Below are 72,089 nucleotides of genomic sequence, written 5' to 3'. Positions count from 1 at the left end.
TTGTATCAAAACCTTGGTTACTGCCAAACAAACCAAAAACAACATTAGACTATAGTCGTGGTTATTGGTTAATACAATATTACAGCGATTCCATGGTACGTTTTCATAAGCGTATTGTTTATTAATGAGGATTAAAGATCATTATCATTGTTTTAACAACTCTGAATTTAAATAAACCTGTAAAAACCATCCAAAAAGCCCATTAATACATGTCATGTATAGGTTTGTCATTACTTCGTGATACCAAATGCTGTTTCTCTTACGAGAGGTTCTCTCGTATTGCGTAAGCTAGCTTACGCTACGGGAAAGATTCATCTTTTCTGAGATATTGAAGCCCAAAAAATTATCCTTAATTTTTGTATCCATTGTCAACGCAGTGCGGCAGCTGCAGACCTTGAGCGAGCTAGCTAGCGAGCTCATAGGTTGCTCTGCGGCAACTGCTGCAGCCTATAGACGAGCTTGGGCGAACTCGCATCCAATGAGAGGCGTCCGCGCGCTCACTGCATCAAAGCCCGCCAAAATGGGCGTGACTAGAGTGCATATAAGCGTAGTTCGTAGGCTGGAACCCTGATTTTCATCTCTTCAGCGAAGCTCTCCGCATCGCTGACCTGGAAGCCGCGTCGCCGTTTGAGGGGCATCTAGCAAGCGTGGACAGGGCTAGAAGAAGCTGACCGTCTCAGCCACCTTCAGCCATCCTGCGAGCTACGCCATCCGACAACGTATCCTTTTATTCAGCAAGCTAGTTCTCACGAACTATTCACAAAAGAGTACGAGCGTCTTTTTCAAGATGCCTCGCTCCACTTGCGCCTCATGTCGCGCCCTTCTCAGCACAGGAAACCGCCACATCATCTGCGCTCTCTGCCTGGGACTGGGGCACGCAGAGCTCGCCCTCACTGAGGGCGGATGCGATTTCTGCGAGGAGCTACCGATGTCGACCCTGCAGGCTCGACTCGAAGCGGTCAAAGCAGAAACCGCCACGCCGCCTTACCCTCAGCCGCAAGAGGAAGAAGTGCCGCTCACAAAGGCTGCCGGAAACTGTGGTTGAAGCGACTGCCTCGCCGGAGCCTCTCCCTCGAAAGCATTGCTTTCACCCTCCCCGCCCCGGACGCCAAGCAGTTGCCGCCGAGCGGCCGCACTGCTGCCATCTCGGATGACGAGCGGAGGATAAGGGCCGCTGTTCCATCATGGCTTCGGACAGCGAGGAGTGGACAGGCTCCCAAGCCTCCTCCTCAGCCCAGGAATCCAGCAGGACCCGCGCCGAGTCGAAGGGGAGTTAACACGCCTCCTCACACAGGCCGCCGACCGCCTCGGGCTCGAGTGGTCACCGCCCCTGAGCAGGCACCCAACAGACTCGACGGCTGCTTTCTTCAAAGCCATCGCCACTCTACACCCGCGGCCCGGCCGCTCCCTTCCTGCCGGAATTACATACGGAGCTTGCAAAGTCGTGGAACGCTCCTTTTTCAGCCAGGACCCGTTCACACGTCTCCACCTCTCTCGCGTCGGTGGATGGCGCCACTGAGAGAGGCTACTCCTCCATCCCCCCGGTCGAGGACTCGGTAGCAGCACACCTTTGTCCGCCCTCCGCGAGATGGCGTTCCAAGCCTGTGCTCCCGTCTAAGGCCTGCAGAGCGACTTCCGCCTATGTTGGCCGCGCCTATTCCGCCGCCGGCCAAGCCGCATCTGCTCTGCACTCAATGGCCGCTTTACAGATCCTACAAGCAGACCTTCTTCGGAGTGGGATGAGAAAGGCAGGCACCCAGAGGCTGTTACTGATCTACGGCCGACAGACCTCGCCCTTCGGCTACCAAAGCTGCAGCCCAAGCTCTAGGGAAGTGCATGGCCTCGCTGACTGTGACCGAGAGACACTTATGGCTAACACTAGCCGACATGGGAGAAGCAGAGCGCTCCACGTTCCTCAACGCACCGCCTCTCCAACCGGTCTCTTCGGCTCCGCGGTGAGTGGCATTGTTGACCGCTTCTCAGAAGTCCAGAAAGCCACCCAAGCCATGAACCTCTTCCTGCCGCGTCGCGCTAGCTCCTCTGCAGGCCGCTCACGTGATCAGCCTCCTGCACGAGCCTCTTCACAGCGCCCAGTTGAACAATCTCAGACTTCTCAGCGCCGACAGGGCGGCCGCCCTCGATCAGCGCTCAGACAGCCGCCGCGAGACCGCCGCCCCGCGGGCCTCGATCTAAGGTAACGCTGAAACCCGAGCAGCCGAAGTCTTCCTAACTGTGTTGAACAAATGATGGCTCAGTCCCGCCGGCCAGACCACTGTCAAAGCTTTACCCCTGTCAGTCCCCTTCTCTCAGGCTACTACAGTGGTGAATTTAGCAGCCAACAAGCCGGTGACACTGCCCGCTTGCTCAGACTCAAACGCCGTTTTCACGGCGACCCAAATAAATCTTGTAAAGAGCAAACATGTCTTATGTGTAGAAAAAGTGCCCACAACCCAGTGTTCGCCCCTACACACAAGCATAACACATCCCGTGCCCCTATCAGAGCACGCTCTCATAAAGCGGTTACTGAACCGCCGAGCGTCAGAGTCAATGAAGGCGCCCACAAATGCTTGCGTGCGCCCATTCTCTGCCCGCTCTGTCACACGACCAGCCCTATGTGTAGAAAATGTGCCCACAATCCAGTGTTCACTTCTGCACACAAGCACTGCATGTCTCGTGCCCCCACCAGAGCACGCTCACATAAAGCGGTTACGAACCGCTCGAGCGCTAGAGTCAATAAATGCGCCCACAAATGCGTGCGCGCGCCCATTCTCTGCCTGCTCTGTTACACGGCCAGCAACCATTCCTCTGTGTGTAAGTCCCGTGCCCATGACTATGCTTGCGCATCGCGTAACAGATGTGAGTCTTTCCCCATTCATTCCAATCGGGAAGTCACTCACAAAACAGCCTGTTCATGCTGTCTGCGAGCAATCATGCATGAACACACTAAACGCGCTCACACATTTTGTTCAGCGCTCTGTGTGCGGCAATCAGAGCGAATTGGCCATTCACCCTCTAGCGTTACGCTTCAAAGCGTGGGAAGCTATTCCAGGGATATCCAAGTGGGTGTTAAGCACAAATACAACAGGGCTATTTGCTACAGTTCGATCGCCGCCCCCCTCGCTTCAGAGCGCGGCTCGAAACCACTGTGAACACGGAAGCAGCGTGCATGCTTCGTTCAGAAATAGCAAGCCTTCTGTGCAAAAGGGCCATAGAAAAAGTGCCACCCTCTCTGAGCGAGTCGGGGTTTTACAGCCGTTATTTTCTTGGGAACAAGAAAATCTTGGGGCGGCCTCAGACCCATATTAGATCTCAGGGTTTTGAACAAGGTGCTTGCAAAAAGACCGTTCAAAATGCTTACAATCAGGAAACTCCTCGCGCATGTGCGCCAGGGGGACTGGTTTATTTCTCTCGATCTGAAAGATGCATACTTTCAGATTCAGATAAATCCCCGTCACAGGCCATTCTTGAGATTCGCCTGACGGCCAGGTTTATCAATACACCGTCCTTCCGTTCGGCCTGTCCTTAGCACCCGTACTTTCACGAAGTGCATGGATGCGGCGCCGCACCCCTGCGGAGTCAGGGTTTGCGAATTCTGAACTATTTGGACGACTGGCTGATTATGGCTCAGTCACATATGGAGCTTCTGTCTCACAGAGCAGTTCTCCTCAGCCATCTGAACAGTTTGGGTCTTGCAGTCAATTGGACCAAGAGCTCACTACAGCCCAGTCAGACCATTTCCTTCCTGGGAATAGAACTAGATTCCGTGGCAATGACAGCTCGCTTATCTACACAGCGCGCACGCCGTGTTCAGCGACTAGCCGCATCTTTTCAGATGAACAGCCTCACGCCTCTGAAGAAATTCCAGAGAGTGCTAGGTTACATGGCCTCAGCCGCAGCAGTACTTCAGCTGGGTTTACTGCACATGCGCCTGCTTCAGCATTGGCTAAACACCCAGCGTCTCGCCGGGCTTGGGCCACAGGCCGCCAGCCCATCAAGGTGACTCAGACCTGCATATCAGCTCTGCAGCCCTGGACAGTGGCCGAATGGTATCAGCGGGGAGTGACAATGGGAGCTGTATCTCGCCGAAAGTCATCTCGACAGACGCGTCCAACACGGGTTGGGGCGCGGTCTCGCGAGGGCTCTCCGGTTTTCGGCCTATGGTCAGTTCAGGAAAAGCTCCTTCACATAAATTGTCTGGAAATGATAGCGGTCGAGTACGCGCTCGTGCGCTTTCTCCCGGTCATTCAGGGTCACCACGTCCTGGTCCGTTCGGACAACAGATCTGTGGTATCCTACCTAAACCGTCAGGGCGGTGTCAGATCCAGGAACCTCTTCCATCTGACAAAACGCATACTGAGTTGGTCCCAGTGCCACCTGCGCCGCTGAGGGCGACGCACGTGCCAGGCCACCTGAACGACGGTCCGGACAGACTGTCCAGAGACAATATTCCCCAGGGGAATGGTCCCTGCACGCTCAAACAGTCCAGACGTTATGGCACCTATTCGGCAGAGCAGAGATAGACCTCTTTGCGCCCAAAGAGAACTCTCACTGCCCAATATTTTTCTCGAAAGCGAGGACGCCGCTGGCCCAGGACTGGCCCAGACGCCCGCTTTACGCCTTCCCTCCCGCCTCGCTATTGCCACAGGTAATGCAGAGGATCAGGAAACGCGTCACTCGGTGCTCCTCATAGCCCCGCGTTGGGAGAATCAGACATGATTCCCGGAGCTTACGCAGCTGTCACTGACAGCGCCGTGGCCCATCCCAGTGAGAGCAGATCTCCTCTCTCAAGCTCGCGGCACAATCTGGCATCCCCACCCAGAGCGCTGGCGCTGCATGCGTGGTGATCAACGACTACCCGTCGCTCTGCCAGAAGGAGTAATAAACACCATCATACACGCTAGAGCCCCTTCCACGAGAAGACTCTATGCGTCAAAATGGTCTGTGTTCTCAAAATGGTGCACCGACAGAGACCTGGACCCACGGACATGTGGGGTGTCATCGCTGCTCGTATTTCTACAAGAGCTGCTGGATAAGGGCAGATCCCCATCCACGCTCAAAGTGTATGTGGCGGCCGTTGCGGCGTTCGCTGAACCCCTGCACGGCCAGTCATGGGGTAAAAACGAGCTGGTCATCCGCTTCCTCAGGGGAGCTAGAAGGATGAACCCCCGCGCCCCCATCGGTTCCTATCTGGGATCTTTCTATAGTTCTCAAAACTATGAAAGCCCCCTTTCGAACCACTACAATCCGTGGATTTGAAATACCTTTCACTCAAAACCGCTTTTCTGACTGCCCTGTCATCAGTCAAACGTGTGGGAGACCTTCACGCACTGTCTGTCAGCGCTGCGTGTCTTGAGTTTGGACCAAGTGACTCCAAGGTCATTTTAAAGCCTAGACACGGCTATGTTCCCAAGGTGATCGGTACTCCTTTCAGAGCACAGGTCATTTCCCTATCGGCGCTGCCAGCACCGGATAGCGAACGCGACGCCAATCTCCTTTGCCCGGTCAGAGCACTGAGATTGTATACTGCGCGCTCCGCTGCTTTCAGACGCCCGAGCAGCTTTTCGTTTCGTTCGAGGGCGCACCAAAGGTCTCGCCGCTCGAAACAGACACTATCTAGATGGATAGTGGACGCTATTGCTGCTGCATACGCGTCAAAAGACCTGCCATGCCCGTTGGGCATTAGGGCTCACTCCACTAGAGGCATGGCATCCTCGTGGGCATGGTCCAGCGGAATTTCCATTCACGACATATGTGTGGCAGCGGGATGGACTTCCCCTCCACCTTTGTCAGATTTTACAATATGGAAGTGCCCGCTCTGCAGGCAAAACTACTAGCGGTTTAATACGCTACAGCTCCCCTGGTGAGCTGCACTGATGGGACACATTCCACACAGACCGGCACCGCCGCTCTGTCGTTCCCGTCCTACTATGTGCTTATGTATTACACAATCAATGACCCGCATTCTTGCCGGCCAAATATTATTTCCCCACACATAAGGGCTCCCCGGTCCCCCTTAATTCCCTGGGGCTCATACAGTGGATGCTTGGTGCGCACGGCGTTGACAATGGGTTCCCGTAGCGTAAGCTAGCTTACGCTAATACGAGAGAACCTCTCGTAAGAGAACGTATCGGTTACCTAACGTAACCTCGGTTCTCTCTAGATGAGGGAACGAGTATTGCGTAGCCGGCCGTGCTTCGCGCCACGCAGCGACTTTTCGCTTCAGTCAATGAAAACCAGGGTTCCAGCCTACGAACTACGCTTATATGCACTCTAGTCACGCCCATTTTGGCGGGCTTTGATGCAGTGAGCGCGCGGACGCCTCTCATTGGATGCGAGTTCACCCAAGCTCGTCTATAGGCTGCAGCAGTTGCCGCAGAGCAACCTATGAGCTCGCTAGCTAGCTCGCTCAAGGTCTGCAGCTGCCGCACTGCGTTGACAATGGATACAAAAATTAAGGATAATTGTTTGGCTTCAATATCTCAGAAAAGATGAATCTTTCCCGTAGCGTAAGCTAGCTTACGCAATACTCGTTCCCTCATCTAGAGAGAACCGAGGTTACGTTAGGTAACCGATACGTTTTCTGTCATTACATCTGGAAGACACTGCTCCCTCTCTGAACGAGAGCTATGACTGAAAGGGTGAGCGCTGTCTGACTACTGTTATGTGTTACAATCTTAATCAGTATATATGTGTGTGACAAATCTTAAAGTATGCCTGCTAACAAATGATGAATGGTGTGTGTAACTAACTAGAAAATATATGTTAAAACCAAAAATGCTAAAAGGATAAGTGAATGTGAAGGTGTGATAAACTGCAGCTGCATTTGTGACACAGGAGATGAGGGGAAACTAGAAACAGTTTTTACATTGGAAATTCTTTAGGCAGGGGAACCTAGAAACATTTTTCTACATTGGAAATTCTTTAGGCAAAAAACTGATAAGAATGAACCAATGGGAGGCAAAACCAGTAATCCCACTGCACCAAAAACAAACCAACTGAATGATTGGAACTTATCTCTTAGAATATTGGAGATGCCCCGGTGGCAAAAATAAGCCAATCAAAAGAGTAAAAACCTGAGAGCAAAGGAACACACCCTGGGTCAGAAATGTAGAAAAGAAGGGAACACAGGAGAATTTTTTTTTTTTTTAGCTGAGCTTACGGGTGAAGCAGACAAGATCCCCAGCTGGGGAAATTATTTTTGTACTTATTCTTTCTTGTTAATAAATACTATTTTTAACTTGAAAACGACTCGGTTACTAACGTAACCTCGGTTCCCTGAGAGGAGGGAACGAGTATTGCGTAAGTAGCTTACGATATGGGAAAAATCCTTTTCTCGAGAAATATTGAAGTCTTTATGTAAAACGCATTGCAGCTGCACAGCAGACAGCAATGAGCGAGGCAGCTCGGTCATTGGCTGTGCTGCGGCAACTTGCTCGAACCAATGACGGGGCGACTCTGAACGCGCGATCAGAGCCCGCCAAGATGGGCGTGGCTAAGGCTATATATTAGGCGCCCCGTCATAAGAGTTCTTTAGGTTCAATCGACTGAAGCGACTGACCAAGCACAAGCACGGCAGCTTACGCAATACTCGTTCCCTCCTCTCAGGGAACCGAGGTTAAGTTAGTAACCGAGTCGTTCCCTTTCGAGAGGTCTCTCCTATTGCGTAAGTAGCTTACGCTATGGGAACACCATGCAAAACGCCGTGCGTGCTGACTTCGCTCTATAAAGCCAGAGGCAGATGCCTGAGCCTTAAAGCAAAGTGATTATTCAACGAGCCGGCCAACGGCGAGCTATATAATGGGATAATACAAAGCGCCTTTGCCCCAAGGTGGCCATGCTCCTCGTAGAGTGAGCTCTGACACCTAAGGGGCATTGAAGGCCCTTGGCTTCATAAGCCTGCGCTATAGCATCTACTATCCAGCGCGATATTCTTTGCTTTGAAACTGCGAGACCTTTAGTGCGGCCGCCAAAGCATACGAATAATTGTTCCATCTGTCTGAACGGGGCAGAACGTTCCAAGTATACTCTGAGCGCCCTGACCGGGCAGAGTAAATTAGCGTCGCTTTCGTCTGCTGAAGACGATAGCGCTGCCAGAGATATCACCTGTACTCTGAAGGGTGTGGAGAGCACTTTAGGAATATACCCGTGCTTTGGCCTAAGGACAACTTTGCAGTCGTTAGGTCCAAATTCCAGGCAAGCAGCGCTTGATGACAGCGCGTGCAGGTCGCCCACTCTCTTGACTGAGGCGAGTGCCAGCAAGAGCGCAGTTTTGAGCGAGAGCTGTTTAAGGTGCACGGTTCGGAGAGGTTCGATGGGGCACTCTTGAGTGCGTCCAGGACCGTGGCCAGGTCCCATATCGGTACCGAGGGGGGGCGAGGAGGGTTCATCCTCCTAGCGCCTCTTAGGAAACGAATGATTAGGTCGTTTTTCCCTAATGAGCGTCCTTTATCAGGATTGTGTGACGCCGCTATGGCAGCCACATAGACTTTGAGCGTGGAGGGTGTGCGGCCCGCCTCCAGCAGCTCTTGCAAAAAGGCGAGTACACTTGGTATCTCGCACGATTTGGGGTTCAAGCTCTTGGTATCACACCAGTCACTGAACACTTTCCACTTTTGGGCATATAAGCGCCTCGTAGAGGGCGCTCGCGCCTCAGTGATGGTTCTCAACACTCCGCTGGGGAGGTTCTCTGGAACCCGTTGAGGGGCCATGCATGAAGGTCCCACAGATCGGGGCGGGGATGAAGAATCATCCCCTTGGCCTGCCTGAGGAGGTCCAGCCTCAACGGAATCGGCCATGGGGCAGATTGCATCATCTGCATCAGTTCTGGAAACCGCGTCTGATTCTTCCAGAGTGGGGCTACCAGGAGCACTGCACATTTCACCTCCCTGAGCCGACTGATGACCTGAGGTAGCATCGCGATCGGGGGAAAAGCATACAAGGGGCGGCTCGGTCAGACTTGGGCGAGCGCATCCGTGCTCTTTGAGAAGAAAAGAGGGCAGTGCGCATTTTCCCTGGAGGCGAAGAGGTCGAACTCTGCTTCGCCAAAGGTTTGCCATAACCACTGAACCGTCAGGGGGTGGAGAGACCATTCTCCTGGGAGAACTTTGTCTCTGGACAGCATGTCCGCTCCCTGGTTCAGGATGCCTGGCACATGCGCTGCTCTCAGCGAGCGCAGGTTGTGCTGTGACCATAAGATGAACTCCCTGGCCATAGAGTGTCCACCCTGGCGATTTATATACGATACTACCGTCATGTTGTCCGTTCGGACCAGGACGTGTTCGTTTTTCAGGTACGGAAGCAGGGCTCTGAGAGCCAAGGCGACCGCTTTCATTTCCAGACAGTTTATATGTAGGCGCTTTTCCGGGTTTGACCAAAAACCGGAGACAGGCCTGCCCTCGTAAAGGGCCCCCCATCCTATTTTGGAGGCATCTGTCGTGATCATTTTTCTCCGTGTGTTCACACCCAGACTCACGCCGGTTTGATACCAGTCAACGGCCTTCCAGGGCGTCAGGGCTTTTATACAGCCGTGATTCGCTCTGATTAAAAAGTGGCCCGAGCGCCACGCGTGAGTGGGGACACGGCTCTTGAGCCAGCGTTGGAGAGTACGCATGTGCAACAATCCTAGCTGGAGTACAGCTGATGCCGAGGCCATGAGACTGAGCATCCTTTGAAATCGTTTGACGGGGGCACGCGCGCCCGCTCTGAATGATGTCGCAAGGCGCCGAATAGCGAGCGCGCGCTCTGATGAGAGGCGCGCCGTCATCTGCACTGAGTCTAGCACTATTCCCAGAAAAGAGATAGTCTGGCTGGGGGATAGCACGCTCTTTGCAAAATTGATTCTCAGACCCAGACATTCTAGATGGCTGATAATCCAAGATCTGTGCGTCATTAACTGACTCTCTGATTGTGCTAGGATTAGCCAATCGTCGAGGTAATTCAGTATTCGCACTCCCCGCTGTCTCAGGGGGGAAAGTGCTGCGTCCATACATTTCGTGAATGTACGGGGGCCAATGATAGGCCGAATGGTAGTACTGTGTACTGGTATGACTGTCCCTCGAAAGCGAATCTCAGAAATGGCCTGTGATGAGGCGCTATCGGAATGTGAAAGTAAGCGTCTTTCAAATCCACTGATAGAAACCAATCCCCGGGGCGAACTTGCACGAGGATATGTTTGGTCGTTAACATTCTGAACGAGCGAATCATTAAAGCTTTGTTCAGATGTCTGAGATCTAGGATGGGGCGGAGGCCACCGTCCTTTTTCGGGACGAGAAAGTAGCGGCTGTAAAAACCCCGCCTCGCTCATAGAGGGAGGAACAGTCATGGGTGTATTTCTGGTAACAATGTCGCGTTGAGGCTTAGAGAAATAAAAACAAATGAGTGAAACACAAAACTCACAGAAGAAATGCACTGAGGTAAAAATTCAAACGTTAGTTGTGTTATGTTAAACAATCATATGTTATAAATAAAACAACAAAGGGAGCTTTTTTGCTCAATATTAATATCACGATTGAAAATGTTACATTGAATTTATAGTTCATTAATCAAGTAGCGTAGTTAATATGTATTATTAAGCTATTTACATTTTAGACACAAACAATATCAACTGTTTTTGTTCTATTTCGCCGACGAAAATAGTTACAACAGCAGCGCAGTTACTGAACGATTCAGCGTTTTGAAGGAATCTTTTGTATGAATGACTCAATTATGACTCACTAATTAAGACGGTCACTTGCCGCCACCTATTGGCGGTTTAGTTTCATGTTCAAGCATTGCATTTTTTTATTTGTATATTCAAACATTTATTTAAAACATCAATCTCATAACATTATTTATTGCAGTTGTAATTTTGCAGTGCGAATTATTTAATGTAATGGGTAACAGCCCTCTTATTATTATAACTGAATTTATTGATCAAATGTAACAATTTGACATGAAAGATGATACATACATTTAATAACGTAAAGTTGTCTTAATAAAAATAAATAACACACTGGGGTAAATATCACAAATATGAAGATGTAAGCGTGTCAAATCTGAAAATATTGCTTCAGAATAAATATATTTACACCACCAAATCCCCCCACACCCGTACATGGTACAGTAGGCTGCAGTACATACAATTATTTATTTTTATTGGTAGCCTACAATCCGTGCCGCGAGATGTTTTAAAAGGTGGTGGGGACAATATCAACCCTGGCAAAAAGTTTATTTTACTAAAAACATACTCAAGTACATTTTTAATACATTTAGTATATGTCTACGTCTTTTTCACCTCCATGGGTGCTCCAAAAGTGTTTGAGCAAGATGATTCGGTGAATTGCCATATTCTAATCAAATATAATGTTTGCATATTTAAGCATGTCTTGCTACTTGACAAATATAGACCTGTTGTCATTGTTAATATGATATATGAAAAAATAAGTTAAAATTGTATGATCTTTAAGCATTTTTGAAGATGACTTATTTTGCAAACTAAATTATTGAGTGTGTAGCCTATCATAGCCTAAAAAGCGCGTAGGCTTTATACTAAAAAAGGTGTGTATCGGCAAGTAAAAGGTCATTTATGTGTATAAAGAGCACGCAGAATGAATGCATGAATTTGTGCTCAGTACCAGGAGGCTTCCCGAATTCTTGTGTCGTGTGTGTATGCAAACAGACAGTGGGTACGATGCAGTAACACTTTATTTTACAGTGTCCTTGTTACATGTAGCCTACTTACAATAGCATAATTATGCATAATTACATGCAACTAACCCTCAACCAAACCCTAATCCTACCCTAACTCTATAGTAAGTAGCCTACATGTATAATATTACTTAAATATAATTACACTGTCAATGACACCGTAAAACAAAGTATAACCGCACAATGTGTTCTTGAATAAAATCACTTCTAGCCTAGGGCACAATGATCCTCTGTAGCCCATTTAAAAATATTTAAATTATAGAAAACTAGCTGTATTTAAGATAAAACCTAAAGGTTTACATTTTGTTACTTTGTTTTAGGTTCCAAGGGTGGAATCAGATGTGGAGGAGTAACGCTTCAACATGGAAACTTGGCAACTCCACGCAAACACACACACACGTTTTTGTTTATGAAAATAAAAGTATTTTTGTGTCCTGATATTCGGAATTTGTGTGTTTTTCCTTGTTGTGTGTTTGTTCCTTGGTTGTTCAATTTTGTGTTATCAGACTAATGCTACACTATAAAAGGGTGTTAAGATGTTAAAAGGACTTCTAGTGAAGTTCCGTAAAGGTCCCCGAAAGTTTTCTAAACGTCCCGTGAATGTCCCTCGGGACGTCCTGCGAACGTCCCGCTGACGTCCCCCGCAACGTCCTGCGAACGTCCCGCTAACGTCCCCCACGACGTCCTGCGAACGTTTAAAGAACCCTACACGAAGACGTTCAGGGAACGTTCGCAGTGGACGTTCAGGGGACGTTCTGGGGACGTTTTTTTGTTAGCTGGGATGGCAGTAGAAAAAGACGTGAAACAAATTTACAGTTGAAGTCATAAGTTTACACCTTAGCCAAATACATTTAAACTCAGTTTTTCACTATTTCTGACATTTAATCGTAGAAAACATTCCGTCTTAGGTCAGTTAGGATCACTACTTTATTTTAAGAATGCGAAATGTCAGAATATTAGTAGAGAGAATTATTTATTTCAGCTTTAATTTCTTTCATCACATTCCCAATGGGTCAAAAGATTACATAGACATTGTATTATTTGGTAGCATTGTCTTTAAATTGTTTCACTTGGGTCAAATGTTTTGGGTAGCCTTCCACAAGCTTCTCACAATAAGTTGCTGGAATTTTGACCCATTCCTTCAGACAGAACTGGTGTAACTGTCAGGTTTGTAGGCCTCCTTGCTTGCACATGCTTTTTCAGTTCTTGCCACAAATTTTCTATTGGATTGAGGTCAGGGCTTTGTGATGGCCACTCCAATACCTTGACTTTGGAGGTATGCTTGAGGTCATTGTCCATTTGGAAGACCCCTTTGTGACCAAGCTTTAACTTCCTGGCTGACGTCTTGAGATGTTGCTTCAATATATCCACATAATTTCCTTCCTCATGATGCCATCTATTTTGTGAAGTGCACCAGTCCCTCCTGCAGCAAAGCACCCCCACAACATGATGCTGCCACCCCCATGCTTCACGGTTGGGATGGTGTTCTTCGGCTTGCAAGCCTCATCCTTTTTCCTCCAAACATAACAATGGTCATTATGGCCAAACAGTTACATTTTTGTTTCATCAGACCAGAGGAAATTTCTCCAAAAAGTAAGATTGTTGTCCCCATATGCACTTGCAAACTGTAGTTTGGCTTATTTTATGGCAGTTTAGGAACAGTGGCTTCTTCCTTACTGATCAGCCTTTCATGTTATGTCGATATAGGACTCATTTTACTGTGGATATAGATACTTGTCTACCTACTTATTTCCACGAGCATCTTCACAAGGTCATTTGCTGTTGTTCTGGGATTGATTTGCACTTTTCGCACTAAACTTGGTTCATCTCTAGGAGACAGAATGAATCTCCTTCCTGAGTGGTATGATGGCTGCATGGTCCCATGGTGTTTATGCTTGTGTACTATTGTTTGTACAGATGAACGTGGCACCTTCCAGTGTTTAGAAATTGCTCCCAAGGATGAACCTGACTTTTGGAGGTTCACAATTTTTTTCTATGGTCTTGGCTGATTTATTCTGATTTTACAATGATGTCAAGCAACGAGGCACTAGGTTTGAAGGTAGGCTTTAATCTACACCCACAGGAACTGCACCAAGCTAATTTCCAAATGGCTTGACATCATTTTCTGGAATTATCCATGCTGCTTAAAGGCACAGGTAACGTCTGACTAACTGGAATTGTGATATAGTCAATTAAAAGTGAAAATCTGTCTGTAAACAATTGTTGGTAAAATTACTTGTGTCAAGCAAAAAGTTGATGTCCTAAACAACTTCCCAAAACTATAGCTTGCTAATATTGTTTTATATATAATGTGTTTTAATGACTTCAACTTAATCATATGTAAACTTCTGACTTCAACTGTACATATGCTATGCAAGTGCTGATGCTTTTATCTATAGCAATTTACAGTGCATTGAAGGTAAATATTATTATGAGTAGCCTATTTGTGTTCCCTGGAAATCTTAGACACAACCTTTTCCAGTGCGCCATGCTACAGTAAATATAGACAATAAATTCACACAAATCCATGTATCTGGTAGCAGTGTTTAATTAAACACTTTATTCTTTAAATTAGTAGCCTACTATTCAGCCAAGACACAGTATCAATTTAATGCAATCTACCATACAAATTTACAAAAATATAGACTAATATAAAATTAGATATGCTTTTAAAAGATGAAGGCTTTGGTGTAAGACATACATATATATATATTTCCCTTTTATAGATGGTTCACACTTTTATATTCATCAAACCTTCATCAAACCAGAATCTCTATTAACATGTTCCATTTCATGTTTTAAGGCCAGTGGTGAGGTGATCATACTCTATTTCTGATCATCTAAATCATGGTATTGTGGTTTTCTGTTTCTATACAAACAATAATGTTGTATGATGAACACAACATCAAAAAAGATGGATAGCACACCCAATCCAAACTTTGTTGGGTCCCCAAATATAAACTTCCATTTATCTGTGGAAATAAAAACATAAAAATTAAAACAGAACCAGATTTAGTGTAAAAATTTAAGAATTATGAGACGCTTGTGTGGTCTCACCATTGTTATAGGCCTGAAGGAACATCTGAATCAAACTAAAACTACCACCAGTGAAGTCGAGCAGCACATTACCAATGCTCCACCCCTCTGTGCTCTGCCTGCGGTAATTCATATAAGCCTGCAAAATATGTCATATTAATGAATATTATGAAATAGTATCCTGCACAATGCCGGACACAGCAGTGTTTAGAATATATCTTCTCCCCTCTCTGAAAATATCCATACTTTAAAACTATCTTCCGAACATGCATTTTAAGAGGAGTTTCGGGAGCGAGTCACTTTATTTCAATACGGAAGAACTTCATGAGAAGGAAGAACTTCATGAGAAGAACTTCGAGTCCATTCTCTACTCTGTCTGATTCGTTGGAAGCTCTTGATCAACCTTGTGTTACAAGCCGCAAGTACAAGTATCTGCACAAATTTGTTACCACAATACGGGAAGTGTGAAATCGCTATTTTAGCACTGCATCAAAAGTCTACTGCTCTGGTCTATGACTAGCTATCATTCTTATAGAAGTAGATTACCTAACTATGAAAACTCTGTCCTACATTATATCTTGCTACAAATTGTTTAATTCTGAAATACATCAAATAAGGCCAATTCACAATGCCCCAACCAATGCCAACACTTCGATCATTCTAAAGTTGGCTGTTGTATTTAGAATGAGAATCATTACTGTTGTGTTCACACTGATCCAAAAAACACCAGCAAACTTATGTGTTGTTGTTTGCCCTTGAAGAAGATGATTGACAAGGAAAAGGTTGCGTATAAAGCCAAACATGATTTAAAATATAATTTTTATATAGATTTATTATAAACACATCTAGCAAGTAGTGACATTAGGCTAGTTGTTAAAACATTTAGTATTTGCTGGGAATTTATTCATTCTGAAATTTCCATCGAAGGAAAAATATTTTACACATGAGATTGTCATTAAAATGTGGGAAAAGTTGATATTTTTAATTATTGCAGATCTGCAGTGAGCTCGGTGTTTGTATTTTGTGTGTGAATTGATGCCATTTGAGGAATAAAGGAACTTAATGCTTCAGCACAAATCTATCAATCTCTGTCTGAGTCACGGACTTCGTGTCTTGCAAATTTGTGTATATCCTCACGAGTGTCATCAGCACAAACTGCTGAACCCATATAATTGTTTTCTGTTTAGAAGGTGACGGAAAGCTCAAACAAGTTTGCTACAAACATGTTATTAATCAAGACTGACTGCATTTCTCCTGATCTTCTAATGCAGTTGTGGCTGCACACGTTTATTTTCTATGAGCTGACAGGGACCTCATTGTCATAGCAACGGGTTGCGCTGAAGTTAGATTACATCGGAGTCTGTTTTACATCAGAAAATTGCTCAATTGACTGCTCAATCATTCAAAGACCCGACAAACATAAATTAAACATGTTAAATCTGTGAAAACAGACACCGACAAATGCCAACAAAGGCCAACAGTATAAACACACTAATGCGACAGATGCCGTTTGTTGGGGCAGTGTGAAGTGGCCTATAGAGTTTAAATGCATTGCGGAAGCAGTTTTTGTTATCTTTATAATTAAAACATTTTTGTGCTGTTGCGATAGAAGATGGAAGGGTTGTACCTGAGGAATGTACTTTACAATTGTGATACCCAGTTTAATATAAGAGAAGTAGTAAAGGTACTCCAGCCAGGAGATCTTCCGCACCACTGCAACAATCAGGGTGACAAACGCAAAGGTCCAGCTAATCACTAACAAGCCAATGGCCACTTTGGAAACCTTTTGCCCACCTCTCTAAACAACAAAAAAGCAGAAAAACAACAGTTAAAGAAGCAACACAATTTTCTTATCTACAAAATATTATTTTAATTTCTCCATCAAAACAGTATAATCACTCAAGTTTTAAATACGAAGGAGATATTGTTCCACAATCCTAAATCATGACATTTTAATGTTTACCTCATAGATGGCACACTGGCAGATATAGACGAGAGTGAGAACTACAGCATGAAGACTGAAGAAGACATCATTGGCATCGACAGGATTGACTCCATTCGGATCACTACTCAAAAACTCCTCCTGAAGGAACACCATTTATATAGATCTATTAAAGGAATAGTTCCCTCATCATTTACTCACCCTCATGCTATCCCAGATGAGTATGACTTTCTTCTGCTGAACACAAATTAAGATTTGTAGAAGAATATCTCAGCTCTGCAGGTCCATACAATTCAAGTGAAAGGTGGCAAGAACTTTGAAGGTCCAAAAAACACGTACAGTAAATGTAGCATAAAAGTAAATCAAAACAACTCCAGTGACTAAAGGTGCTGAAAGCTATTTTTTTTTATGGAAAGATATGCAAAAGTTTTTCCTACTACCTTAAAGTTATTAATGAAATAAGTGTTCGGAAACATCTCACCAGTCTCTGTGGCAGCTGTAGACTTTGTAAACACCAAACAAAAATGGGAACATGTGAACACACCTGTCAATCATTTTGCTCTTCCTCATAGTATTGTAGTTGGAGCGAGGTTTACTGGCACTTTTAAGCCACGTTGTTCATAGCAGTTGTCTGTTGAGGGCGCTATTTTGTTGCTGTTGTTTTAAACAACAACAACAAAAAAAACAGTTTCTGCATAATGTCAGTCTCAATAAAGCACATTTGTTATGTCGCTTTCTGAAAATATGGATTTTACCACTGGAGTTGTATGGATTACTTTTATGCTGCAATTATGTGCTTTTTGGACCTTCAAAGTTCAAGCCACCATACACTTGCATTGTATGGACCTACAGAGCTGAGAATTGTTCGTTTGTGTTCAGCAGAAGAAACTAAGTCATACATGAGGTTAAGTAAATGATGAGTGAATTTAAATTGTGTGTGAAACAAAACTATCCCTTTAAAAAAAAATTCAACAAACAATGGCAAGTTACTACTTTAGTACACCTAGAGCTAAATTAGTCTTTAGGCTAGTAATAAATTGCATTTACATATAAATACATTTGTTTCAAGTCTTCACAATCCACACACTTCATTTGGCAGTCTTTGAAACCTACTTTAGACAAAGTATAGGTTTTCCTTGAAAACCTGGAGTAAATCAGCAGGAGATTTAATGACAAAATAATAGGACAGTGCTTGATTTTATTCACTGGAAAGTTATTGGATCATGAAAAGTCTCTTTAAGAGGACTTTGTGACATCAGCCAAAAAGTAAAGTCAATTTAAAGCCAGAGCATCTGGAACATGCATTACAAAATTAAATAGGGTCAATATTGATTTCCTGTTGACTTGAACATTTGATATTAGTGAATCGTTTTGCAAAATCCAGCCATTAATGAACATGAATGCCAAAATAATCAACAGATCTACAACAGTGTTCTCACCTGTATATACGGCACCCAGAACAAGCCAACATTGAACACACTGTAAGCGATGAATCCAGTTAGGTTGAGAGCGAGGTAATCAAAGCTGAGGCCCACCACACTGTATGACACAAAACATACACATTACTCATCAAATCAGCACTTTATTCACTATAAATACTCGATTCTCAAGGAAAATAATCTTTACCTGCGTCGTTTCCAGTTCTCAAATACTTGTGGATAGAATGACACAGACCAGGCCAGGAAGTAAATCCAGCCAATTATTTGGTTGATAATAAAAAGAATGTTGCTTCTGACAATCAAGAATCTGATTCGAGTTGTATAGCTGGAAAAAAGACATTTTGCTTAAAAATGCTACAAAATGCTACAATGCCACTGACCAGAGAATATGTTTTATTTAGTAGGGCTGGGTATTGATACAGATTTCATGATTCGATTTGATTTGATTCCAATTCACAAGCTTTGGATTCTGATTTCGTTTAGATTCTATTATGGATTATCGATTCATACGGGTATATTTCAGTTATAATGTCCCTTTTGCTTACATAGAAAATACATTTTCACACAGCTAATGTGGTTAATTATACAGGGCACCTTCTAAGTAGGCTCATTAATATATATTATTCTACTAATCATATTTTATTAGTTTTACATCATTGGTCATATTTTGGCTTTATAAAAATGAACAAATACATGTTTTCAATCAATAAATAAGATATTATATTTCATATATTATTTTTTTGTTACATAATTATTGATTAATAGCATAATGTGTACTACTTACAAGTATTTACATTGATTTGTTTAACATGTGCTAAAAACCATTACGGTCTCTAACAAAACTGCATTTCTGTAAAGAGCATCTGAAGAGGAGCAAAAATTAATGAGAGTGGCTCGATTGGCTTTATCTCATCTGTGCCATGCATGATTAGACTTAAATATAATTTTTTTTTATTTCTATAACATTTTTTAGCAACAACTGACTTTAGAGAAAAGAAAGGGTTTTAAAAATAGACATTATTCAATGACAAATGGGTTGTGTGGATTTCGTCTTTGGAGACACATTACATGGAACAACTTTTACTCTCAGCATGCAGTGAAAGGATCTCGCTGCTGAATATTCCACAACTACACAACTCAATTACTGAGTGAGTGAAATGTAAACATTTACCAGCCAGTTGCCAAATGTATTAATTTTAGTCACATCGTGCAAAATTTGTTTACAAATGCAAGTGATTCCTCTCATTGTTGTGGAGAGTTGTGCATAGATTAAAAGATCTTGTCGATCTTGGGATTTAAGGATCAATATCGAGAACGTTCAAATGAAGCATCAGAAAATCATTATTTTTACCCACCCCTACCATTGAGCATATATAGATGTCCCCTCTAGGCGTTGATTTTAGGATATTGCATATATCTCTTCTGTTAACGCACATGTTAGACAAAGTTAATTAACAAAATAAACAGCGAGTGACTCCAGCCAGGTCACCTAAGCAACAAAATTTGCCCGGTTGCTAGGGAGTGTAGAGTCACATGGGGTAACCTCCTCGTGGTCACAATGTGGTTCTCACTCTCTGTGGGGCGCATGGTGAGTTATGTGTGGATGCCACGGAGAATATCGTGAAGCCTGCACACGCACCATGTCTCCACGGTAACACGCTCGACAAGCCACGTAATAAGATGCACGGATTGACGGTCTCAGACACGGAGGCAACTGAGATTCGTCCTCCGCCACCCAGATTGAGGCAAGACACTAGACCACCATGAGCACTTAAGAGCGCATTGGTAGTTGGGCATTCCAAATTGGGGAGAAAATAATAAAAATAAATAAGCAGAACTGGATTTGCAAGTTGATGATGCAAATGTCTCCATGCCTGGCTGTAATGCATTTACACATGTGGCTTAATGCCATAACTGACAACAAAAAAAATAACAACACGGAAATGTGAAATACCATATCTTATTTATAAAGTATGCAAATGAGTTGAACAAAATGTGGGCTGAGGACTAATTCAAACCTACAGGAGAACATCACTTATGCAATATTTATCCAATAATGTTTTTAATTGGTGAGAGATGTGCGTTTACAACACACCTTTTTATGCGAGTGTCATTGCTGTAAAGGTAAATGGTCACCTGACCAACCCCCTCCGCACGCATTTCAAAAGATACAGATGTGTTTTCTGCTGGCACAACAACCTGTGCAGATATAAAAAAGTAGGTATATTTTAGCTTGTATGCCAATGCAGAACTTGAATGTTTCCTTAATTCAAAGAAAACTGTTTATTAAAACCAAATATTATTATACCAGTATAATGCGGTTAATGACTATTCTTTATGTTAAGGCTGATGAAAACAGATATGATGTCATGTGTTATAAAAAGTCATGCTTGTTGTCTTCTTTAATCTTAAAATTTTACATATTGCAATATAAAAGACCAAAAGTGTAATCATTATTTGTAATTAGACAAAGCAAGTTACAGTCATCCTTGGTGATATGTGTACATACCTCATCAGGAAGTTGAATTATTAAAGAGACATTTCTTGACTTATATGTGATGTTGAAATAAACTGTTATAGCAGTGTTCAACGGCTTACTGTAAAATAAAACAAATGAAAGACCATGTAAATTATTTCTCTGAACCCATTACCATCAATAGGCCTAAATTATCTTAATAAAGTGACTGCCTGGTACACTAGACTTGATGCAAGGTGACCCAGCAGATGGAAATAACTCCAATAAATCAGATGGTTTGTAGAAAGAATAACAATTTTAATTGGTAATATTTAATAAAGGAAGTAAAATCGATTGTAATGAACACTGAATAAATGCTAAATAATAAAATAAATAAATTTGGAATATTGAATAAATACAGTTGATGACAGAAGTTTACATACACCTTAGCCAAATACATTTAAACTCATTTGTCACAATTCCAGACATTTAACCCTAGAAAACATTCCCTGTCTCAGGTCAGTAAAGATCACTACTTTATTTTAAGAATGTGAAATGTCAGAATAATAGTAGAGAGAATTATTTATTTCAGCTTTTAATTCTTTCCTCACATTCCCAGTGGATCAGAAGTTCACGTACACTTTGTTAGTATTTGGTAGCATTCCCAAGAAGTTCATTCACAATAAGTTGCTGGAATTTTGGCCAATTCCTCCAGACAGAACTGGTATAACTGAGTCAGGTTTGTAGGCCTACATGGTCGCACATGCATTTTCAGTTCTGCCCACAAATGTTCAATCGGATTGAGGTCAGGGCTTTGTGATGGCCACTCCAATAGCTTTATTTGTTGTCCTCAAGCCATTTTGGCACAACGTTGGGGTGAATATTTCCACATCATTTTCCTTCCTCATGATGCCATCTATTTTGTGAAGTGCACCAGTTCCTCTTTCAGTAAAGCACCCCCACAACATGATACTGCCACCCACATGCTTCACGTTGGGATTGTGTTCTTCAGCTTGCAAGCCTCACCCTTTTTCCTCCAAACATAACAATGGTCATTATGGTCAAACAGTTCAATTTTTGTTTCATTAGACCAGAGGACATTTCTCCAAAAAGTTAAATCTTAGTCCCATGTGCACTTGCAAACTGTAGTCTGGCTTTTTTATGGTGGTTTTGGAGCAGTGGCTTCTTCCTGGCTGAGCAGCCTTTCAAGTTATGTCGATATAGGACTTGCTTTATTGTGGATATAGATACATGTATACAGTGGCAAATTCTCAGAGCCAGCAAAGCCTTCTCTGTTGACGTAACATGCCAAATAAATAAATATTTTTCATCCTTTCATTCTCAATCACCTTTTTGCCTGTGTATTTTTAATCGCTTTCCACTCTTAATTAATCTACAAACAAATAGCAAAAAATAAAAAGTTTATCCATCCATTATTTATTCCTTGATACTTACAAGCAAAGTGTGACAACTCACAAATCGCATGCACGGAGCCGAAGCAGTGCGTGAGTCTGAGCTCCACCCCCTCAGGCCTTCAGAATTTCTTCAGAATTCCTCAACAGTGCAAATGAATGAGCAACATAAGTCAGATTCATCAGCCAATCAGATTGATTTATTTGTTCTTGGTGTGTCCCAGTCAAGGCCTTCTAGCTGGGCTTGAGTGACACAATCACGCTTTAAGTGATTCAAGAAAGAAAAGTGTAAATTCAAGCTGCCTGACGAGTCGGCTGTCATTACTGCTTGTATCGCCGTTGAGAAAGAGATACTTATGATTTAAAAACACGAGATGTTCTGCATGACCGTATGATTGCTTAATTAATTAAATAGGAAAACAGGGCTGATTTACTTCAAGTAAATAGGTAAGTGCTTTTTGCATTGTTATAGCAACATCAGGAGTTTTCTAAGTGTAAATTAGGCTGCTTGAGCATTCGGTGTCAGATCAAGTTTTGAAAAATAGTGCTGCATTTCATTCAACTCGGAAAGTCAGATTTGACAAGCAATGGAATTCATCTTGACACAACAATCGTTGTTGACTGTTATCGTTTCATGTTCTCTGATCCTGGTTGTTCCTCAAGTTTGTCAACGTTTGCCCTAGATGTTATATTTCTGTATATTGTTTTGTGCTTTAGTTCATTTTACCATTGTGGACCTTTTCTTTTGTTCCTGTGTTTGTTTATTTGTCAATAAACCGCATTTAGATCCAAATTCCCCGTCTGCCTTCTCATGCTTTCTACAAAAGCATAACAGCAGCATAACAGTGTACCCTGACAAAACAAACTTTATTGCAAGCAACATTTAAATGGAAAATATCATTAGATCGATTTTTCCAGGTATTATAGACCTCCTTGATAGATTCATATGAAAAATTAGGATTTATAAATGTCTGTTCGGGAGACGTTCATTACACAAAACAGTCATGTTGCAGTAAAAAATTGGCTTGCTTGAGCATTAAGTGTAGTTTCAAGTTCTGGCTTTCGTACGGGTCATGTGTTTTTAAAATGTCAATTGGTTTTACTAGTTACATGTATGATGCCCAAAGGCATAGGGTGTCTTGTTCATTGTGAAACTGTGTTTTCTTAATGGCACGAATCACACTGAAGGCCTAGACTTTAAATGCACTGCCCGCCACTGTTGTATACCGGTTTCCTCCAGCATTTTCACAAGGTCCTTTGCTGTTGTTCTGGGATTGATTTGCACTTTTCACACCAAACTACGTTCATCTCTAGGAGACAGAATGCGTCTCCTTCCTGAGCGGTATGATGTTGTGTGGTCCCATGGTGTTTATACTTGTGTACTATTGTTTGTACAGATGAACGTGGCACCTTCAGGCATTTGGAAATTGCTCTCAAGCATGTACCAGACTTGTGGAGGTCGACCTTTTTTTTGTCTGATGTCTCAACTAATTTTTTTCATTTTCCCATGATTTCAAGCAAAGAGGTACTGAATTTGAAGCTAGGCCTTCAAATACATCCACAGGTACACCTCCAATTCAGTACACCTATAGGAGCTAATTGGCTAATTGTCTAAAGGCTTGACATAAGTTTCTGGAAATTTCCAAGCTGCTCAAAGGGACAGTTAATAGTGTGTGTAAACTTCTGACCCACTGGAATTGTGATATCGTCACTTAAAAGTGAAACAATCTGTCAGTAAACAATTGTTGGAAAAATGACTTGTCATGCACAAAGTAGATCCTAAACGACTTGCCAAATGTATAGATTGCTAATATTAAATCTGTGGAGTGGTTAAAAATGAGTTTTAATGACCTCAACCTGAAAATTTCAATTGTAGATCTTACTGATATAACCCCTAAACTAAGTCTATAGTATGTTATCTCATCTAATGAACTAAGTAAAATGATTAAGATAGACTGAGGCCTCAGAGATGTAGTCTTTACAGAGAGCGAGGAGAGAAGAGCTGAAAATATATTTTTCTGAAGCTATATAAATGCAAATCAACATGCAAGCTTGGTTTATCTCAATGAATTTGTTCTGATGGAGAAAACAACACATTTAGCCTGGGTCTTGATGATATTCAGGGCCTAAAACTGCGTGAACAGTGACAAGACTTTTTTTTTATCATAATCATAACCATTTCTAGCACTTAGGCAAGTATCATGAGTAACAAAACATTGTCACTAAAGACTGAATAAGAATAAAAATACTTAATATTCCTGCATACATTTTGAGCATTATCAAGTACATTGATGCCATGAATGTATAGATAAATGATTACATGAATGTGTGTATATGAATGACTTCATAGCTAATTATAATTGATTTCAAGCATAATATCATACAAGCAAAATATAAAGAAAATCATCAATCCACATGCATCAAGACTAAATACACACAAATCTTGATTTATAGTCATACCTCAGTGTAATGGTGATGTTTTGTGAAGATTTTTGCTGCAGATTAACTATTTCTGGAGCTTTGAGGGACACTTCTGCATCTACAAACATTGAAAAGGCTATAATAATATTCATTCTTCATCTTCTGTTTGTGTTACCATATTGTTTGTAAATGTATATTGAACTCACCACCGAACGCCATGTGCGCGCAGACAGACAGCATTATGAGAAACAGAAAAATTGTTTCTTTCATCTTGAGTTTGTATATTTGTAAACTTGCAGTTTAGTTATTCACGAGTTAGTTGAGCTATCATTCCAAAAAAAATGAATGAAAGCACTTCCCAAACCGGCGATAATTATTTGAGAATAACAAATGGTCAGTCGATTAATAATTGTGTGCATTTAACACAAACTATAAAACGACGAGTGTAATGTCTATCAAAATATAAAAGTGATGTTTTTCAGTCTGTAGTTCCGCATTAGACATTTTGGATCAAATGACACAGGTCAGCTGACTGGAGTATGAAGTCATTGTTTCGAGCAGTGCCAGAGCCCTTCTACAACCAGTAGTACACAGTTTTTTGTTTTTTATTTTTATGAATGTATACGAAGGAAATGCTTCGGTACGCTGAATAAACTGCTTTTGTAAGGAAGCAGCCCATCACTTAATGAACTGTCCACTAAACTTCAACATGTTTTACACTAAATCGTTATTTACGAATTAACTATGTGTGGAGTTTACTACGATTAAATCGCTGTTTTACAACAGAAGACAATGACAATTTTGCGACAGGTAGGTGTCAGTTTACGGCTCTTACCATTCATTTGTATGGTGTCTGCAACGCACTTTCTTACTATCGTAACATAACCGTTACGATCTCTAATATGGCAAAACATGTAGGGCCGATCTGCCTTGATACATTGCGTGCAGGTGTAATGACACCTGCCCGCAAATTATCCCTAAATTTGAACCATTTGGAATGTCTGATTTGATTGGATCAATCATGATTCATTGAGTTTCACCACATCTTCTAGCAAATCAGTCCACTGCCAGCCATCTTTGGAACGCTCAGGAGGCTATTTCCAGTCATTACAGTGCAGCTCCTATCTTTTTGAATGGGGAGACACAGAAATCTCAAAAACAGTTGGCCAAGATTACGATCAAAGAACATATTTCAAATCAACAGTGAAATCTTACAAAAATGGTTTAATAAATTACGCTTCTTTACCTCGTATGATGAAAAACGCAATTTTCCAGGCTTGTTTAGCCAATGCGCATGCGCTCCCTCGAGTCGATTGATTGGCGATTACTGTAAGGCGGGACTTCCTTTCTAAATCCGTTTGGGCCTTTGGACGCACATTGGTTGGGCGTTCCCCATCTCTCATTAATTTAAATAGAAGTGGCCCGTCTCTGGAAATACTCTGGTTTCACGCAGAATTGTCTCAACATCTTTTAAAGTCTCATTTGCTGCTGGATATTTTGTTAAATGCTGCTGTTCACCACTATTTTTACAATAAAAAAAGCTTCAATAGTTAGGCCCCATTATGAATAGATTGCAGTGTAGCCAGCAACGTTTTTTAAATGTTCAATTTCTTTAAATTAAGATTTCTTCTTGGGAAGCTACAGTTTGAAAGTAGCTTCCCAACATTGTTCTCTTGTAATTTTTGGAGCTTGACAACAACCACAGGTAGCCTATGTATAGAAAATAGCACAATCTAGATATTCTGCTTGATTTTTTGTGTCCGAAAAAACTTTAGGGAGCCAGATTAAAATGCCTGGTATGCCAGATTACCAGTCCAGCCCAGATTAGGATCATTTTTTTTAAGTGGTATGGCCACAGTGTCCAGATATATTTTCAGAGTGGCACAAGGTTATCAACTGTGTTGTAAATACATTAAAATATAAAAATGTTTGGCTACAGTAATGTTGGGTGATATTAATGCTGAAATAATACATTAACAGTAGCTATTAAAGGGAGATTTCACCCCAAAATTAAAATTATCTCATCATTTACTCACGCTCATGTCATCCCAGATATGTATGGCTTTCTTTCTTCTGCTGAAAACAAACAAAGATTTTTAAAAGAATATCTCAGCTTTGTAGGTCATTAAAATGCAATTGAGTATCAATACTTTGAAGCTCCAAAAGCATTTAAAGGCAGCATAAAAGTAATCCAAACAATTCCAGTGATTAAATCCATTAGTGATGTGATAGGTGTGGGTGACAGACAGATACATTTAAAAAAGTCATTTTTTTACTGTAAATCTCCACTTTCACAGTCTTCTTTTGTTTTTGCCGATTCACATTCTTCATGCATATAGTCACCTACTGGGCAGGGAGGAGAATTTATAGTAAAAAAAAAAAACTTACCCACACCTTTCAAATCGCTACTGAAAAACTATCAATTAATTAGACATTAGAAATGAATGTTTCTAAGCGTAGGTCCTATTTAAACATGGCCAAATATTACTGCTTGACTTGCTTGATGCAGCGCACTAAACGATGAACAGTGTTGGGCAATCTGTTAATGTTATGATATACTTTTGGAAATAAAATGTTTACCACTTGATGGTACAGGGTCATTCACAAGCATGGTCAAAGGATTCAGAATGAAGCGCAAACCAATTTGGACCAGTCAGTTCTGACTGCTAAGCCATTTGGCATATTCATTCAAAATAACAGACTCAAAAGAGTGATTCATTCATGGAACGGACATCACATTTTATTCTAAACAGTTGACAGAAAATACAGGGCATAATGTTTTATTGCTGAAACTGCAAGAGAAAATTATTAACATTGAAGCATGATAGAATAACCCACCAAATTGACTAGTTGACAGCGTTACCTGTAAGGTTGATTTTCACTCGCATCTGATGGGAGTTAATTTCAAACCCTATTTATAAGTGTGGGGGAATGATAGGGACCCCGTAGCCACCACCTAATAGATATTTTTCAAAATACTACAAGAATGGCTGCTTTCATGTATGTAACATGTATTTTCCCAAATAGTAGTGTAATTTGAATATGTAGCCTACATATATGTCCAAATATATGAACTATAGTTTTATATTCATGGCCATATATCACATTTTTGTATGGTTATGTGAAAATATAATATACATGTTATCTTACAGTTTATAAGCATACTATAAAATGTTTGTATTGTTTGTTATTATTTAAATAAAATCAAAGACATTTTATTATAATTAGTTTTTGCATTTCTATGAGAATAATACCTACAATAATACAGAATCAGTCATATTTCATGTATCTTTTATCTGTTCACTTATTATTTTTCATAGTCATTTTTGGATCAGTCATCTATTCCTGATGATGACATGATGGCTGGGAGCTGTATCTTTAAGAGTGAATGCTTATAAAAACACTAGTTACGTTTTTAACTGTGGTTCTGTGAATTCTGAATGACCGCCATAGGAAAAGCAGTAGTAGATTATCACAGTGCCAGCAAGATAGGTTGAGATAATATACCAACTAAGTCACATGGGGACGTGGGGTGAGCCCTGAAGGATATACATCATAGCAGCTCAGCCCCATAACTCAGTACGCCTTTCTTGCACATTCCGAGTGACTAAGAACTCTGGTGGTCATCCGGAATTCACAGAACCACAGTTACATTCGTAACTAGCATTCTGTTTCATTCCTCCTGACTGCCAGAGGCGGTGTAAGCACTAGCAGATGACCCATACCAACATAGTAATGAGGAATGCCACCCAACTGAGAGTTCTCAAGGCTCTTACTGAAGAACTGCAGAGCTCATGGCATGAGGAGCAGCGACATTCACCTTGTAGCACATATGTTTCTGAAGGCTGCCCATGAAGAGGAAATAGCCCTTGTGAAATAGCCTAACAAAACATCAGGCAAAGGTTTCTGGACCTTCTTGTAGGCCAAAGAGATTACATCCACAACCCAATTTGATAACCTCTGCTTTGAGATGGGCGCACCTCTCCTCACACCACCATAACAGATAAAGAGCTGATCCACATACTGTCTCAAGGCACATACACAAGAAGTGAGCCCTCGAATCATCAGAGTCTGAAGAGAATCGAAAAGCAGCCAGGTCTATGGACTGATTAATAAACTGTGGTAGGAGGACTTTGGAAAGAAAAAACGGATTCCAGTCTTCCAGCAACCAACGTAGAAAAAACTTGCTAACAGACAATGCATGCAGCTCACTCACTCACTCATTTATCAGACACAATAGCCAACAGAAAACACATTTTAAAGAACAATCATTAAAGCTCAGCATTCTGTAGAGGCTCCAATGGGGACGAGCACAGGAATGAAAGCAGGAGCGGTAAACCCCATCTGGGAAACGGGGATTCCGTGCTGGTCTTAAGTGTCTTGCACCTGCAGAAAACTGCTTACGAGCCTATATTATGAGGGGCAGATGCCCCTCTTGTTCCATGTTGCTCCCCACCCTATAAGGAAAGTGTCATTGTGACCACCTCGTGATGAGAGAGAATGACACCCAGAGGCACCCCAGCCACCAAGAACTTCACTTGAGTTCACCGCCGCAATGCGCGAACACAACGGTGAGAGATTACAATCAGACGATGCCGATGTCTAATGGGACTCAAATGTAAACTGTTGTTCCACCTCTGGAGCGGTCTGAGGTGGAGTAAACCCAGCTGAATCACTGATGTAGCAGCAGTCAGCATGCCTATTAACTGTAGCGGGGGTGGCAAGTTAGTAGTTTTAAGATGCTTGTCACCCACACCTGTGAAAGGGTGGAAGACTCTGCACAAGAATCCAGAGTCATTCCTACAAATTTATTATGTTGGAACCAGACATCTCTTTGCCTCGTTCACTGAGAGGACCAGCTTCCACACATGGGGGGGATGGGCTGGCGTGGTCCCCCCACTACTGTCGATGAGTTTGCTGAAAGCCCTAGCATCCTCAACCTTTATGGGGCCTGTGACTGCTGGTTAGGGGGTTGATGGGAGCATTGTTCTGGCATCGCATATGGTGAGTCTGAACAGTCGGCATCCTAATGGTAAGATTATGCTGCACCTGTGTCAGCTGATGAGAAGTCTCTGACAATTTCACCCTCTTTTCTGTTCCAGGGCGTTTGGTCCAAAGAGGTGACCAGGAAAAACTGGGAGGTCCAATGAGGTCTTTTTATAGTCCTCAGGCAGTCTTGCTTGTGTGGTGGTCAGCATGCCCAGCTCGTGGGTCACATGACCCATCACCAGCAGAGCCATCTGCAGAAATTGAAGAACAGAGGGCGTCGACTTAGCTAGCCCAAATGTATTAGCAGCGGCAAGAAGTAACTGGCAGATCATATTTTCTAAATGTGTTATATAAGCGACAAACTCATGTGCACTGGGACAGCATACAATACCTCGCAAAACCTCGTCATGTGACACCACCAGGTTTCAGGTGTACAACCCATGCCGATTGAATCTGCCTCCACCATGGACGCTAGGGTATGTGCTGTCTTTGACCATCACTTAGGTGCGCCAGATCCTGTGAGCACAATCGAAAATTTCACCACAAAGGCCTTAAATGATGGCATAACAAAAGAAGTCAAGGACTGTCTAAAAAAGATATTGGACTGGGCAGGTTGAACAGGTGGTTCATCAAGCCCTAGCCAAACAACTGCCATCTGGAAGACACCCAGAGTGTGATCAGAAGATGATAGGGCATGTCCTAATGACTGAATTGAATGTCCATTAGAGCTACCTGTCACTGACAGACCAGCAAAAGCATCCTGGGGGGAAGGGTGAACAGCAGCATCATCCAATTTGACATTGTCTAGAAAATCTGAATTGGGAGTGCTTGTAGACCGGACATCTTAGTCGGGGCAATGAAAGGGATAGGGTGAGTTGTGGGGCTCTACCACTGTTCCCTGACTTGAAGAGTTTTCATCCTCTAGTTGCACTGAAACAGATGAGGCTGGAGCCACTGGCTGAAGTGAGTGAAGGAGACATTTTAGACTATAGTGAAAACATGGATCTGTAAGAGCCTCTCTCAGGTGCTGAACCCCCAAGCAGGATGGGCACACATTGTGTCTATCGTCTGAGAGGATAACATTCGTACATATCTTACAGGCTGGCGGGAAACCAGTGGCAATCAAGCTCTGAGCCATATCAACCTGGTTACAATCACCTTTGGATCGAAATGTAAGGCTACAAATTGAGTAGAGCGATAACTCACTCGAGACAAAAAACAAGATGATATGCATGTAGAAAGGATAATCAAATTCCCCCGGATAGGACCGAAAGGCAATTAAAATCAGGCAGAAAAATCTCTTACATAAAAAATAATGCAATTTCCTCAGTTAGAACAGAAGGGATCTAAAATCACTGAAGTGAAAAAATGTATGGAGAGAATGTCCACTACTCCGATAACTGGCCGCCGGATTGCACAAAGGGGCAGGCAGAATCACCACAATAAATCAGCAAGATATGTAAAAAGTGCAAGAGGATCTATAAACGAGGTAAACACCAGCCTCCAGATAGCACAGAGAGGCACAGAGTGTTACCGACGACACAGAAAAATAGACTCACCAAAATGATGAACAAAACTACAATTCGGCGAATGTAACCGAATGAGAGCACTGTCACAGCTTGCGAGGGCAAATAATTCGCTGCTCAGTAAAATGCACCTGACAGCGCAAAAAGTACACGAAGATAAATTACCTATCACAGTCAAGTGAGAAAGTGAAAGAGGCAGAAGGCTGAGCTGCTGCAATGTATATCCTTCAGGGCTCAGCCCAAGTCAGCTTTGACAATAATTAATAATGTGAATCACTCTAGATATGATGTAGAGTTGTACGATTTGTACCTCCTCAACAATATTAATTAGAAGATGTGGCCTTGATGTGCTTTTTCTGCCATCCTGAAGTTGTACGAACTAGCACCTCTGAAATGTTTGTTTGCAACTTGTATTTTTTTACAGGAAATTACTGACAGTGCTTGTTTTAAACACTTGAAACATAATTTTTCATGCAGGGTGCAAATACAAACAGCTTTTGTGCATTCATTTAGAAATTTAAGATATAACAGAAACCAAATGCCTCTATTTGTAGATTGTACTAAGCCCTTTCATTGCATTGTATCAATCTTGGTAGCTACATGCATTGGCTAGATAATAAATAGAATCATTATTTAAATACTTTATATTTACAGAACAAAAATATCACCCTCTGTTGCACTTTTGTATATGGTTGAGTGACAATAGAGGGATTTGGATTTTATTTGATATAGATACACAAATATTGAGAAATACAGAACTTGCAAGTGCTTCTTATGATTGTTTGTGGAGTCTTTTTTTTAATGTATATAATAAGGCAAATAATCTAAATATATAAAAGGCAATGATTGCTTTGATTTATATATAAAATGTAATCTGATTACAAGTACTCATTTAGGTTCCACTTCATTATACAGATTACATGTATTCTGTTGCTACTCACTGTCTCTGTGCATCTAAAGGTGGGATTCAAATGCTCAGGACATTCTAAATATATTACAGGGCAATTGTAAATGGTACCAGAGCATGATTCCATGTAGCCTATCCCCAACGCCTGAGGAGCAGGACCCATGGGCAAGTTCCAGTCTTAGTTGACTCTTGATGAAGCGTTAGAAGCTGAAGAGGAGCACACGATACATCAAGGACTATAGCAAACACCAAGCATCCATCCATGTACCCGAGCCTCAATATTTGAAATACATTAAATATTGTGGGAACGGAACTGCACATACCTGTATAGTATAAAAATGCATGTATTTACACTTTTTAACACTTATTTAAAAATTGATTTTATTTTATAAAAATAATTTATTTTAGAGACAATTTTTCACTGAACTGAAATATAGAACATATGTGTAGGCCTACAGTAATAAAATATTTAATTCTTAAAGAATCTTCTCATGTTTGAGAAAGCTATGAAAAAGCATATCGAGGCTAATGAAGGTTACTTACAGTTCCTGATGTTTTTAGGGCAAGAAGAAATGAGAGGTAAAAGCAATGCTCATAACTTTATTTCAGAATGTCTCCTATGAACTGAAATAATAAGAATGGTTAGAATTAGTTCAGAACAAATGACAAATTTGAGTAAATACTAAAACAAAGTAAATGTTTACAAAAATCAACATTTGTTTGTATTCAATCTTATTTTCAAATAAATATGTTAATAAACCAGACAAATGCTTTTCTTGATGATTTTGGCTATATTTATGCACTGTGAGTAAAGATTCAGGTAGCCAAGATAGGAGAATAAAATATGTAATGTAAGAGAATTCTCTAGAAAATTATGCCATAAATAATATTTCAATGCTTAAGTAACAACAACAAAATGCTACAAAAATATCTACTACACTGAGCAAGCAAATTCAAGAGTCGTCCATATGGGACCATTCAACATTCCAATCATCAGTGTTTCTGGGAAACATTAAGGGTTATTCCCAGAGGCTAACGTGTCCTCTTTAGGTCCTTTTTAGGGAAAAATCCTGAATAATTTTCTTTGAAAAATGGGTTTTACTTAGCTAGTGGCTCCTTGGACTCTAAAACCCTCTTTGTTGCTTTCAAGTTATTTGAAGTCTGAAACTGCTGATATAAAACTCTACTTGGTCCAGTAGATAGTGGCTGGATTAGATGGTGTGGGAGAACATTGCACTAGTTGCAAAATTCCAGGTTTAAAGGTCATATGACACATCCTGAGAATTTGAAACAAGTTAGCAGCACTTATCGAAGGATAAGATCATCATGGTCTGGTCAGATGTCTGGGTGTGTGAGAAATTTATAAAGATGAAATTACCTAGCTGAACGAAACTGTTGGCTCGAATGAATTCTTGCCAATCTAACTGGTAAAAACCAAACCATGCGTGGCTAAGCATGATAAGAGAGAAGATCGCTGGTTGTTATCTGCCTGTCATGCATGACAGGAGTGTCAGGAGTACACCTTCCTTGCACAATGCCAAAATTCTGCTGTTTAGATGAGATACAGTTTGGTGAAAAACACAACAACCTACAGGCCTGGTTCCAGATCAAAATCACTCAGTGTGCTTCTGAAAATTGTGGGGGTGCTCTGTATAAAGTGGAGATGTATCGTAACTACACATTTTTTAATAGATTAAATAATGTTTAAATTCTACTAAAACAACATAAAGAACAGTTTTTCATGTACAAAATATTAATTGCTTCATTTATTTATTTTTTTTACATGATCTGTCACTGAAAATGACCTGCAGATTAGGTCATTCATTGATGCAGCATTTTGTGTTAAAAAATGCAGGGATTTTTGAGTTTGTTGGGACTCTGCTTGCCAATTTACAGTATTAGTCTTAAATATTCTATTGAGCAGGGGTGTGCAATTATTTTGGTACAGGGGCCACATCAGCCGTTAAGTAGAACATAGAAGAGAGAAGATAAAAAGTTCTGCATATTTGTATCTTTAAAGCACTCAATGAATGATGCACAATTTTCTGAAGTATATACCGATTGATGGGACCATTCTGTGATTGCTTGAAGTTTTGCTGCTACTTTTCTATCATGTTTTAGTTAAACTAAATAATGGCTGAATAAAAGTATTTAGTGTTTATTTTACCATACTTCAATGCATTTTTTATTTAGTATTCAATTTAACACTCTACATCAAGAGTCTGGTTTAGTAGTAAAATAAAAATTTCTGAAATTATAGATTCTAAAAGCTTATTTTAATGTTTTTAATTTAAATTTAAATTCAAATGTTCAAAGGGGATCTGTTTACTTGTTTTATTTTGACCAACCTGTTTAGACGCTCATGGCTCATGTTGTGAGTCTCGTCAATGCTTTTTTTTGCATCCCATTCAGTACACAATTTAATAAAACAGGCTACATGATACTTATAAATTATTACTGCCAGAGTAACATTCGCATACAGGTGTGAGGGATGTCAGAATTTGGTTTTACTCGCGTGTCCCCTCAGTGTGTGAATAATGCAATGATCTATTGGGATTTTACTAAAGTTCGTCACTGCAAAGGTTTGCTCTTGGCTCTAAGCAGCAAATACAGCCTCACGAATGGACACGGAGTGGCTTCATCACACTTTTCTTTTAGCATAATATTGCACTATTGAGCGCTAAGTATTTAATTGATTTATTTTTCGAAAAGGAGAGCGTGCACTCGCATTCGTAGTTACCAGATTGCATCAATTAAGTATGACATAAGGTGAAATATTTCCTATTTGTGCATGTATAAATCTCTGCTTGGGGTGTTGCATCTATTATCTGGCAACCCTGAACATATTAAAAGCTTGTGGATGCATGATAGGTCCAAAAGCCAGATAAATGAAAGCTCTAATTTCAAAACTTTCATGGTAAAATCGACCCATAGGCTGTAGTTTGCCCTGGTCTGCAATTGAGGGTGCTCTAAAGTTTATTTGAGGGTGCTTAGCACTCTCAAGCACCCCCATAGAACCGGGCCTGTCAACCTAGCTCTTTCACAGAGAGCAATTTCTGGGAATTTGGCATAGTGTCATACAGTATATTATTACATATTAACAGTGTATAGTGGCCCCAAAAACAATTTTGACACTTAACAGTAAGGAACACTTAACATGTTTAAATATCATTGCATTAGATATCAAAATATAAACGAAGTGGCATCAGCAAACAAATGATGCAGGTATTTTCTCAGTACTTCACTTTTTTGCAATTACTTTTTAGTGGATGTATGAAGTTAGTTGCCTTCAAGTTCACACAGGTGTTCTAACAGAGTAACCACGGGTGTGGTTCATCACATTATCTATGGACATTTTCCATAAAGTTTGACAACCAGAAAGTGCCCAATAATTATGTCTTAATTTTGAACAAAAATGGAAGCCTAACAAACTTAAAGGGACAAATTTACCCTTAAATGAAAATTCTGTAATCATTTGATCACCCTTATGTTTTTCCCTTCATGGAACACAAAAGGGGCTGTAAGGCAGTATGTTAGTCTCAGTCACCATTCATGTTTTTGCATCTTTTCCATACAACGTAAGACAATTCTGACTGAGGCAATCATTCTGCCTAACATCTTTTGTGTTCCACAGAAAAATAAATTCATACATGTTTGGAACAACATTTAACATCTGTCCAAATCAAATCTTTTGCGCAAGTCTGTCCACTGGTGGCCATCTTTGGAATGCTCACGGAAAGCTATTTCCAGTCATGAAAGTGCTTCTCCTTTCTGCATGAATGAGGAAAGACCAAACTCTTCAAAATGGTTGGTTTAGATTACAATCAAAGAACATATTTCAAATCAGCAGTAAAATCTGACAACACTGGAATCATAAATTATGGTTCTTAACCTCAGATTCCGTAAAAAAAAATTCCCGGTTTGTATAGCTAATGCGTATGCGTGTTCTCGAGTTGTCTGATAGGGAATGTTACATATCTAAAAGGTGATTGGCTCTTTAACCTGTAAGGCGGGAATTGCTTTCTACATCCGTTGACTGTTGAATGTTCCAAATTCTCCCATTCATTGTAATAGAATTGGCCCGTCTCTGCTAAATACTCTCTGGTCCAATAATTTTGATGGCCACTGTGGCCACTTCCATTACAGATCAGCTTTATTTTGCTGCAATTGAGTTTTAAATACTGAATCGTCATCTATTCTGAAGGTGTGTCCCAAACCGCAAACTTCTGTACTAGACTACATCATTTTGAAGGATAAGTAGTGTGAGCACAGGGCTGATTTATGTTTCTGCCCATGGATGCCCTAACGACCAACCTCGCTAAAGCTAGCAGCAAAAAATTGCATGCATCTGAAATGTCAATTCCATCAGCTGTTAAATGGTGAATGCTTCCTCTAAACAAAAAAGTGTTCCATTTATGATGATGCTACACTTATATTCATACACTACATGGCTGAGTGCATAGTGTATATTGTAAGTCCATATTGTATAGTACGTCATTTGGGAATCTACCTGATGCATCCGTAAGGGAGGCAGAAATGTTGTGACAAAAACCGATAACATGCACCACTGGACATTTTCAAAAGCATGATCAATTAAGAACTGCTTGAGAACTTTATTGCACAATATTATTTTATTTTTTATAAGTTTATATTGGCACACAAAGCCTAACATGTACTAAAGCAGATGTTTATGTGGGAATAGCATTTGGCAAGGATAATGAATTGTGCAATAAAGGCAGTCTAGCAGGGGCAAGCAATGGGGACTGTAAAAGACTCCAGACTCCCACAGATTCCATCCCCCATGGTAAAACATATCTCAACTGACCAAATATAGAGGTTTGAGATATTAGAGATACTACTGTAGGCATCCAGTTCATGTTTTTGTAGTAACTCTTGGATGCAATGTGTCAAAACATAACAGTAAGTCCATTACAAGGATCCACTTTCATTTTTATCATCGAGCCATAAATGTGAAGGGGCGTGGTGGAGTTTTGTCATTATAAAAGTTTTAACGAAACAGAGGAGGAGAAAAGGACAGCCTTCACTTGTCAAGAAAATCATTATTCTTCTTAAAACGTCTGAGGTAAAGATCAGACCAGCAGTCTAGCCGTTATTCAGCGCAGCCACATGTTTCTTTTACTTCGTGGAATCCAAATAAATGCATTGAATTAAATTAAAATTGCTCACACTAAAGATTTCATCCTCTTTTTTGCAGGTTAAATAAAAAGGCAACCTTCAGCCATGAAGTTTCAAATTCTGTGCTTTCTCCTGCTGTTGGCTTGCATGTATCCAAGTTTGGCACAAGGTAAGAATTTGTTTCTTTATTGGAAACACATGTTATGAATCCAAATGTAACTTTTCATATACTTAAAATAAAAAATACAGTGTAAAAAAAAAAAAAACACTTTACAGCTGAAGTCATCACTGATCAGTTTCTATAACATCACATCATATTTTGTATAATGTCAAAAAAAACTACACTTTAAAGCCTATTTTGACATTAAAAACAACAAAGTGTTTAACAGGAGTTATGTCAAAAAGAGATAACTGTCTAAGGCAGCATGCACGCCATGCATACAGGCAACACTATTTGATACACTAAATGACTCTACAGCACAACAATACTGAGTTAGACAGACAGACACCCTAAATAAATAATTATGTATTATTTAAATTTTTTCAGGTTCCTATGAAAATTGCTGTTTGAAATATGGAAGAATAAGGAAGTCCTACAAAAATCATATTGAGAGATACAGACTGCAGGAAACAGATGGAGGATGTAACATTCGCGCTATTGTGTGAGTATTGATTAATATACATCAAACATTTTATTAAAACACATTCTGTAGTATAACTGTTTGTTAAGATTAAATTGACAGTCCCAATTACGCAGTCTTTTGCTGGTCGCAGAGTTACAATGTACTGCTTAATTTTATAGTAGTCTTATTATTACTATTAAATTCATGCATTCATTGCACATTTTTAATAATGAAACTTTTTCCCATTTAGATTCAAGATGAAACAGAAAACATTCTGTGCTGATCCTAAAGAACACTGGGTACAACAACTGATCAAACAAATCAATGAGAAAAACAATGTGTAGGGAGTGCATTTCAGAGACAGCTTTGTCATTGACCCAATTTTGTGTAGAGCTAAATGATCACGCCACTACAGACTGAACTGTTGTATTTTGAATACAAAAGAACAGTAGTATATGACAGCAGCATTGTAACAGGGTTATGTCGCTTATTCCACTATCGATTCTGCTGATTCATAATTTCTCTATCAGACTATGAGTTATTATCTTCATGTAGAGGTTCATAATGAACTGTATTGTATGGTTCGCTTGTCTTCTGTTCAGTATATAAGAGCAACGCGAATGTATTAACTGTGAATGTTTGTTCTATGTGTCTCCTTGTTCCACCACGGATGGGTGCATGGTCTCTCTTTTTATTAATATTTTTTTTCTTTTTTGACTTTTCATTCAAATATAACCTGTGAACCACAAAGCCTACATATGTAAAAGTGTGTGTGTGTGTTTGAGTGTGTGTGGGTATGAGTGATGTACATACATCTATGCATTTAATTAATCTGTTTTACTATAATAAAGTGCCGCAATGGTACATATAAATTGTTACAACTTCTTTTGTGTGTTTTGTTACATCTTTCAGGTGTTAAACTTACATAAAATATTTCCACGTCACTAAAAAAGCATCCAACATCCATCTACTAATAAGATTTTTTTGGTATGGTCAACCAAAATGTTTTACACTGCAGATATTAACAGATACACATGTATATTAATAGATATTAATTGAGATTAAAATAAGATAAACTGTGTAATCTAATATCAATCCCCAAAGCCCCCTTCTCAAGCATAGTTACCTTTGCTCAGAGCCTCAATCTTCCTTTGAAAATATTTTTTTTTCCATTAGGTTCCATGCCACTGAAAACGAGTTTGTTTTTGCTTGAGCTTTTGATTTTGGGGATTCTTATCTTTGAATCTTTCACATGCCCGCTCTCACTGTGAGGTGTGACAGGTGATGCCTCAACTTGCTGAGGGAAAATGAATTATTGAGTTGTGTTTATATTCCATTTCATGCCAAATAGCTGCAATTCAAAGCTCTGTATTCAAATCTGTCATCATAACCATTTATTTACTCTTGATGAGACAATATCTAGAAATGTGTTTCAAGCTTGAAACATGGTGATTCAATGTCAGTGCACACCTGATCATATTACTGTGTATTCTGGGAGACACTTATAAATGTTATAGATTTAGTCTTTAAAGGAGTAGTTCACCCAAGAATGAAAATGTGCTCCTCATTCACTCAACCGCATCATGTCATTTCAAACCTGTATGACTTTGTGATGTGTAGCTTTAGCGTGTTGGGAAACGTCAGTCCAACACTATCTCAAATGACACATATTCACTCAACTCACCTTTGTAAGGTGCAGTCTTCTCCACAGAAGATACGGTCAGTGGCGGATTTAGGCATGGGCGACATGGGCAGCTGCCAGGGGCAGCATCTTGCTGGGGGTGGCATGGACCCCCCCTTCGCATTGTTTGCTGTGACCTTTACTATACATAAAATAGTGCATACACTGTAAAACAAATTGGTATTGGTATACCTCCATTTTGACAAAAACGCTCAGGGTCTGCATACAGTTGAATGCAAGCTTGTCAAAATATATAACCTATATATGTAACTTTGCTTGCATTCACAGGAGGTTGTGAGACACCGAACTTTCTCTTTAGGAGTTGAGAATGCTGAAAAAATCTTTTTGAAATTCATGGAAATACATTCCGGATATTTTCTTTTAGAATTTGTGCAAATAGGAACACTGTTGAGGCACTGGTTATTACTGTTCTTCCCGATCGCCACCATAGTTTACCCAACTATGGCGACTTTTGCACGGAACAAACACGGAATTGTGAAAAGGGTCCATTCCTTCATACTCGTGTTATACAAATGCAGTTTTCTCCAGACCTCCTCACACACATGCTCTTGACTTCTGCACAGCTATTGTTGTTTTTTTTACCTTCATCTCCTGATATTTAGCAGTGATTAAATCTTCTTCTAACGCTTCTTTGTGACAGCAATGGATTTAAATGTACGTTTTGCCACCATGTGGACCCACTAAACAGTGCAATTAACTCCAGTCGCATGAGCATTCTAAGCATTCAAAGAAAAATCGGGATGCGCGTTCAGTGTTTGCCCACTTTGCCTGACCGAAGTATACTTTGGGCTAAATTTTATTTTTTTCCAGTCCAAATGTCATTTAATCTGACTAAATCAACATGAAAAATAAATTTTCACAAACAAAACTTTTAAGGGTTAAATCAAGTAGAAATAGAGCTACTTTGAGCTACAATTGCAGGTTCCCACATTTTTCGGTGTAGTGGCCAACATTCTGCATTCTGAGAGCTGCAGTGGTCTACATTTTGGTCTGTTCTTTACACAAAACAATCTTATGGCTTCAGAAGACTTGGAATATAGCACATGATTCATATGGATGACTTTCATGACTGTCTTATGATTTTCATTTTAGTGTTCTTTTTGGAGTTAGAAATCCCCTGGTCATGTGTTTTTGTTGTATGAAAAAAAGCAGCATGAACAGTCTTCAAAATGTCTTCTTTTGTGTTTCTCAGAAGACAGGAAGTAATTCGGGTTTGGATTGACATGAGAAATTGGTAACAAAATGTCTCATTTTGGATGATCTAATCCTGTAGGCCTGAGGGAATTTGTATACTTTGTTCAAGTATTAAGGGGAATTCTGTGATTAAGCAGGGTTTGTCACTAAATTACAACCAGTGGGACTCAGGTTAGAAAGTGCTTCTCTCACACTCTCATTCATGACTATATCAAGTTTTCAAAACAATACATTATTAGTGTGTGCCAATTCCACAAACAATTCCAAACTTGTCATTTGCCTCCTTCATGACTGACTAAAACAATAAAGAGCATAATGTTGGACTGTAGCCATGAGAAACACTGCAAGTGCTCGGAAATTAATTTTTCAAAGCTTTGGACCATTATGTTTTTACAGGATTTTCTGCTATCCAGAAAACCTTTGGATCTGTGATTGCTCAAACACGCTGAAGCATTTGTATTGTTTTGTAAGTCTGATCTGCGTTTCATTAGAATAAGCCAGCTTTGGTCAATGTGCTCATGAATTCTTTGTAGTGAGTTCCACTAAAAGACATTCAAAAGGCAAGTAAATCACACACTGGTGGTATATATTGCGTACATAGTTGTCTGAGATTAAATGAATTCATCATTAAAGAGATGGTAATTCTATAATGATGGGTATTTCACGTTTATTAGGCTAGGCAATTCATGTGACACAATAAACTGAGGATAAAATGACTTCAGAAACTAAAACATACGTACAACTGAAACATACATACCAGATTGCATTGAATCTGACCTAGGCATTACTGACATCTCATTACTTTTTACTTAAAAGTAAATTCAATTTGAACTAGTTTTATTAGAGGGTAAATCAATAAAACTAATTTGAAAGGTTAGATCAGGTAGAAAAACTCTTTAAAATAACAATTGTTACCAAAGATTTTAGAGAAGTAATTAGTACTAAGTAGTGGATTACTTTTTAGAATAATTTACCCAACACTGGATCTTTCACTCATCATTGATTGTACGTTTTGTTGGTGGAGCTTGTGTGAACAAGTCTGGAATAGAGTATTGCAAAATCTATACCTCTGGAAAACTATCAATCTCATTGGAAAAAACATGAAATGTGCAAGTACATACTAGTAGCACAGAGGAAGAGCACAAGTATTGTGAATTGTGGTTAAAAGGAAAGGTTCTTGTGGACAAGAAAACAAACTATGTGTTCCGAGGACAGTAAATCTCTTCCATGATTTGCACATCTAAGCTGGATTTGAAAGGATGTTTCTTCGGGTGTCCAAAGTGTTTCACCTCACAGTGAGAGCGGGCATGTGAAAGTGTTTATGTTAATAGAGAACTTGTATAAACCTTATATTCTTATTCTTACCAGAAAAGATAAAAAAAAAACCAGTATGTCTGTAAACTCTCTTGCTGTTTTCTATGTCAATATTGATTGTCTTATAAAAGCACAGGACAGTTAATCCCTTCCCACAATTCAGTTTTGTTTGTGTTGGAGATCTTGTCTAAATTGTACTGATGAATTCTTGGCCTACAGTAAATAAAAAAAAATGTATACTCAACTTAAAATAGTTATTTGGATATTGAATGGTCTTTTTATGTATAGTAAATATATATTTCTATCAATCTGTCCATCCATATTATTTGCTTTAACTGTTTTATTAGGAAGATATTTACTGAATTTCATGGTAAAATAATTTTAAATATAATAACATATTCGATTTTGCATAAAGAAAATAAATCCTGAATGTACCATTTATTTATTTAATTATTTTATTATGCGTTACATTATTTTTGTAATATTTTAGCACATTTTCCCCTATTTTCTTTTTTTTTTTTTTTTTTTGGTAATTTCCCTAATTTTTCATTGGTAATCTGCTTTAGATTCTCAAAAAATATTTTTTAATTAAAGATAGTACAACACATACTATGATAATGTTTATGGGATTGGGATTTCATGAACAGTATATGGGATTTGGACTGATGAATATGGAAAATGGTATTTCATCACATTATGGCAATGAGAATTTCACTTTTTTTATGCTTTTGAGAATTCTTAAAATCTTTAATTGCATTGGTTTTTCATCCAACATTAGTACTACCTTGGGGTTTTTGGCATGTAGATCTATCACAAACAGATCCACAACATGTCCCGATAATGTAAACATTTTTCAAAGCCTTTTCAAGACAATTTGAAAATAATAGAACAAACAAATTCTGTTATATTTTAATGAAATTTTGTTTTAAAAAGAGATGATGCAATATATGATAGAACAGGATTCATTACTTCCACATTTAAATGTTATGAGACGCAACTAGCAGTCAAATGCATATTGAGATGCACTTCACATATGTATTTTCTCAGGCACTTATTAAGTCTAAACAGATGTGCAACTTGCAGAATTTCAGTAGTACACCCAATTTAAAATAGTCACATCATACTGTTCCTGTGTTTCACTTGCTATAGTTTATCTGCATCAAATATTATTGTCAATTTGAAATAAATTCAATCACTGAAGAAGCAGCGCCACCTTGAGTAACAACTATCATGTATGTGTACACGCATATAATACTGATATTGTTGCACAGAAAATTGACAAAATATAGTAGTCATTTGTATGAATAAAGAACAAATTTTTCTTTGAATAGATATCCTGTGATAGTGAACTCATTAAATAATCATAAAAATGTAATTTATGGAAGCAAAATTTTATATTACAATGCCAATGTCGGTAATTAAGCAATTTTTCCATGTTTTATTGCTTCACTATTTATGAAAAGAAAAGTTTGAATAATACTAAAGAGGTGGGGCCATAACCCCAAAAAGTGGATGAAGTAAAGTGGGTGGAATGAGGTATGCACCCGATGTATACATTTAAGGGTTATTTCAAATGTCAAGAAAATAATGCAATCACAATATATAGTTTTTTCTTTTGTGGTGAAATATGACCCACTCATTTCTGGTATGTTTCATACCATTCACCCTGAAATGGTCTCCTTCTATTATTGAATTCATGCAGCACTTTTTCTTTTTTGTGAGTTAGTGTTCAATCAAATATTACTTCAACACAAAACATGTGAGCAAAAGGTCTCAGGTTACTTGACTGTAACCCTTGTTCCCTGAAAATGCGGAACGAGATGCTGCGTTTGATTCAGCACTTTGGGAACGTCTTTAGGAGTGACCAGCTGTGAATATGTGTGCAACACGTCAATGATATTGACTTGAAACTTTATAATCACTGTTAGTGACATAATCAGAATGCGCCAGTACCAGGGGCTATAAATAGATGTACCACAGGTGCATATATTTGTCTGAAGAGGAGTTCTGGGAAATCCTCAGTGTGGCAATGAAGCCCAGCATCTTGTTCTGCTTTTTCAGGGAACAAGGGTTACAGTCAAGTAACCTGAGGTGTTCCCTGTCAAAAGCTACACTTAATGCTGCGCTTGATTAAGTCTTTTGGGAACGAGAATACACACGTCGACGCACTGTGGGTGACTGGAACCCTTACGGTTGTGTAGTGTATGCTCACAAGAATGCAAAAGGTCTCAGACATGAGCTTGTGATGTTGACTCATGGATGTGAGATCCCGGAGTGGCATGAACATTGTAAGGCTGAAATCAAGATGTCGTAAAAGTCAAAGAACTCTGCGAGGACCAACGTCATAAAACTCTTACACAGATGAGAATCTTCACCTAGGTCAACACATCCTGCTTTGCAAGGACCATCAAACACAAATTTCACATCTGACCTCTATCTCACCTCACTCATCTGTTCTCTCTCTCCCCTTTGTCTATGTGTAAATGTGAAAATGTAACAAAGAAAACCATGAAAACAAATAATGTAACTAGGCATGTTTGGTATAATTTAAAATGTCTCAGTGCAGCTGGTATATTGGTCCATTTCCCATGTTGATAAAACTAATGATAATAAAGTTTAAGGTATTTGCCAAATGCTGTATAATTCTGGAGGTCTGTTCCCATCCCTGCCTGTATGTTAATGACGTATGTCCCCCCGACTTCCAAACCTAACCACTCCCAAAATTTCCTTTGTTTATGGTTTGGGTATTTAAGGATATGTGACAGATTGTTCATGGTTCTCTGTATTCAGACGATCACACACATTAATGTTTGTACTTTTAAATATGGAAATCTGTAATTCGGATCTCCCACATGGTTTAATGTGTGTAGTTTTCTATCAGGTAATGGTAATTGAAATTTGAATTGAAAGGTCTCTCTGCAACCAGATTGACCCACACAGACAAAGTGTGTAGCTTTTCTCTACCAGGTAATTGCAATTAAAATTTCTTATGTTTGGTAAATGTTTGAATGGAATGAAACTTTAATTATATTATTCATTTATGATTTTGAGTTTGATTTATTGTTTAAATTGGATTGTTTGAATGTATTACTATTACCTGGTAAAATAAATTGTTACCTTTTTAATTCATCCTGAAGGACTGTTTTTTTAGTATATTTCTTATTAACTACAAATCTATGATCAGAGTTAGCTTAACTAAGCTACTTCAGAAGAACCCCATTAGTTAAGTAAAAGGCTAAATGGCAAACCGATAACCTATATAAGGACTTAGCCAAGTAGAATTAAGCTGGAATACTAAGAGTAGGACAGAGAATCTGTAAAACAGAACTTAATTGACTGGGGCTAAACGATGAGTCGAGAATCTATAATAGAACTTAGTCAAACAACACTAAACGGGTAAAACCGAGAACCTATAGGGACTTAGTCTAAAACTTACTAATATCTGAAACTGATGAGTCTGTAGTTAAAGGACCTGCGTATGGCCGGCACAGGACCCAAATAACATTGAAATAACAAATACAGTCTAGAAGAGATAATTACTAAAAATAATAAGATACAAAACATAAATTAAAAATCATAGATACATTAACAAGGTTTTTTCATATATGAGTCAGATGAAATAAGGAAAACAATAAATGATAAGATTAATAAAACATGGAACTCAAATCAAACAATCAAAGTATTATTTAATGCGCATGATAAGACAGGACACGCAGGAGACCTTCAGCCACACAATTGGATTCCATCCTTGGGTCGATAGGTGGACCCCCTTACAATGCCAAAGCTTTAGAAGAAGCGACCCCCCTGGTAGAATGAGCCCTGATGCCTACTGGTGAAACTTGACCACGTGCCTCATAGGTAAGGGCAATAGCATCCTTCAACCAATGTGACATTCTCTGTTTTGTGGTGGCAGCCCCCCTGCTACGGCCCCCATGACAAATGAATAGTTGCCCTGACTTACGCCACCAGCAAGTACGGTGGACGTAGGCCTGAAGAGCATGGACTGGACACAGTCTGTGAAGTTTCTCCTGATCCGTCGTCGTGAACGGTGGAGGAAAGAAGGCCTCATGTACGGTCGAGAAAGGAACCTTAGGCAGGTAGTCAGGATGAGGATGCAATATCGCTTTCACCATTCCTGGGGCAAAGTCTAAGCAGGATGGCAAGACAGACAGAGCCTGCAAATCCCCAATTCTTTTAAAGTAGTAATAGCCATACGAAAAAACATCTTCAGATTAAGACGCTTGTCAGACACCGACTCTAGAGGTTCAAAGGGGGTATCAACCAGACCCTCAACTATAGCCCTAAGTCCTATGAAGGAATCCTGGTTCTAACGGGAGGCCTCAGTCATGCCCCCACGAACGAAGCGAGCAAGCAAATTCTGTTTTCCCCAGTGGCACCCCGTCAATCAAGGCGTGGCAAGCCAACAGAGTGGCTACATAAACCCTGAGAGTGGCAGGCGTGTGCCTGCTGATAATTGGCTAAACTTGAAAGTTCCACAGCTCGGGCAGGGGATATATTGTCCCCTGTGCTTGAGACAGAAGGTCCCTCCTCTCCTATATCGCCAAAGTCGAGCCGTCGAGGAGAAATTTTATCTCCGAGAACCATACTCTGTTCGGCCAACTCGGTGCTATCAGTAAGAGGCCAGATCCTTGTTGGCGACCTCTGGCTAGAACTCTAGGGAGCAGAGAAACCGGAGGAAATGCATACAGGCGCATTTTGGGCCATGTATGCACCATCATGTCCAGACCCAGGGCGGCTAGGTGACAGAGAGAAGTAGAGGGGACATTGCGCTGTCTGTTGGGAGGTGAAGAGGTCCACCTCTGCTTCGTAAAATCTTAGCCAGATTTGTTTCACTACCTCGGGGTGGAGTTTCCATTCTCCTGTAGGTATTTTCTGTCCGGACAGTAAATCCGCTCCCACATTCAGGCATCCAGGGATATATGCTGCTTTGGGTGACAGGAGCTTGCCCTGGGCTCAAAGGAAAATCTGCCACGCTAGTCTGTGTAGCTGGTGTGACCACTGACCTCCTTGGTGATTTATGTAAGCGACTGCCGCTGTGTTGTCCACCCGCACCAGGACATGGCAGTCTCTCAGATGCTGGAGGAAATACTTCAGTTGATGTGCCAATCGAGCTGATGACCCTCCCATTACCCTTGATCTGGACGGCCACTTAAGACCGCTACCCAGCCCTTCAGGGAGGCGTATGTCGTTAACAATCTGCGATGGCAAGACGCACCTAGAGTGGGAACCAAGGTGAGGAAACGGGGTCTGAGCCACATAGAGAGGGTACGTAGCCTGTGGTGCGTAACCCTTATCGGCCTTCGGGGATTGGCCCTTGGATGAAATCCCCTGGCTTTGAGCCACAACTGGAATGGTCTCATATGCAAAAGGCCCATAGGGATCACAGAGGACGCACATTCATTGATACTAAAGAACAGTACGATCTTGGCCTATCCTGACTTTGCACAAGGTATTCTGAATGGTCTCAATTTGAGCGGGAGACAGCTGTGCCCGCATTGTGATCGAATTCAATACGATCCCTAAATATGTCATTCTCTGGGCAGGAGAGAGAACGCTTTTCATTGAGTCTCAACCCCAGAGAAACCAGATGAGCTAAGGCAATATTTCTGTGCTGTAATGACAGTTCTTGCGACTGTGCTACTATCAGCCAGTCATCTATATAATTCCAAATGCGGATGCCCTGGAGTCGCAATGAAGTCGGTGCTGCATCCATGCACTTTTATATGTGCAAGGTGATAAGGCTAGGCTGAATGGAAGAACCCAATATTGGTAAGCTTCGCCCCTGAAAGCAAACCACAGGAACTTCCTGTGTTGAGGCAGTATTTCTATATGAAAGTATACGTCCATGAGAATGATCGTTGAATTTATGACATAATCGTCTTGACAGTTAGCATCTTGAACTTGAGGCCTTGACTGAGCGGTTCAAGCCTCGAAGATCTAAAATCGGACGCAATCCCCCATCCTTCTTGGGAACCAGGAAGTATCTGCTGTAGTCACTTACTCTCTCTCTATAAGGGGAAAATGTTCTATGGCCCCTTTGACCAGAAGATATTGCAGCTCTTATGACAGTAAATGTGCTTGTTCGGTTTCACGGTAGTGGGAACCATGCAATTGAAATGCGGAGGACGGCAAACTAATTGAATTCTGTAGCCCTTTTCTACTGTCTTTAGGACCCACACTGAAATACCTGGCAGTAGCTTCTCCTGGCTACCAGACAGAAATCTGTCTTCTAGTTTCGATCGTTTGGGGATCTCTTGTTCACGTGGCCAGTTTAGCTGTAATCTGGCCACCGCACGAGTAATGACATCGAGTAATTCCTCAACCGCTTTGTCATAACGTGAGGAACGCTCAGAGGTAGGCAACTCAAAGTCCGCAGACCCAAGAGATTCATTGTCCCCCTCGTGAACTGAAGAGGCGCCAGGGAGCGCTGGAGAGAGAGCGAGTGACAGGGATGGACCTGTCTCCCGCTCCTCAGCCACATCCATACTTCATCAGTCAATTAACAATGACAATAGCATCTATGTGAACTTCTGCAGTTAATATAGGATGGACTTCAAAGACATTAGTCATTAATCTTACAGTTCATACAAAATCTATGTTTAAACACTGTCCCTTAACACTTACTTAGTTTAATAATTTTAAACCATGACTTGCACTATACATAAGTAATATTGGCATAATATTCATGATGCTAGCCAGAGGGGAACTGGCCCCCACAGTGAGTCTGGTTTCTCCCAAGGTTATTTTTCTCCCATTAACCAACATCTTATGGAGTTTTGTGTTCCTTGCCACAGTCGCCTTCGGCTTGCTCACTGGGGTTATAAATACAATTATTATTTAATTATTTATTTTTAAACACAATTCAAAATCGGATTTTATCAAATTACACAATGTTGACTCATCGACATTATAGTTTTATCTTCTGTTAATGCCTAATTTTCTGTAAAGCTGCTTTGAAATGAAACACACGCCGTTTGCTTTGTTGATCGCTCATTTTTTATTTAATATTTTTACATATATATACATATACATATATACATACCAGTGTGTTTTCTGCACACTGGCTGACAATTCTAACTCCTATCAGAAGAAAAATAGAGAGCTTGAGAAGCACAAACACAACACAGAGTAGTCTGAAGACAAAAGACTTGACGATGCACCTGTGGTACATCTATTTATAGACCCTGGTACTGGCGCATTCTGATGATGTCACCAGCAGAGGCTGTTGGAAAATGCACACATATTCACAGCTGGTTACTCCTGAAGACATTCCCAAAGCACTGAATCAAGTGCAGAATTAAGTGTAACTTTTGACAGGGAACACTATTTAATTAGGTAGCAACATGAGCTCAAACACAAATATGTTACTGCTTCACATTTAATCATTAATTAAATCTTATAATACAGCAGCATTGAAAGGATAACAGTAAGTAAGGTTAAACAATAAGAAATGTATCTCTAAATATAGACCTTATTCACAGTAGAACCATCTTTGATTTTTGACGGGAATGACAACAAGGCTGTGAGGGACAGAAGTACAGTCTCTTCAATGGGTTGTACTGACGTGTTTTTGGATCGTTCCGCATACAAAACATTGAAAAAACATATTTTCAAGAACATTCAGTAGACAAAAAACTACTGACAGTATGAGTTGAAGAGATTTAAGTCTGTCCCTCACAGCTTTGTTGTCAATCCCATTAAAAATCATAGATGGCGGTACCATGAATAAGGTCTATTATTTTTAAGGTTGAAGGCATATGTGTCAAACTACAACCCACTATTATACCTCTAAAACCACAGGATTCTTGGCAGCTCTCTAGGTATCAATGTGCCAAGGCTTGTTTTTGGGGTCAAGTAAAATTAAGATGATTAATTTAATAGAATACAATGTAATCACTGATAACACAAGCTTTTTATAAAGCACCGCACTAATTAGGATTAACAGCTAATCACCCTTTAATCCTTTACATCATACATTTAATGTAAACTGTCCAAGATTAGAAAATAATCACTAAGAAGCCATTCAGCTAATTTAATTGATACAGATTGCCACTCAGTCCATCAAATGAAGCCACAGACACAAAGATTAAAATGAAGGGCATGCAGAGACAGAGAGATAAGCATCAAATCAATCAGGCTTTTGAAAAGTTGCATGTGGACTTTGTTATATAAGGCAAGAACCACCAGTAACTAAAGCCTGTTGATTAATACATGACAAACATTCACTGTGCGTTTGACATTCTGCTCAACACAAAGCTATTGCACAGACTAAACAGGCATAACCAAATGAACATCATTATCAAACATTCAACAATGTTTGATAATGGACATTTCATTAAAAATCATTAATAAAAAAATTTACATTAAATGTTTGCCTAACCAATAAGAACTGGCCACATTTACAAATTCATTGGCAAAAGTGAATGACTACTTAAGGATCGACTGCAAAATAATGTTTCAGTACAAGCAGAAACACCCTCCACTCGAAACACACTGTGATTTTACATGCACCAAAACCAAATATGCATTGTAATTGCTTTATTTACACATGATCCGTTCGGAATGTGTATAACACAGGTTGTTACGTGTGTTATGTAAAGCAAACTGTAGCAAAATAGAGTGGGGTCAAATGGTGATTTTTTTTTTATTATTATTTAAATAATAATAAAAAGTTTGAAAGTTTAGGATTTTGAAAACAAAGAAAATAGAAAATGTGTTGTTGTCTCTGGGATAGGAGGAAATATTTTAACATCAGAAATAGAAAGGTGAAGTTTGACGTTAGCGATCAAAAGCCTTGTCAGAAGGATTTAACTAGCTTTAAGTTTGATGCTTATACAGACATTACAGTAAGACAAACTACCAGCTTGCTAGATAGACAGAGGGTCACATAGATAGTGAGATAATATGTCAGATTCAGGTGGACGTACGGACAGACAGACAGACAGACAGATAGGGAAAGAGCTGAGAGTAAAACATTTTTTTAAGATTAAAGGCCTTTTGTAGGTTTGTTTCCATTAAAAAAAATTAAAGTTGGAATTTGAATTAACAAGCATTCCATTTGGCCATTTGAACATTCCGTCAATGTAAATGGGATTTTTCACATTTTGTATTATCTGCTGTGCGAAGTCGTAAGTTGACCAGTAAGGGGGAAAAGGACAAGAATATTCTCTAAATCTAGGGGGTCATTAGCCCCTTTCACACATGCAACCAGGGAAATTACAGGGAAATCATAAATATACCACATGTGCTATTCACACATGCAACGACTTTCATCTTTTTTCTGTTTTGCTAGTACCCATCAAACATTACCAAATGCCGTTGAACTCTGTGAAGTAATTTGCCGGAAATTACATCTTCACGGCTGCGTGGGAAATGTAGGCTTCTGGTTTGAAAACATGACAGAGAAGCAGTGTTGTCTAGGGCATACGGCATATGCCCACCTTTCTTTCAAAGGATTTTGCGAATGCCCACCTAAAATGAGTTTTGATACGTATGGCCGTCAGAACAGCGAGGAGGCTTTTGACCTAAAACTTATTATTATCCTGAGGTGAAGCTGCAGCACCGCTGTGTTAATTGTGATTATTATTATTTTTTAATAAGTGTACAGAGATTCTCTCTAAACCCACGTAGAGCAGCGGAAGGCAGGACCGCAACTGAAGGCATTGGAAATATAGACATTTCAGCTGAGCTACCAATCAGAACGTTCGTTTTAGACATGTTGAATATTTTAGAACCAATCATATTTCATATGTCTTCACAGTGAAATGATGAAGCGCTGGATTCACCATAATTAGCGCTGGATTTACCTTGCTGCAAAGTTACAAAATTAATGCATTTAAATAAAAACTTATCCTATAAAACTTTGGGAAAATACGTGTACTTCACCCGTGCTAGTTTTTTTTATACTCTTAGCAGATTAAGATGTCACATAATTGTAATGTAATTTTTTTTTTCTATAAATTCACAGTAGGCCTATGCCACCTTCTAGTCACTACTTCACCGCTGATTATTTTGTAACTGAATTGTGAACGTTGGTATTGTTGGTGATATTTTCCATTTTTTGTCAAATGTTTACACTTATTCAGTTGCTCGAGACTCAGCGACATAAAATGCGATCATTTAAATAAGATCAATGAACTAAAGGGAACAAAATTCAGTCAAAATGTCTGCTAGCATCCGAATGTAGAGACGTCATCTGCGGCTGAAAAGCATAGTAATACAGTATATCGCTACAAAAACATCTGTGGATTCCCGAGGAAGGATAGTAATTTTATCTTGCGTAACAGAATCGATTATTGTTTCTTTAAGTTGTTGGAAAAATTCTTAATTCGCTCGGATGAAGAGAAGTGCTCCAGTTTCACCATCTGACGAATCTGTTGACATTTGTATTACTTCCACCGGTGTTACAGAACGGAGTAATTGCTACATCTCCGTCAGAACATTTCAGCACGACCAGACCTCGAATGAACTGGTGGCTCTGTTCACACATACCATCAATATGGAAATGTATAGATAATTATTCAACTTCTCATTAGGATATTGCCAAAGCAAAATTTCTAGTATTTTCAAAAGGGTTGCGTTCAGACATGACCTCTAACCTGAAAATTGCAGTACATGTTCTGGAAAGGGCTGTATGTGTGAAAGAGGCCGCTGTTAGAAACGTTGGTCTTGATTTAAGGATTCAAAAAATGTAAAATAAAACTTTGTCAAGCCAACGTAATTACACACTTCACATTTAAATAAGAAAAAAATCAAAACGAGTGGTCAACATTTTTTGACCCCACTGTATATGTTCCCAGGTACTTGAGGTTTGTGAGCTGTCATATAAATACATTTGTAAATCTGATATAAATTGGTCCACTAATTGTACATTGTAATTTTAAGTGCTTTATAAACAGAATAAAAAACTATGCGATATGACTCTAGCACAATAGCACAGTTTCATACGTGTAAATTAATTATTTCCTGATACATGGCATTATAGGTAATAATAACCTATTGGTGAGCCACATATGAACCATTCAAATATGATCACACTAGTCATTACAGTACATTGCAGACTGAAGATGGGTTGTGTTTGGCCATTGCATTGCTGGCCCAGTATTTCTTGCTACCAAAATCCTCTGGGTAGAGGGTGGAATATCCAACTGTCTCTACGGATCTCCTCTTCTGGATACGGTGCAGCAGGATCCGATAAGTTCCTGTAATTGGGCTGCGTGAGTCTGTGCAGGTATTGTTCTGCAGATGTGTGGCACTGATTCCAAGTTCACCCAGTGCTGATTTCACTTCCTGCTCCTCCACGCACAGAGTCCTTGCAGGGTCAGCAAGGTGATTGGGCGTTGCACTGAGAATGTGGTATGATTTGGGGAACTCAATACCCCTTAGCCAAGAGCAGACCATCACTTGCAAAACTGTGGTGCGGTCCACAGGTATTGGTCGTAACATACCTTTGATGGCCAGTTGGCAGGGGTCAGGGACGTAGGCCGGGATACTGTATGTCCCTTGCAGGATACTGCGTTTCAGTCGCCCCAGGTTGTCACCACGGAAAGGCATGGTGGCGGTCACTATGAAGTATAATAATACTCCCAGTGCCCAGATGTCAACATAATGTCCCACGTAACTTTTCTCTCTGAACAGCTCGGGTGCCGCATATGGTGGGGAGCCACAAAACGTAGTCAGAGTTTCGGTTGGTTCACTGACAGTACTGAAACCAAAGTCGCCCACTTTGATGCAGTAGCTTGTGGTATAAAATATGTTTTCTGCTTTCAAGTCACGATGGACAATGTTATTTTCGTGCTGAAAAATACAGTATTAGACAGATCAGTTAGAGGGAGTGGTTATATTGTACCATAAACATAAACCTGTGAAATGGAACATGTTTAATGATAGTGAAGATTAATAGTGATGCTTGCTGTAGCAAACACCACTAATAACACTGAAGTGGTTTCATGTTAGCAGTGAGGTCTAGGCTTTGCATTTCTCACCATGTGTTTGATGGCTGAGATGATTTGGGCAAAGATGAGCTTGCTTTCCAGGTCTGACAGGCGCCCCCTTGTGGTGATGCGTGAGAACAGGTCTCCTCCACTGCCGTACTCCATAGCAAGGTACAAATGCTTACTGGTCTCGAGCACTTCGTACAGACGTACAATATTTGGATGGGAGAGTCTTTCCATACAGGCAATCTCTGACACAAATAAAGTCTGTGACTTCTTGTTGAGACGCATCTTATTAAGTATCTTAACAGCAACACGCTCTGTAGAGAAAGAGATAGATTAAAGGGATAAGTTCACCCAAAATTTAAATTTTCTCATCACTCATGCCATCCCAGATGTGTATGACTTACTTTCTTCTGCTAAACACAAACAAGGATTTTTAGAAGAATATTTACTCTCTTAAGGTCCTTTCAGTGCAAATGAATGGGTACCAACATTTTGAAGCTCCAAAAAGAACATAAAGGCAGCATAAAAGTAATCCATAAGTCTCCAGTGGTTAAACCTATATCTCCAGAAGCAATATGTTTGGTGTGGGTGTGAAACAGATAAATATTCATGTTCTTTTTTCATTTAAATTATCCTCCCTCCCCAGTAGTTTGCAACATGCACAAAGAATGCGAATCGCCAAAAACTAAAGAAGGCTAAACTGAAAGTGGAGATTGATAGTAAAAGAGGACTTAACTGTCTGTTTCTCACCCACACCTATTATATCACTTCTGAAGACATGATTTAACCACTAATTCTTATGAATTACTTTTATGCTGCCGTTATATGCTGTTGGAGCTTCAAATTGGTTACCCATTCATTTTAATTGTGAGGACCAGCAGAGCTGAAATATTCTTCTAAACATGTTTGTTTGTGTTCAGCAGAAGAAAGAAGGTCATACACATCTTGGATGGCATAAGGGTGAGTAAATGATAAAATTAATTTTGGTCGAACTATTCATTTGTGTGTCAAATGATAAGTTAATATTTTTTTTTTTTAAAGTGCTAGAGAAATGTAGCCTTTTTAGCTTATTAAAAATATAATTAAATGTCTTAAAACTTGAGAGACCTCCCCCATTTGCTGTATTTCTAGTGGCATCTCAACACTGTAAAACATTTCTGTAATTTTAACAGTAAAAGATTGTAAAAATGCTACAGAAAACTTTAATTGATTGAGTATTAACTGTAAAATATACAGTAAAATTTTTTAATATATTTTAAGACAGTACAGTAGTTTTTAACAATAAAAATTTTTAGATTTAAAAAGTATGATTTCCCTGTATAAATAATGGTAAAAATTACATTATGGTTAAGTGCAACTGAGCACTCTACATGTTTACTGGTTATTGCCCTTGGAAGAGACACTATTGGTGAACTTATATAAAAACATGTCATCATGTGCTCTTTTGTTATTTTTACGGTGATTAACAATACCTTATCAAGTAAAAAGCTGATTTTTTCAGTTTCAGAAGGATAATATCAAGTTGGTTTTTTTTACAGTAAATTTAACCCAAAAAATGTATATTGGTCATGTAAATTACAACAGTTTTAAACTGTCAAATGTACAGGTTTGTAAAGTTGTTTAAATTTTACTGTATTTTTTTTACATAATTATTCTGGAAACATCAGCTGCCAGTTTTTTTTTTTTTTTTACAGTGAACCACATCACTAAAACAATTACCCAGATTCACAGAGGGGGGTGCTGTAATTCTCATGAGATTACATGAGCAGATCAAATCTTGACCACTGACATATACAGCTACTGTTAATTTGTGGCGTCTGCTGTCAGGGGCTGTGTGTGCAAATCTGATTGAGCACGCAATCCACAAAACTTAAAACACTAAACACGTTCATGTTATGTATGTTTACATGTTTTAACAGAATAAGTCAAACCTGTTAATTGGTAAACTGTAAGTTACCCTACCATATACATTTAAAAATGATACAGTATTATATTTTACTAGACAAGTGTACTGTTAAATACTGGAAAAATATTAATTATTTTTTAATTTACAAAACTTAAATTAAAGTTAAGTTCTTAGAAGTTCCTGTGTGACTTATCGCATTTGATTGAATCGTTTTTAAATAGTTATTTTTTAAGTTTAAGTAGTTATGTTTTAAATAGTTAAGATATGTCATTTTCGGTTATAGTTATGTGCATTGTGGTATTTTATGTTATATTATATTAAGTCATTTGTGTTACATTGATGGTGTTTAATCTTTGTTAAGCAATACATTGTATTGAAACTTAAGCCAATTTTTATAAACCCTTAAATGCATACATTTCCTTAGGTCTTTAATTATCTCATCCATTTTTTTGAGTTATACTCCCAACTTTTTGTTTTTCTTATGAATAGTGTAACAATGAAAATTGCTTGATTACCAAAACTGTATAAGGTCGTTAGCAGGAGTTAAATTGGGCTGGTCCGGAACGGCGTTCCGCCACTGTCACGATTCCCCGTTGTCTGCTCAGTGTTTAACTTGTCAACTGTCTTAAAACTACACTTCCCATAGTTCCCTTCCCTCATCACTGCCAGCAGTCACTCGTTGTTCTCACCTGTGTCCTGTTTGATCATCACTCTCCCTGTGTATTTAAACCTTGTTTGTTCCCCAGTCATTGTGGATCATTGTTTGTAGATGTTGGATGTTGATGCTCACTCTGTTCTTGTACCCTTTGGATGTCTTTCGTGTTTTTGTTTTATTTTCCCCATTGTGGGCGTTTTATTTGTTCCAGTGTTTGTCTAGTTATTTTTGCAATAAAACCCGCACTTAGATCCCCACTCCTCGTCTGCCTCCTCCTCCTAACGTTACAGCCACCTTCGATTCCAAAAAGAAAAAAACAATACTTGTTTGTCAATCCATCGCATTTATTGTATTCTCGGTTGCGGTTTTTGTTTGATCCATCTGACACATTCCATCTTTATTTAGCAATTGTGTTCTTTAAGAATATTTCAAGTTAATTATGGCATTGAGTTCTCACCCGTTTCTTCTTAGATACACTGATATGCAGTAACCATTTTGCTTAGTTGTCAAAAATTTTAATGCACAAATGGGGTTTGAATCTGAAATCACTCCCATCCAAAGCAACAATAACATTGATCAATATATCATACAAATTGTGTTCAAAAGACCTCTCGACCAACACACTGTAAAAGGTTTCATTGTTATTTGTAACATTTGTCCTCCATTTTTGTTGATTCAGCATTTTTTATTTAGTGTGTTTTTTTTCTTTTGGAAAAAAAGGTAGCAAATGTACAGTGGGATTCGCTAGTGAAAATGCTTCTTCACGCCACAGTGAAGAATCTTTAAGTCTTTTATAATTTAACGCAAATGTTTTCATTGCAATATGAATTGATATGCAAAAGGTAGTTGTGTAGAAGGTGTTTGTTTACCCCGTTAAGAACAATGTGCATTTGCTTTTAAATTGTAACATAATTAGATTTAAGTTTAGCATGTTCTATAACAGGGGTAGGCAACTATTTTAGTAAATGGGCCTCATCAGGCTTTAAGTAGTGCATAGGAGGCCACATTGTATTCCTTTTGAGATAAAATGTTCTGCATTGATTTGTTTTTTTGTATCTTTTAAGCCCAGAAATTGTTCTGTACTCAATTTTCTGAAGTGTATCTGTCACGTTCACTGTTGTCTTTTGGTTTTGTACTGTTATTTTGAGTTAGTTCAGTTCTGTTTTATTGTAGTTCTTTATTCTGTCATGTTCACTGTTGTCTTTCGTTTTGTACTGTCATTTTGAAGTTTAGTTTAGTTCCTGTTTCCTGTCTGGTCTTTTGTAGTCCTCTGTAGTTTCTTTTCATGATTGGTGTTCCCCTGATTGCTTCTCCTTCCCTGAATGTTCCCCCTGGTGTCCCTCATTCCCTTGTTTGTTCCTCTTGAATTTAAACCCTGGTTCTTTGTTCAGTCCTTGTAGATTGTTGTTTGTAGAATGTTGATGTTTTGTTCATGTTCGCTGTTCCTGTCATCCTCTTGTTCGTTCGAGGGTTTGTTTTTTTTTTTTTTTTTGGATTATGTTTATTTCATTCATGGATATTTTCCATTAACTTACTTCATCATCCTCATATATATAATTTATAAAACCATGATGAAAAGGAGGCAGGACGAAGAATATCTTATATTTCCTGCCCCCTCCACAAAAAAATTAAAATAAAAAATAAACTCAACATATCAAAAGACTCAGCATATCAAGTCCCCGTCAATACATGCTGATAACTAATGAAACAAACTAGAAACCAAAACATCAACCTGAAACAGATTTCCAAAGCAAAAGCAAACCATGATCACAACCATCATCATCATCATCAGCTTCTATAAGTGTTCATACAAATCCATTGTTTTCTCTTTAAATCTTTTTTTAAACTGAAATATATTTTTACATTGCTTTAGTTCATTTTGCAAAGAATTCCAAACTTTCACTCCCACCACTGAAGTACACATTTGTTTTGCTGTTGTCCTTGCAGTTTGATACCTAAAATGTCCCTTTCTTCTTCCTTCATTTTCTATAAGGATAAACAAGTGTTGAAGGTTTGTGGGCAATACTCTATCTTTTGCTTTAAACATAATAATAAGTGTTCGTAATTCGACCAATTCTTTAAATTTTAACAATTTAGAGCCAAAAAATAAGGCATTTGTATGCTCTCTATAATCTGTTTTAAATATAATTGGTATGACTCTCTTTTGTAATAGAAAGAGTGACCTTGTATTGCTTTGGTATGTGTTTCCCTACACCTCCACACAGTAGCTGATGTAGGGCAACACCAGTGCACAATACAAGGTTCTCAATGCCTTATAATCTAACACATATTTTACCTTATTTAATACAAAAATACTCTTAGATATCTTTTTTTGTATGTGTGAGATATGTGGTTTCCAAGTCAACCCTTCATCTAGTAGCACACCCAAAAACCTGATTTCCCTAACTTTCATTATTTTTGTTCCTGCTATTGATAGTACATACTCTCATCTTTTTTTCTATTACCAAAAATCATAAACATTGTTTTCTTTAAATTTAATGACAACCTATTAATATCAAACCATTCCTTCACTTTAACCATTTCTTGTTCCATACTAATTACCAATTCATTTAAATCATTTTCTGAGAGGTAAATGTTTGTGTCATCTGCGAATAGAACAAAATTCAATAACTTTGATACATCACAGATATCATTAATATAAAGTATAAATAATTTCGGTCCTAAAACTGAACCTTGCGGTATACCACATTGAATTTGCATATTATTGGATTTGTTATTATTATACTGAACATACTGTTGTCTTTTATTCAAATAACTACTTAACCAATCCAACACTATTCCTCTCACACCATATGATTGTAGCTTTAATAACAAGATTGAATGATCAATTGTATCAAATGCTTTCTTTAAATCGATAAACACACCTATTGTGTGTTTCTTGTTGTCAGTTGCATTTACTATGTCCTCAACTATATTCATGGTCGCAGAAGCTGTAGATCTACCTGAACGGAATCCATACTGGCTCTCGTCTAACAACTGTTTTTTTCAATAAATTCATCTAATTTTTGCACAAAATTTTTTCAAGGACTTTAGAAAATTAAGATAATAACGAAATTGGTCTATAATTTGTAAACATATGCTTATCACCGTCTTTGTATAGTGGGACCACCTTTGCTACCTTCATCCTATTAGGAAAGATCCCTGTCTTAAATGAAATATTAAATATGTAACTTAAAGGTTTAACAATACAATCAATGTTTTTTTTACAATAATCATATCTAACCCATCCATATCTGTAGATGTCTTGTATTTTAATGCATTTACTATAGATAGAATTTTATTCTATTTCTATTTCTTATCTCCAAGAAACATTGATTGGAGTACTCTACTCCCCCTTGTTCCTCCATTCTGTGACCCTAAGTTATGTTTTTCAATATTCTCTGCTAGCTTGGGTCCCACATTTACAAAAAAAGAATTAAATTTGTTTACTACTTCGTTTAAGTTTTCAATTTTCTTATTATCCTCGTTTATAAAATGGTGTGATGTACTGTCCTTACCTGATGTACTTTTCCCAATCAATTTATTCAAAACATTCCATGTTCCTTTAATATCAGTTTTGTTTTTTTCTAATAAACCACAAAATAATCTTTTTTCGCTTGTCTCATTATTGTTGTTAATTTATTTTTATACAACTTATACTTCATTTCTGCTTCTTTTGACCTAAATTTAATAAAATCTCTATAAAGTTTATTCTTCTTTTTGCATGCATTCTGTAGTCCCCTTGTAATCCAAGGGTTTTTACTAAAGCTATCCTTATATCTATATTGCACATATGGACAATACCCTTCATATAATGTAAGATATTTATCTAGAAAAGCTTAATATGCTGCATTTACTTCCCCGACATACACCTCTTTCCAGTCTTGCTCACTCAAGTCATTTCTAAATCTACAAATTGCTTCATCTGTCCTTTTTCTTTTCATATTTAGTCCTACAGCCAGCTTCCTTCTCATTAGGTATTTGACAATCCAAAACACAAAAAAACAGGTAAATGGTCGCTTATATCATTGATCATCAAACCACTCTTGAGTTTACTTTCTAAAACATTTGTGAAGATATGGTCGATCAATGTCGAACATGTTGTTGTTATCCGAGTTGGCTCGGTGATCAATGGAAACAACCCTCTACTGTGTAGCGTCTCCGAATAATCACTAGCTGCAGCTTGTCTATTCACACTCAACAGATCGATGTTTGTGTCCCCACACAAAATATAATTTTTCTTTTCAATCAGCTGACATAACACCTTTTCTAGCTGTTCATTGAATGTTTAAATTTTTGACCCAGGTATTCTGTAAATGCATGTAACAACAACATTCCTCTTCTTTTCCATATCAATCTCCACTGTAATACATTCAAATAAATCATTAATGGCTGTTGTCATACATTCTACAATTCTGCATTTCAAATCAGTGGTCACAAATAAGGCAACACCGCCTCCCCTCTTATCTCTTCTACTGCAATGATGCAATTCATAACCTTCCATACAGAATCTACACCTCGAGCTTCATTAACCCATGTTTCTGACAGCGCTATGGCTGAAAATTTATGTTTTAAAGACCTTAAGTATTCCTGGATCTTGGTAAAGTTTGCATACAAACTCCTACAATTAAAATGTATTACTGAAAATTTACTGTCCAGGCTAACTGTATCATTGAACTTTTCTTCTGTATAGTAATCACACATGGAATTAATTGTGTTAAAGCAGTGATTTTCTGGATCAATATTGCATTCAAAATCATACAACTTGTAGTCCATATACTTAGCTCTTAACAGTGTGTAGCCCCTTGTAGGCCCAGAGAAATCAGTCTCTGTCATCATTTCCTATAAACAAACAGATAAACAAATAATAATACCCTACAAATGTTGTTTTTACAACTGCTGTGTTTAACCGACAAGTGCCACCATATGGAGAACAAAATAAATGATATAGTCCACAATAAATCTAAAAAATAAAAGTCGCTGCGGTAGGAAGTCCCAATGGCAATGAATGATATACAGTCATAGTCAAAGTAGCAAAGTGTTTCCTACCTTGTTCCCATAGGTGCATCAAACTCCCTTCAAAACTAATTAAACATCGACCAAGGATAGAAGCTTTTCGAGCGCCCCTTAAAAAAAGTAAAAAATAAATTATATATCCGGACAATAACGTAACTAATCCTTTGGTCTTCACCTGGCCCAAAGTTCCTATATTCCCAAGAAGCATCTTCATTTGTAGCAGTCCAGATCTTTCAGCTCCCTTATCATCAACACTTTCTCCGCTTCAGGCGAGGGGCCATTCAATCTTATCAACACCTTGCAATCTCTAGTCCAGGTAGCTTTTATTTTGCGATCCTTCCATAGCTGCCGAGCAACTCGAGCAATCTCTGCATTTTTAGATGTTAGATGTTCATTGATGTACACCGCCGTGCCTTTGAGCTTTTTCCCCTGCACCAAAAGTTCAGTTTTGTGTTTACGACTCACAAAACGCATCATAATTCTGGGCTTGGTTGCGCGGTCCTTTCTTGGTAGAATGTGACAAGCTGCGATGTTACTCTTGTCCAGAAGGATGTTCCTACTTTGAAGAAAGGAAATTACCTGCGTTTCAAGGGATTCTTGATCTTTCGAATTTAGACTTTTCTCGTCATCTCTCTTAATCATCGCCGCAGCGTACGTCCTCGGTTTAACATCAAGGCCGCTTATTATTACATCTTCTTTGCGGGTAAACAATTCCATATCCTGGATTCTACGTTCCATTTCATCCATCTTCAACACTTTATTCTCAAGTGCAGCAATCCTCAGATCTTTTGCGGCCACACTTTCTCTGAGTTCTCTAATTTCTGCCAAAAGGTTTGTTATCTCAGTTTGCTTTGCTACAACATCTCTTATATCTTGCGTCAATTTCTTCAGTGTTTCATTCATTTCTTTTATTGTTTCTTCCATCGTTACCTTCTTTGGAGGCATTATAGCCTCTGGGTACCAAAATACTATTAATTTGACTTACCAATTAAGATATATATCGATAGAAACAACAAACAATGTGGAAGAGCCGCGAGGCACACTCCATCATCATGACGTCAGAGCAACCCAAGGTTTCCTTGTCCTTGTGGATGTTTTTGCCCCTCTATGTTCTCACGTGTTTTAGTTTCCTTTTTCCCATTGTGGACCCTTTTATTTGTTCCTGAGTGTATGTTTACATGCTTGTGAATAAAGCCGTGTCTGGATCCTCACCTGCCATCTGCCTTCTCCTGACTTCCCTATCCGTAACAGTGTCTGTGACTAATGGGACTATTCTGCAATTGCCTAAAGTATTGTATTCCTCTACAAAGGTAGATACTTTTTGTTTTAATAAATACAAAAATTATTGAACTTTTAAGGTTTGTCGCAAAGCGGGCAAGTATACTTATTTGATTCTCAAAACATTACCCGTTTACATGCATTGTGTGTCAATGGTGCCGAGAGCTACTTTTATATTTAATTTAATCACTGAGAAGATTTACCTGCAAACTTAGTTGCACCAAACATCACAAGCAGCCTCAAGAATGGACACAGAGTGGCCATATAACACTTTTCCTTAGAAAGATCACTAAGTTTGCTAAGGATGCCGGACTGCACAAAATATGTAAAACATTACGCTGAATATTTTCAATTATATATCAATATATTTATATATATTGACTCATCCTTGCCTCCTCTTCCTCTCTGTCACCTACGGGTGCTATCGCGCGCACCACAGGCTGTGTAGTACCACACATATTGTGTAGCATCGCTGTTACCATTATCACTTTTGGGAGTAAAAAGCAGTCCTCAGTTTGATTGGTGTCTCCTTATTTTGCACTGCGTGATAACACTGTGAACCTCTTTATATTCAATTAATACTTTTTGTCATTAGCAGGACTATACACAGTGTCTCCGCTGTCTTCACTGATCCTGAAAGTTTCAATCTCGACCTAAAGAGCAATTTTTTAAAGCTAAATATTAAAAAGCACATCTGATGAATGAAGCAGTGATTGTGTAAAAGAAATATATCGTTCTGTACAAAACAAAATTTAATTATGTAGTGAATTTTATAAAAAAAAATTAAAAAAAAAATCATTGGATGAACTCAATTTGATTAAGTGCAGGATTTCCATCCAATACATATGTATAGCCCCAACTCATGCAAAGTACAAACATGCAATGAAATGTAATTGAGTTGGTCCAACTTAATTTGGTCAAATAAAGTTTAAATGAAACGGTTATATTAACAAACTGAAATTGATTTACGGTTGTCCAACTCAAACTAATACATTTAATTAGAAAATAAATTACAGTATAAGGTAGAAATCCTTCTAATTCTGTCCCCCATACACTCCAAAAAAAAAAAAAAAATTTAAAAAATGTTATCTTTTAAAAATATATATTTATCTTTATGGGTGGTTGCAACATCGCCTGACTTTAGGGTTCCCCAACTCTGAAATCCAAATTGAACCCTTGGTCATTAGTAGATATGTAGTATTGTTGCAATACATATTTGTGCTTCGATAAATCATATTTTCATGATTATTTCATATATATATATATATATATATATATATATATATATATATATATATATATATATATATACACACATTAACTATAACAGGATATCTATTTCTTTGTTCTTTACAAGAGAAATTTGTATTATATTCATATAAATGTTGGCCTACACTATGATATGTCGATTTTCTGTGAAACTGTAATGATGTGGAAATAAGGGAAAGGCAGAAGGGTGTGCGGATCCAAATGCGGCTTTATTATAATACAAAATAAACAAACACTGGAGCAAAATAAAAAGTCCACGAGGGGAAAAGTAAACTCAAACACAAAATAACGCATGCGTGAACACAGGCTGACAAACATCCACGAAGGGCAGGGTTAACTAAAACGAACACGAGAGAAGAAGGCAACACAAACACGGATGAAGCACTCATGGGCAAAAGCACGAACATGAAACGATAACGATCGACAACGGAGAGAGGACATGACAGGGTTTAAATAGACAGACACAGTGATAACAAAATAGGCGACAGGTGCGGATAATAACGCTGTGACAGCGGTGATGAGGAGTGAGGAAGAAGGGAAGTGTAGTTTTAACAGAGACAGTGAAACACAGGCGGACAACAAGGAAGACATGACAGGGAGCGTGTTCGGTGAAACAGAAAACACGGGACGGACAACAAGGAAGAGTGACATGGAAAGTGACTGGCGAGGGTGAAACGGAAAACACGGGGCAGACCACAATGAAAGGTGACGTGACTAGTGAAAACAGAGAACACAGGGCAGACAACACGGGAACGTAACAGAAACAATTGTGTATTATATGCTTGTACACATACATATACATGCTATTTGTTACTCAAGGTGACGCTGTTGTTTTAGTGATTGATTTGAATTACATTTGGCATTGTTATTTGATGAAGAAGCTATATGGAAGTAAACTATAGCAAGTATAACACATTAACTATATGGCTATTGCCATTTGGGTGAACTAATGGGTTTATTAATGAAATTCTAATGAAGTTGTTTGCCTATTTAGACAATTTAATACCAGTGAAAATACATATTTGCGTCTTATATAATTTCAGCATGGAAGTAATGAATCCCATTTGATCAAATTTTTCTACATGATCAATCTCTTTGATATATGAAAAATAAAACATAAAAATATAACAGTATTTCTAATTGTCTTGAAAATGCTTTGAAAATGTTACATTATCTGGACATTTTGTCAATCTGTTTGTGAAAGATGTACAGTACAGTGCCGGTAGCTAAAGTAGTTAAAGATCCGAGGTAGTAATAATGTTTGGGAAAACACCCATGCATGTTAGGTTTAACTTCATTTCATGCAACCTTTTATTTTTCCTACTATGGTTATCAGTATATTGGTTATCAGTAAATTGTTACAGTTCATTAACATTATATTACTTATTGAATACAGTTACCATGGTATATCATATGAAGAATTGTAAAATATACACCAAAATGCCATCCCAAATGGCTGAAAATATGTCAACATATTTCTACAATCAATTTCTGAGCCAACAGTTTCTTACTGTACATTTTTCAGTTTTTTTTTGTTTTGTTTAAAAAAAATTATGATATCCATAATAATAATTCCATAATTTTTTTGTACTTTCAAGTAAGTTAAAATTTACTTTTTTATGATTTAAAAATAATAATTTGTCTTTTCTTTGAGATGATTTACATCTATGCAGACACAGAAAAAAGAAGTCCTTTAAGATTTTCTTTACCTAATAAATTTACTTAAATTGATGACTGAATTGTCTCACCTTTAGTCAATGCGTGAACAGCGAGTTTGACCTGGGAAAAATTTCCTGTCCCTATCTCTCCTCTGAGTTCATAGAAGGCAATCCTGTGACCCAGCATTATGTCGTTGATCACGTGATCATTTTGGGACATGTCATAGATTACCCTCTCAAAGGCAGTCTGCTTTGCCCGTTGTTCAGGTGTTAATACTGGCACTTTCCGTGTTTGTTGTTCTGTCTGGGTGGGCTGGGGCACTGGCTCATTCTTTCCTTTTTTTGCCCCATGTCGTTTTGTCCAGGCATTAAGTGCTTTGGTACCTTGGAAAAGACAAAACATTTTAAGAAAGTCTGAAAATTCAAGCAGAAAATAAAAATGGGAGGAAATAAACCTCTTGAGAACATTAAGAGTGGAGCAGATATTGTCATCAGTCTGAATATTTATGTAAATCTGACCTTGATCATAAATGTATTAACTGCAACAGGATTTACAAGCCTAATTTAGATTTAAAAGCATTTAAAAGCATTTAGATTTTTCTCAGATATTCACCTCCAAACTTCATTTGTATTATACTGAGCTGATCTCTCTGAACCAAAAATTGAAGTCCTAAGAGTAGAAGCAATTAATTTAAGGCAGAGCATAACCAGTGTACAAACCAATAAACTAATAAACCATCACAAACATTCACATTCACATTCAGTGAAAGTTTTAGTGCACTCAAGACAGATTGAAAAGTCCTTGGTTGCTTTGCTAGAGCGTCTGTGTAAACTTGTAGGGAACTGACTTCATAAATCCATGAAAATCCCCTTGACACCATCGGTTAAAAATCAGAGAAAGAAATGGCTCAAAAAAGTAAAGTTAGCTCTAGCATCATGTATTTGCAGACCCATTTGGTTTGATATTGTGTTATCCAACGCAATGGCATAAATTTGAAAGGGATAGTTCACCCAAAAAATACAAATTCTCTTATCATTTACCCTAACAACATCACAGATGTGTGTACATTTCTATCTTCTGCAGAACACAAAGATTTTTAGAAGAACATCTCAGCCCTTTAGGTCCATACAATGCAAATGAATGGTGGCTAGAAATGTGAAGGTCCAAAAAGAATGTAAAGGCAGCATAAAAGTATTCCTGATGACTCCAGTGGTTAAATCCATGTCTTCAGAAGTGAAATTATACATGTGGGTGAGAACAGACCAATATTTAAATACATTTTTACCATAAATTCAACTCCCTGCCCAATCTTTTGACCACTAAAAATAGCTTCACTAAAATCCTTCCAGATTTGTCTAAAATACTCAGTAAAAAAAAAGGTTACTTGATGTAATCACATAAAATTTAGACACAGTCTTCTCTAGCACTCTTGATAGTGTCGCCCCACTTCGAGTAAAGAAAATGAAAGAGAAAAGCCCCTCCTGGGGTACAATGATCACACTCATGTTCTCAAGAGAGCAGCTCTAAAAATGGTGTGCAAGTGGAAGAGTACTGTAAAGGGATCAATGGAAAGGCTTTTCAGTATAAATAATAGTTTAATGAGAAACTTAAAAGAAGACACAAACACACGCATGACGGACATGTCCGCTAACGATCTCTCTCTCTCCCGCACGATACTGTGCAGTCGGCCTTTAAACCTCAGAGGCTTGATTAGCCTAATACGGGACCGGGTGTGTATGATCACGACCCGGCCCCGCCCTCCGCCCTGCCACATTCCTCCCTCGTTCTCTCAGGCTAGGGAGCCCCCGGCCTGACATACACCCCCCCGCTTTCCCTGGGGGAGGGCGTGCTTACGTCTAGTCTGCCGGCAGGTCATCCTCATCTACCTGGACGAGGGAGGGGACAAGGGAAGGGAAACAGAAATTATTAAAATGGGGGTTACTTCCTGTAACAGTGTAGTACCCCCCAAAAACTGTAAAATTTCAAAGAGGGAAAAGGTCAATGCAGAGCGACAGTGAGAGAGAGAGAGAGAGAGAGAGAGAGAGAGAGAGATGAAAAAAAAAACTCTTACTCGCCAGTTCTCCAATACTCTGCAGCTTGTTCCTCGGCCACTTCTCCACCCTTTATCGGACGACAGCCACGCTTCTCCAGGCGGATCTGAGGCAGTCCTCCAGCCCCTGGCGGACGGAACACCCCGCCGCGTTCTCGGGGAACAGAAGGGGTCTCCCCCGCCGCTGGCAGTGGTTCTCTCGCTCCAGGCAGTCGCCAGTGAGCCCCTCCCCGCTCACGGTCGGCGGTCTTAAACCCTGCCGTATTTCAGCGGCCGGTAGGCGACTCCTGCGCCCCTGGCAGCGGCCCTGACCGCTCCAGGCAGTCGGCTAGGAGCCCCTTCTCCCCTCGCGGTCGGCGGCCATCGTCCTCGTTCAGGCGGCTGGGCTCCTCGTCCCCCGGCAGATGGCCGCGGCTGCTCCGTTGGGGTGGACGGTAGTGGCGAGAACTCTCCTACGGCATATCCCTCCTCCTTCCCGGGTTTCAGCACCAGTGTAAAGGGATCAATGGAAAGGAGGAGGTGAGAACTGGCTTTTCAATATAAATAATAGTTTAATGAGAAACTTAAAAGAAGACACAAACACACACACATGACGGACATGTCCGCTAACGATCTCTCTCTCCTGCACGATACTCTGCAATCGGCCTTTAAACCTCAGAGGCTTGATTAGCCTAATACGGGACCGGGTGCGTAGGATCACGACCTGGCCCTGCCCTCCGCCCTGCCACAAGTACAAAATTAGAGGTCTTTCATGGTGCAATGGAATGATAGTGTCTCTAGCTACAGAAAGTCTCTAAAAGCTGCCAGGTCTGCATATTTTAGCAAACTCATAGAAAATAACTAAAATAATCATGTTTATTCAGTACTATGGATGAAGTTGTAAGCTTCGACTCAACCAGATAGTCCATTGCGGCATAGTAGCAATGTCTTTCTACATTTTTCAATCATCAGAAACAAAATTGAAATTATGCAACCCTCTAAAATAGCACATCTGAAGACAGTGTCTCATATTATTCCCCATGAGAAACTTCAATCCTTTTCTGTCAAAGGACAGGGAGAGCTAAACAAACTTATCAAAACATAAAAATCTACAGCATGTATGTTTGATTCAATACCGACCAAGCCATTAAAAGAGGCATTTCCTGTAATCTCAGAACCGCTTCTTAATATTATTAACTCCTCATTATACTTGCGGCATGTCCCAAGGAAATTTAATATAGCAGTTATTAAACCATTTATCAAGAAACCACAGCTTGATCTTGGAGAGTTGACTAATTAAAGACTGATCTCAAATCTCCCATTTATGTTGAAAAAAAAAATAGAAAAGATAGTGTCCTCCCAACTATGTATATTTTTTTTTACAAATAAATTGTATATATGAAGAATTTCAGTCAGGATTTAGGCCCCATTATAGTACAGAGACTGCACTTATCAGAGTTACAAATGTCTTGCTCTTATCATCTGATCGTGGCTGCATTTTTCTTCTAGTGCTTTTAGATCACAGTGCTGCCTTCAAAATGCCTATGCCTATAAAATACTCTTGGATAGGCTTGAGAATTATGTTGGTATTTGTGGACAGGCCCTTGGTCCTATTTATCTGACCGCTACCACTTTACCTGTGTAAACGAGGAATTGTCAGATCAAACTAAAGTTAAGTATGGAGTGCCACAGGTATCAGTTTTAGACAGTAATCCAAAACCTGTATTTTGAATTCAGACAAATAGTTACAAATGTGTAAAATGACATTCATACTGTATAAATACAATGACAGGCACAAAAATATGTTGTATTACATATTTACATTTGTACTTTAATACACTTTCGCAGTACAACCAGAAATCGACAGTTACAACTTGTCAAATCTGCCACTGACTTTTGCAACAACCTTTGTGAAAAACCTGTTGCAAAACTCACTTGCGCACTTGTAAATCAAGATGTGAGAAAGCAGACTACAGGTTCTGGGCGGGGGTGGAGTGGGGCCAATGAAGTTGTGACAAATCACAAGAGCTGGGCCATCACAATATACAACCATGTTTTTTGTTTTTTTTATAATAAAACCGCACTATTATGATTTGAAGTCATTACTATATTACAGCTTTTTGTGTTAAAGCATAATTAGCTATAAAGCTGCTTTGAAATAATGTGTGTTGTGAAAAGCACTATACAAATAAAAAAGACTTGACTTGACTAGGCGGCGATATGCATGAAGAATGTGAATTGCCAAAAACTAAAGAAGAAACATTTGAATACATAAAAATGTATTTAAATATTGATCTGTTTCTCACTCAAACCTATCATGTCACTTCTGAAGATATGGATTTAACAACTGGAGTTGTGTGGATTACTTTTATGCTGTCTTTGTTTGCTTTTTGGACTTTCAAAGTTCTGGCCACCATTCACTTGCTTTGTAAGGACCTACATAGCTGAGATATACATCTAAAAATCTTCATTGGTGTTCTGCAGAAGAATGAAAGTCATACACATCTGGGATAGCATGAGAGTGAATAAATGATGATAGAATTTTTATTTTTGGGTGAACTATCCCTTTAAAGTTTTGCTTTAGGATTCAAATACTTTTTGGGGACATTTTAAGAAAAATTTCATAATCTACATCGTGATCACAAGAATTTTTTTTTTTTATGATGCATTTGTGAGGTATAAATATGTAGAATATAAAAACAATGGTTGTGTCAATGTCCAGAGACTGGAACACTTCCTGTCAATGACCTTCATTGCTGAAGGTGAGGTTAACAAGGGCTTATCCTTTCAATGACTACAGATTTCTGTACATTATAGTCTGGTGATCAAACAACCAGAACATTATGACACAGTTTTTTTTATATATATATAAAAAAACCACCACCACCACCACTCCACATATATATATATATAAGCACAGAATTGTTAATCAGAAGGTCGCTGGTTCAAACCCCACAGCCACCACCATTGTGTCCTTGAGCAAGGCACTTAATTCCAGGTTGCTCTGGGGGATTGTCCCTGTAATAAGTGCACTGTAAGTCACTTTGGATAAAAGTGTCTGCCAAACGCATAAATGTAAATCTAATATATATATATATATATATATATATATATATATATATATATATATATATATATATATATATATATGTTCCCTCAATCTGCTGACATTAGCATATTGAAATAATATCAGAGGGTTGTAAAATCCCCTTATTATCTTTGAAGAGAAAATGGTTCCGATTACAGATTTAATTTCATAGTCACATTCAGATTTGCAATTTTGTGAATGCTCTTTTATACTTGAGAGCCATGACAACATCCTTCATATTTTAGACCAAATGTACAGTATGTCTTGCACTGGAGTCAAGATCAGTCTTGTAAGTCTACATAGGAAAGGCTTTAAGCAGGTTGGATTAGAGCGTCTTTAGCACCATACATCACAGTTTGCAGACTCAACACACTTCTAAAAATACATCACGGGACATCCACTAAACTACTTTCTATATCAGTAACACTAAAGCTACTGGTCTCATGGAAACTTAATCTTAGTCTCGGATTAATACATCCTAACTGAATTATGTCTTTTCTTTAATGCTGGGCATTAAATCCATATTTCTTTCATAGTAATTACACATAATATAACATCGGAGTTATACATGACACTTAAAACACTTCACAATTTCCTTCAGTATCTGTTTTCTACCTAATGTAATATTACATTTATTTATTGCACTCACTTATATTCACTTTATTTTGAACTGTATAACAATTAATATTCAACAAAGCAATGTCTGCATGTAACATTGGCAAACAGCAAACATTTAAAATGAAAATAAAAGATTTTACTTAACATTATAGATCACTGAAACATTGATTAGGCTACAATTAATGCATATATGTAAATCATATGCAGTTAGAAGACCACATCAATCTTTCAATATCTTTTCACATTTGTTAAATTGTTTATATTGCAAACCCTCACTACTGAATCTCTAATATTATAAAAACGTCACTGAACAATGTTACTTTCAAAAAGCACATTTAAAAAGCGTAATATACGCTTCGGCGTAATAAGATCCTGTCTTACTGCATTACTTTGCTGTCTGACAAAAGAGTGTGGATTCCCTTGTGATCTGTGGTTTCAGTTTATTCTATTCCATGTAAATTAAACTTTACCTGGTAGCTGAGGATCCTTCATGCTGGTATGAATGAGTGCAGACCAAATGGAAGGTTAGCCTCTCGCTCTACAGTTTTAATCCCCCACCGATCACCAACACTCAATCCAATTAGTAGAATGTAATAATATCCAAACTGCGACACACCTATATAAAGCATTAGAAATGCTGTGTGAACCGCAACGGCCCTGAAAGAAAAGAACTATGCAAGTACAATGGTGTGTTACCTTTTAAATGAATCATCTTCACATAAAGTTTGATTAAAAACACAATAGGCCATTTATTGGCAGGTTCCCTTTGTGAAAACTGGTGTGACAACATGCCCCGTTATTGTGTCAACATTTTATTTTCCTTCCTATAC

At 39.1% G+C, this 72,089-nt stretch overlaps 3 protein-coding genes across 8 annotated transcripts; 1 reads left to right on the top strand and 2 right to left on the bottom strand.

The window, feature by feature from the left end:
- Window positions 1-14,222: 14,222 nt before the first annotated feature.
- Window positions 14,223-38,757, bottom strand: ctns (cystinosin, lysosomal cystine transporter). 6 transcript variants are annotated; one of them, XM_052101407.1, is made up of 13 exons: window positions 38,698-38,754; window positions 32,356-32,436; window positions 31,924-32,135; window positions 26,427-26,466; window positions 24,430-24,508; window positions 20,612-20,699; window positions 20,198-20,301; window positions 18,290-18,427; window positions 18,103-18,202; window positions 16,685-16,804; window positions 16,349-16,519; window positions 14,743-14,860; window positions 14,223-14,657 (listed from the first exon to the last, which is right to left on the bottom strand). In XM_052101407.1, the coding sequence occupies exons 7-13, from the start codon at window positions 20,260-20,262 to the stop codon at window positions 14,512-14,514; spliced, it is 858 nt and encodes a 285-aa protein (XP_051957367.1). In that variant the 5' UTR covers window positions 20,263-20,301; window positions 20,612-20,699; window positions 24,430-24,508; window positions 26,427-26,466; window positions 31,924-32,135; window positions 32,356-32,436; window positions 38,698-38,754; the 3' UTR covers window positions 14,223-14,511. The 6 variants fall into 6 exon arrangements, with proteins under 6 accessions (XP_051957367.1, XP_051957368.1, XP_051957366.1 ...); XM_052101408.1 differs by having other exon boundaries at window positions 26,427-26,463; XM_052101406.1 differs by lacking the exons at window positions 26,427-26,466; window positions 31,924-32,135; window positions 32,356-32,436; window positions 38,698-38,754 and adding exons at window positions 24,597-25,515; window positions 25,637-26,412.
- Window positions 37,034-38,446, top strand: LOC127625930 (C-C motif chemokine 21-like). Its single transcript, XM_052101411.1, has 3 exons — window positions 37,034-37,117; window positions 37,496-37,610; window positions 37,822-38,446. Exons 1-3 carry the CDS (start codon window positions 37,054-37,056, stop codon window positions 37,913-37,915), a joined length of 273 nt encoding a protein of 90 aa, XP_051957371.1. The 5' UTR covers window positions 37,034-37,053; the 3' UTR covers window positions 37,916-38,446.
- Window positions 38,758-48,792: 10,035 nt separating the features above from the next.
- Window positions 48,793-71,751, bottom strand: LOC127625787 (serine/threonine-protein kinase NIM1-like). Its single transcript, XM_052101138.1, has 4 exons — window positions 71,730-71,751; window positions 65,614-65,907; window positions 53,787-54,055; window positions 48,793-53,598 (listed from the first exon to the last, which is right to left on the bottom strand). Exons 1-4 carry the CDS (start codon window positions 71,749-71,751, stop codon window positions 52,846-52,848), a joined length of 1,338 nt encoding a protein of 445 aa, XP_051957098.1. The 3' UTR covers window positions 48,793-52,845.
- Between the last annotated feature and the right edge of the window lie 338 nt (window positions 71,752-72,089).

The sequence above is a fragment of the Xyrauchen texanus genome, chromosome 32 (assembly GCF_025860055.1).
Source record: "Xyrauchen texanus isolate HMW12.3.18 chromosome 32, RBS_HiC_50CHRs, whole genome shotgun sequence".
Classification (NCBI taxonomy): domain Eukaryota; kingdom Metazoa; phylum Chordata; class Actinopteri; order Cypriniformes; family Catostomidae; genus Xyrauchen; species Xyrauchen texanus.
The sequence above is the reverse complement of the archived record's forward strand: the minus strand, read 5'-3'. Positions and strand labels throughout refer to the sequence as shown.

Bases quoted from the DNA above. Each gene is read 5' to 3' on its own strand.
- LOC127625787 (XM_052101138.1), bottom strand. From the start codon at position 71,751: ATGAAGGATCCTCAGCTACCAG. The intron at 65,908-71,729 runs GTAAAGTTTAAT...GTCTTTTCCAAG, and splicing joins GAAGGATCCTCAGCTACCAG to GTACCAAAGCACTTAATGCC. The intron at 53,599-53,786 runs GTGAGAAATGCA...TGTATTTTTCAG, and splicing joins TCTCAGCCATCAAACACATG to CACGAAAATAACATTGTCCA.
- ctns (XM_052101405.1), bottom strand. From the start codon at position 24,660: ATGAAAGAAACAATTTTTCTGTTTCTCATAATGCTGTCTGTCTGCGCG. The intron at 18,428-20,197 runs GTGTGTTGTAAA...TCTTTTTTCCAG, and splicing joins AATGACACTCGCATAAAAAG to CTATACAACTCGAATCAGAT. The intron at 16,520-16,684 runs GTAAACATTAAA...TTTGTTGTTTAG, and splicing joins GCCAGTGTGCCATCTATGAG to AGAGGTGGGCAAAAGGTTTC.
- LOC127625930 (XM_052101411.1), top strand. From the start codon at position 37,054: ATGAAGTTTCAAATTCTGTGCTTTCTCCTGCTGTTGGCTTGCATGTAT. The intron at 37,118-37,495 runs GTAAGAATTTGT...AAATTTTTTCAG, and splicing joins GTATCCAAGTTTGGCACAAG to GTTCCTATGAAAATTGCTGT. The intron at 37,611-37,821 runs GTGAGTATTGAT...TTTCCCATTTAG, and splicing joins TGTAACATTCGCGCTATTGT to ATTCAAGATGAAACAGAAAA.